At 47.4% G+C, this 69,045-nt stretch overlaps 5 protein-coding genes and 2 non-coding genes across 8 annotated transcripts in view; 3 read left to right on the top strand and 4 right to left on the bottom strand.

The window, feature by feature from the left end:
* LOC118086464 (RING finger protein 224-like) overlaps window positions 1–475 on the top strand; it is a 503-nt gene extending 28 nt beyond the window's left edge. Inside the window, exon 1 of the mRNA XM_035118098.2 lies at window positions 1–475. This exon is cut by the window's left edge and continues 28 nt beyond it. Coding sequence (XP_034973989.2) covers window positions 1–475 — 475 coding nt within the window.
* Window positions 476–3,674: 3,199 nt separating this feature from the next.
* On the bottom strand, window positions 3,675–11,696 carry LOC118085984 (G-protein coupled receptor 54). The gene is made up of 5 exons (XM_060275224.1): window positions 11,450–11,696; window positions 10,283–10,407; window positions 9,219–9,354; window positions 6,576–6,814; window positions 3,675–4,507 (listed from the first exon to the last, which is right to left on the bottom strand). Exons 1-5 carry the CDS (start codon window positions 11,694–11,696, stop codon window positions 4,148–4,150), a joined length of 1,107 nt encoding a protein of 368 aa, XP_060131207.1. The 3' UTR covers window positions 3,675–4,147.
* A 9,173-nt stretch (window positions 11,697–20,869) lies between these two features.
* LOC118086495 (R3H domain-containing protein 4) lies at window positions 20,870–31,365 on the bottom strand. The gene is made up of 8 exons (XM_035118142.2): window positions 31,158–31,365; window positions 28,624–28,778; window positions 28,025–28,143; window positions 25,410–25,533; window positions 24,411–24,496; window positions 23,005–23,090; window positions 22,479–22,534; window positions 20,870–21,323 (listed from the first exon to the last, which is right to left on the bottom strand). Exons 1-8 carry the CDS (start codon window positions 31,241–31,243, stop codon window positions 21,220–21,222), a joined length of 816 nt encoding a protein of 271 aa, XP_034974033.1. The 5' UTR covers window positions 31,244–31,365; the 3' UTR covers window positions 20,870–21,219.
* A 1,594-nt stretch (window positions 31,366–32,959) lies between these two features.
* LOC118088044 (U6 spliceosomal RNA) lies at window positions 32,960–33,066 on the top strand. The gene has a single exon (XR_004692905.1). It is a non-coding gene; the product is annotated as a U6 spliceosomal RNA (small nuclear RNA).
* A 1,294-nt stretch (window positions 33,067–34,360) lies between these two features.
* On the bottom strand, window positions 34,361–34,467 carry LOC118088045 (U6 spliceosomal RNA). The gene has a single exon (XR_004692906.1). It is a non-coding gene; the product is annotated as a U6 spliceosomal RNA (small nuclear RNA).
* Window positions 34,468–34,943: 476 nt separating this feature from the next.
* MED16 (mediator complex subunit 16) lies at window positions 34,944–57,271 on the top strand. Of its 2 annotated transcripts, XM_035118140.2 has the most exons (15): window positions 34,944–35,010; window positions 35,937–36,154; window positions 37,241–37,348; window positions 38,513–38,682; window positions 39,704–40,135; window positions 42,995–43,100; window positions 43,989–44,144; window positions 46,218–46,429; window positions 47,371–47,577; window positions 48,619–48,829; window positions 50,512–50,645; window positions 53,153–53,348; window positions 54,101–54,317; window positions 56,812–56,895; window positions 57,137–57,271. In XM_035118140.2, the coding sequence occupies exons 2-15, from the start codon at window positions 36,019–36,021 to the stop codon at window positions 57,261–57,263; spliced, it is 2,496 nt and encodes an 831-aa protein (XP_034974031.1). In that variant the 5' UTR covers window positions 34,944–35,010; window positions 35,937–36,018; the 3' UTR covers window positions 57,264–57,271. The 2 variants fall into 2 exon arrangements, with proteins under 2 accessions (XP_034974031.1, XP_060131280.1); XM_060275297.1 differs by lacking the exons at window positions 56,812–56,895; window positions 57,137–57,271 and adding an exon at window positions 55,893–56,015.
* Window positions 57,272–57,366: 95 nt separating this feature from the next.
* Window positions 57,367–68,606, bottom strand: CFD (complement factor D). The gene is made up of 5 exons (XM_035118141.2): window positions 68,489–68,606; window positions 66,792–66,939; window positions 65,195–65,339; window positions 60,391–60,648; window positions 57,367–58,941 (listed from the first exon to the last, which is right to left on the bottom strand). Exons 1-5 carry the CDS (start codon window positions 68,541–68,543, stop codon window positions 58,765–58,767), a joined length of 783 nt encoding a protein of 260 aa, XP_034974032.1. The 5' UTR covers window positions 68,544–68,606; the 3' UTR covers window positions 57,367–58,764.
* Between the last annotated feature and the right edge of the window lie 439 nt (window positions 68,607–69,045).

Below are 69,045 nucleotides of genomic sequence, written 5' to 3'. Positions count from 1 at the left end.
TGCAGAGCTGCGGTCCGAGGGCCAACCGTTCCTGCTCTCCGGCCGCGGGAGCCCCAAGATGGACTGCATCGTCTGCTACTGCTCCTACGACCTGTCTGGCCGGCTTCCCCGTCGCCTCTACTGCGGCCACACCTTTTGCCAGGCCTGCATCCGGCGGCTCCACATCGTGGTCAACGAACAGCGCTGGATCCCTTGCCCGCAGTGCCGCCAGAGCACGCCAGCTCCCCGCGGAGGGGTCACCATGCTTGACCTGGATCTCGCCGCCTTCCTGGCGGTCAAGTCAGAGAAGGAGCACCCTCGGGCCGTGGCCAGGCCCGAGCCGGAGCCGGCCTCCAAATCGCCCGCCAAGCAGGAGCCGGTCACCCGACAACCTGCAGGCCTGTGCCACGAGGCTGTGCCACGGCCGTACTTGCCGCAAAACAACTGCTGCGCTGGCTGCCTCTGCTGTGGGACCACGGCGGATTTCCAGAGCTGACCGGGAGTCATCTGGGCCCCCCATCTGCCTCACATCCTCCTTGAAGGGATAGCGGAAGGCAGCTCCCCGTTGCAAGCTCACTTGCCTTCCAGCCCGTATTGTCCGAGAGCCGCGTATAAAAAAATTATTTCCGCTATTTTCATCTATCGAGTTCAGATCTCGCGCTCTGTGCCTAGTAAGCTGACCGAGATTCCTAATAACGGCTGGAAATGCAAGCAGGACGCTTCTTCCCGCATGTGGTGCCATTGTAGGAAAGAGAGGGAGTTTTGGGAGACGATATACGACGAGATGAAAAAGATGTGATGGTACCAAAAAAGCCCGAAGCTTTTCCTTTTCGTCCCAACAGATATGCGGCCACAAAGAATGGACTCTTCTGGAAAGTTCGGGTACGAGAAGAAGATGGGGGAAACTTCTGCTCTGAGGTCTGCGCAGAGATCATTTTCCGGCATGAACCGGGGACATTGCAATTAATTTATTTTGTACGCCTAGAGGGGGCCTTGTCGCTATGCCAGGATACTGAGACACCCCCCCCCCCCCGGTCTGTTTGCGGGACTGCCCCAAGGTCAACATTTTCTGGGCAAAAGTATATTTTTTTAGATCTCTCGGATAACTGGGCAAAAACCATCCGCCTCTCCTTTCAGTCTGTCTCTTTGGAATTTGTATATTTGTTATTGAGGCCTAAATAACAAGGAACCAGTTTTGCATCCAGCCAGGACTGCCAAATTTTGGATGACCTCAGCCGGGCAGGTTCCTCGCTCCTTCCTGAAGATGAGACTCATTGAAGTCTTTCGTCTGCGGAGACCAAACTGCCCCTCCGGAGGAAAATCAGCTTGTCCGAGCCCCAGAAATGGATTTCCTGAAGTCTGCTCAGCAGACTTTGTATAACGGCATTTTGTTAGCTACCGTGAGGACTGGGATTTCTGCACTAAAGAGGGTTGGACTAGATGACCCCTGGGGTCCCCTTCCAGGACTCAAGCAGTCGCCTAACTCATGGACTTCTCCGGACACTCTTGACAGACTCTGCCACGTCCGCGATAGCCTGGCCAAAGATGAGACGCAGTTTGGAGAAAGAAGTTGAATTTTTAAAATTTTATTATTATAGTAAAACCAGTTTTTGCAAGGTTTGCTCTCAATAAACAGGGTTTAGGACAAACAAAATTAAAAAAAATTCTTCCAGTAGCACGTTTTGGTGCGTTTTGTGGCATGGGTTAACTTCCTAATCCTATCCTGCCTGCTCTAACCACTGTTCCTTACTGCCCAAACCAGACGCCGTCCTCCCTGTCCCCCCTCCCAAGCCCAACTGCCTTTAACTGCCCTGTCACCTGCCCGTCATGCTCTGTCCTCAGCAAATCAGCACGCAGCACACTTCAAAGGTCCCGCCCACTGGACTCCACCTTACCTCAAGCCCTACAAATATCTCTTTGGGTAACGCTTTGCCGTATGTCTCTTAATATACAAACCCTACACAAGCTCCACACACACAAACACACAGAAAGCAGCCTTGCATTGGGGAGTTTTTAAAGCTTGGCATTTTATTATGTTTTTATCTGTGCTGCAAGCCACACAGGGTGGCTGGGGAATAATAATAATAATAATAATAATAATAATAATAATAATAATAATAATAATAATAATAAGGAGGAGGAGGAGGCGGCGGCGGCGGCGGCGGCTCTGGCACCTCTTCCTTCCTTGGAGCTTTTTAAAGCAGAGTTTGGATTGCCATCCATCATGGATTCTTCCGCTGGGTTTCCTGCATCAAAGGGGGTTGGATTGGATGGCCTTTGGGGGTCCCTTCCAACTCTTATAAGAAAAAAAAACCCTGCTCCTTTTCCCTTATGGGGTATCCAAGAGCCACTATAGAGTCCTTAAGTGGGTTCCCTATTGGTAGGAGAAAATAACAGAGGCCAAGCAGAGAATATTGAGAAGCAAAGCGGCTAGTAAGCCTGATCTTTATTCAAGGAACTGTTGCAACAGGGACCCCGCTCACCACAAGAAGGAGGGAGGCGAGGAACCCAGAACATTGGTGAGCAAACCCCTATATAGACTTTTGAAGTTGCCCACCCTGTAGCCCAAGACCACCCCCCTGAAACATCATACATACCTCACAGAAGGAGGCAGGTCTGCAGCAGAAATCCTGCCTGCCAGGATACCTGATAAAGGTCACTGACTGCATTACCTTTGGTGATGGTTAATACTCTAATTCCGGGATCCAGGTCACAGCAGGCTCACCCTATGAACATTCAATTTGTATTTGAGACCTTGGGATTCTTATAACACTACGATTCTGTGATTCCACGCATGGAGACCATTTGCAGAAGATGACCCATTGGGGTCCCTTTCCAAGCAGGGAAGGACTCAGTCCAAGACTTGCCGGCCCGCCTGCCTCTGTGCGGTTGTGTAGCCATTGTTCCCAGGGCCAGATTGAGGTTTGAAGCGGCCCTCAGCGCCTGAAGGTAATGGGGCCCTTTCTATGTCCAGCTGCCCTTTGTCAACAACAAATTGTCGCTGTTTTTTTGCGTTGACTATATGCTATGTGGTCATTGATGGAGGTATCTAAAGCCATGTGCACATCACAAAATATGTAGTTTATCAAAGTCCTTGTTGAACTGAAATACAATTAAGAAGAAGTATATGAATGGTGAAATAATTATGAAGCTCAAACGTGAAATGATTTTTTTTTTATTCACAACAAACTGAATAATGCTAACACATTGGCATTTGGCAATAGCAAAAGTTCCTTCGGAAACACAATTGACAAAAACTCATCATCTGGTCTCTAGAAACTTGCTAGAACATGAAATAATAAGAGGTGTAAATATATGATGCAAACTACTAATAATGATAAACAGCAGAATGTAGGCACCCTATATATAGAAAGGAGCAAACCAGTGATATTTTAGGGAGCAGGCTCGCAGGCGGGGCCCATGACTTACATCACAGGAGCCTACACAACACAAAACACGGTTGCTGTATGTAGGTTTTGTTTTATTTGTCTTTAATCTTATATTTTGGAAATGTACATACAGGTTGTTGTTTTCCTTTAATTTTTGGGGGGTCCCAAGAGAGTGGGGCCCTAAGCTAGGGCTTGTACGTAAATCCGGCACTGCTTTTTTGCCTTCCCTGAATGTCCTCTCTTTAGCGCTCGCAAAGAACAACATTGCAAAGACCAGGACCCTCCGCAGCTTACTGGGACTGGTGGGGAGACCTCAGGGACCCCCCTGGCACGCCATGGCCTTCGCTATCTGTCCCCAGGTGACACCCCCCCCCATTCTTGCCTGTGTTGGCCTTGAACTCCAACGATGGTGTAGGACCTAGTACAGAAGCGAATATTCAAATCCATTGCCCACTCATCCCCACTGGCTCCACCCATTGCTAGCATGTGGCCCCCGGGAGCTTTGGCAGGCAGGGGAAGCGGCCCTCGGCTGCAAAATAGCCCCCCTCGCGTCCCTCTCTGGCAACATCCTTCCCCGTCCTTTCCTCGCCCCGATCCCGGGTGTTTCCTTGTCGGGCCGGGGCATCTTCAGAGCAGCAACGGCGCGGAAACCGCCCCAGGCGACTCGAGCGAGCGAGCCCAGCTGCGCAGAGAACAAGGGAAAGGAAAGCCCAACGCCACCTGGCTCGCTTTTGCTCCTGCAAAAGACCCTTCGAATCGGGGACACCGCAGAGAAGGCCCTACATCCCCGAAGAGACAAACTGCATCTCCACGTTGGCGCCGGGCCGGCCGGCCGCCTCGCAGCTGCCCACCCGGCGCTTCGCGGGGAAGGGGCAGACTTTCCGGAAAGCCCTCTGGAAATTGGCCCCCATGAAGGCGTAGACGATGGGGTTGAGGGAGGAGCTGGCGTACGACATGCAGTGCGCCCAGATCTTCAGCTTGTAGGTGTAATAGTTGCGCCGGAAGCCGCTGCCAAAGGCCTGAGCGAGGATCAGCAGCTGCATTGGGCCCCAGCAGATGGCGAAGAGAACCACGATGGTGCCCACCATGCGCGATATCTTGCCCCGCATGGCTTCCGAGCGCTCGGCCAGCTGCCGGACCTGCAAGGAGTCAAGAAGGGGACTTGCAATCAGATTGGCTGGGCCTCTGCGGTCCCTGCTCTGCTGTCCACGGAGGAGCAGGTCAATTCTGTCTCCAGGGCGGCTGTCTCCCAGCTCCATCTGGTACGCAGGATGAGACCTTACCTGCCCGCAGACTGTCTGGCCAGAGCGGTGCATGCTCTGGTTATCTCCTGCTTGGACTACTGCCATGGGCTCTCCGTGGGGCTCCCTTTGAAAGTGACTCAGAAACTACAACTAATCCAAATAAAAAAATTCCTTCCAGCAGCACCTTAGAGACCAACCAAGTTTGTCATAGGTATGAGCTTTCGTGTGCATGCGCACTTCATCAGATACACACACATGCACACGAAAGCTCATACCTATGACAAACTTGGTTGGTCTCTAAGGTGCTGCTGGAAGGAATTTTTTTATTTTGTTTCGACTACGTCAGACCAACACGGCTACCTACCTGTAACTACAACTAATCCAGAATGTGGCAGCTAGACTGGGGACTGAGAACGGCCGCCGAGACCGTATAACACCGGTCCTGAAAGACCCACATTGGCTCCCATGACATTTCTGAGCGCAATGCAATGTGTTTGTGCTGATCTTGAAAGTCCTAAATAGCCCTGTATACCTGAAGGAGCATCTCCACCCCCATCGTCCAGCCCGGACACTGAGGTCCAGCTCCGAGGGCCTTCTGGCGGTTCCCTCCATGGGAGAAGTGAGGTTCTTGAAGCTACAACAGTCTCTGCCACGTCTCAGTTCTCCAAAGGAACACAGACCCAGGTTGAGAACCCCCTGGCATCTTGTAGAGAGAGGGGGTAGCTTTTTAAAATGCAGGGCCATCGAAATTATTAAAAAAACCCATTGTTCGAGGTTCTCCTCTCTCCTGCGTGTGGGGATTGGGGACCCTGTTGCAACAGTTTAATAAAGATCAGGCTTACTAGCCGCTTTGCTTCTTCTCAATATTCTCTGCTTGGCCTCTGTTCTTTCCTCCTACCGATAGGGAACCCACTTAAGGACTCGAGACGGGCTCTTGGATACCCCATAAGGCAGGCAAAGGCAAACTCGGCCCTCCAGATGTTTGGAGACTACAATTCCCATCATCCCTGACCACTGGTCATGTTAGCTAGGGGTGATGGGAGTTGTAGTCCCAAAACATCTGGAGGGCCGAGTTTGCCCTATGCCTGCCTTAAGGGAAAGGGAGCAGTTTTTTTCCTTGCAATCTCTATTTCCTAAAATATATATATATTTATTTATTTATTTATTTATTTATTTATTTATTTATTCATTCATTCCCCGCCCATCCGGCTGGGTTTTCCCAGCCACTCTGGGCGGCTTCCAACCAAATATTAAAACAGTACAGCATTAAACATTAAAAACTTCCCTAAACAGGGCCACCTTCAGTTGTCTTCTGAAAGTAAAATAGTTACAGGTGGGTAGCCGTGTTGGTCTGAGTCGAAACAAAATTAAAAAAATTCCTTCAGTAGCACCTTAAAGACCAACTAAGTTTTTATTTTGGTATGAGCTTTCGTGTGCATGCACATTTTGGTATCTGATGAAGTGTGCCTGCACACGAAAGCTCATACCGAAATAAAAACTTAGTTGGTCTTTAAGGTGCTACTGAAGGAATTTTTTTTAAAGTAAAATAGTTACTTGTCGCCTTGACATCTGCTGGGAGGGTGTTCCACAGGACGGGTGCCACTACCAAGATAACTCGTAGGAAAGATCTGCCTAGCCCAGCCTTGTCTTTCTCACATTGCATAACCAGATATTCCACCAGGAGATTGTATAAACTACAAGTTGAAGAGTCGGAGCCTGAGCTCGCTTGGTTCCCTCTTCCCTCCCCATCCCTCTTTCCTTTTGTGCTCTCTGCAGTTTCCTCCTACCGATAGGGAACCCAATTAAAGACTCTATACGGGCTCTTGGATACCCCATAAGGGGAAAGGAGCAGTTTTTTTCCCTTATAAGATTTTGATAATAAGCCTGGATTTGCAAGGGATGGTGGTGAAATAATTCCAATGGTGACTGTGAGATCGCCACCGTGCATCCGGCAATGCGATACCTGGCATTGGTTGTCAGAAGCCTCCACCGTGGGTCTCCCCATCTGGTACAGCATGGCGGTGTAGCAAAGGAGGATGGTCAGCAAGGGGAGAAGGTAAACCACGAGGAAATTGTATAGGATGAAGGCCGTCTGGTGGATGACGGACGGGAAGCTCTCGCTGCAGTAGGTCCGCGGGCCGAACCAGTAGCCTTCCGTCAGCTGGTTGTAGACCAAAACCGGAGTGGAGATGGCGAAAGAACCTGTAAGCGGAAAGGCCAGGGCCCCAAATTCACCCAACAGTTCCAAAGTCTCGGACAGGACCGACTCGAATCCTAGGTCAAGTGGGGCAATGTCCTCTGCTTAGGGGGGGGGGGCATTCCTCACAACTCCCCCCACTGCCGCACCCCTAACATTAAGATAAACCACCGTGACAATCTCCCTGATACGAGATATAATGTACAAACTTATAAGACGACTCCCAACTTTTCCAGTTAAAATATAGAATTTGGGATATACTCGCCATATAAGAAATATGACCCGGCGTATAAGACGGCCCCTGATTTTCCTGGGTTAAAAAGTAGTCTTATACTCAGGAATATACTGTAGCTCGGACTATTCCAAATTATTTATCAGGTATAATACTCCCAATACTTTGGCCACCTCATGAGAAGAGAAGAATCCTTGGAAAAGACCCTGATGTTGGGAAAGATTGAGGGCACAAGGAGAAGGGGACGACAGAGGACAAGATGGTTGGACAGTGTTCTCGAAGCTACGAACATGAGTTTGACCAAACTGCGGGAGGCAGTGCAAGACAGGAGGGCCTGGCGTGCTCTGGTCCATGGGGTCACGAAGAGTCAGACACGACTAAACGACTAAACAACAACAACAACAACTCCCAAATCAAAGTCAAACGAAGAAACTTAAATGCTTATAAAATAAACTATAAATCAATTCACCTAACGAGGGGCCGGCTATTTTCTCGTTTCATTGGAGCTATCTTCCTCAGAGGGAAAAGATTAGAGATAGGTTTTTAATATCTTATTGTTTGAATAATATCAAAAGGAGCCAAACTCTCCACTGCAATTATGCTAAACTTTAACAAAGACTAAATCAAACTGCTCAGTTTGGGAATTACCCCCCAAAAATGGTTAAAGTTATTTCTATATGAGGTTCGGCAACCTACAAAGATATTTAATGAAAAGGAAATTCTATTCTTGCAAGATTAAAACACAGGCTGTCTCCAGCCCTCTAACGATAAGTTTTCAAACCAGCATAACTCTGACTGTTCTGGACTGTTTCATTTGATGTTTTAATGTGTTGCAATACCCCTCCAACATTTCGCCCGTGAAAACAGGGACGTCCTATTCCATCCCCTCCAACGTTTCTCCAGTGAAAATAGGGACGTCCTATTCCATCCCCTCCAACGTTTCTCTGGTGAAAATAGGGACGTCCTATTCCATCCCCTCCAACGTTTCTCCCCTGAAAATAGGGACGTCCTATTCCATCCCCTCCAACATTTCTCCAGTGAAAATAGGGACGTCCTATTCCATCCCCTCCAACGTTTCTCCCCTGAAAATAGGGACGTCCTATTCCATCCCCTCCAACGTTTCTCTGGTGAAAATAGGGACGTCCTATTCCATCCCCTCCAACGTTTCTCCCATGAATAGAGGGACATCGTATTCCATCCCCTCCAACATTTCTCCCGTGAAAATAGGGACGTCCTATTCCATCCCCTCCAACGTTTCTCCCGTGAAAATAGGGACGTCCTATTCCATCGCCTCCAACATTTCTCCAATGAAAATAGGGACTTCCTATTCCATCCCCTCCAACATTTCTCCGGTGAAAATAGGGACGTCCTATTCCATCCCCTCCAACATTTCTCCGATGAAAATAGGGACTTCCTATTCCATCCCCTCCAACATTTCTCCGGTGAAAATAGGGACGTCCTATTCCATCCCCTCCAACATTTCTCCGATGAAAATAAGGCAATCTATATGGAAGATAGATTGTATACAGTGGTGCCTTGGTTCTCAAACACCTTGGTACTCAAACAACTTGGAAACCAAACACTGCAAACCCGGAAGGAAGTGTTCCGGTTTGTGAACTTTTTCCGGAAGCCAAACGTGCTCCGTTTTGAGTTCTGTCGTGTTTTTGCTATTTATTTGTTTTTGTGACTGTGTGGAACCCAGTTCAGCTACTGATGGATTGCTTGTGAGTGTGGCTGTGGTACATTGTTTATTGCTTTCATTTTATGGATCAATGGTCTCGTTAGATGGCAAAATTCATGTTAAATTGCAGTTTTAGAGGTTGTTTTCAAAAGTCTGCCTTGGTCCTCAAACATAATCCGTTCCGGAAGTCCGTTCCAAAACCAAAGCGTTCCGAAACCAAGGTGCGCTTTCCCATAGAAAGGAATGCCAAGTGGATTAATCCCTCCCAGACCCCACCCGCCCACCCAAGGGTCACCCAGCCCAACCCCCTGTAAGGCAGGAATCTCAGCTCAAGCATTCACAATAGACTGGTACCCTTTCGTAAGCCTGCTGTATCCCTGGAGATGGGTCGCGAGGGGCCGAGGGCACTGGCCGAGGTTCGGGCCGAGGTGAATGGGCAGGAATCCCCCTTTTGTGGTAACCGAGGGGTCCTCCATGCTATTCCCCCCCCACTCACCAGCCCAGATGCTGACACTGACGGTGGCCGCCACGAAGGGGGTGCGCTGCCGCAGGGCCCGAAGGGGAAAGACAGTCACGTACCAACGGTCCACACTCATGGCGGTCAGGGTGATGCACGTGGCTTGCACAGAGACCTGCGAAGCCAAAAAGACAGGGTGGGGTGTTTATTACAGTGGTACCTTGGTTCCCAAACGCTGAAACCACGGAAGTGGCTGTTCCGGTTTCTGCACGTTTTCCGGAAGCCAGACGTCTGACGCGGCTGTCGGCTATTGTTTCCGGGGCGCTTACGCCAATCAGAAGCCGCGCCTCGGTTTCCAAACATTTCGGAAGTCAAACGGACGTACATCCTAGGAGCCTACCCAACACAAAACACCATTTTAAAAATTCCTTCCAGTGGCACCTTAGAGACCAAAGTTTGTCATTGGTATGAGCTTTCGTGTGCATGCACACTTCTTCGGATACCCTGAAGACTATCTGACGGTATCTGAAGAAGTGTGCATGCAGACGAAAGCTCATACCAATGACAAACTTAGTTGGTCTCCAAGGTGCTGCTGGAAGGAATTGTTTTATTTTGTTTCTTCTATGGCAGACCAACATGGTTACCTACCTGTAACTAATACAAAAAACTGTTGCTGTAATTAGATTTTATTTGATGTACCTGTTAGGACAGTGTTTCTCAACCTTTTTTGAGCCACGGCACACTTGTTCTATGAAAAAAAATCCGGCGGCACACCAACTCTGTGCCGCCCTATATTTAGCAGCAGCCCTACCTTACAGGGTTGTTGTGAAGGTAAGTGGCGAAGGCATCCCCGCCCTCAAGACACTTGCAGCATGTCATGAGGGGAGAGACTTCAAATGGAAAAGGTGTAAAGAGGGAAATACTCACCGCAAATAAAAGCACACATTCTACTCATGTAAAAACACACTGATTCCCGGACCGTCCGTGGGCCGGATTGAGAAGGCAATTGGGCCGGATCCAGTCCCTGGGTCTTAGTTTGCCTACCCATGGTTTAAAGTTTTTTTGGGGGGGGCAGATTCCCCCGCAAGCAGCCACAAACTCACCTGTTGGATGTAATTGACAAATTTGCACATAAACTCCCCAAATATCCAGCCCGGAAGAGGATAAAGGACAGCCGTGAACGGTACACAGCAGACCAGGAAAATGATATCCGTGACGGCCAGGTTCGCTGTTTGGACAAAGGGCACAATTTGGAAAAAAGTTTAGAAGAAGAGAAAAAGGTCAATTGAACGGAGCAACTTCTCTCTTAGGAAAACCTGGCGGTTTTTCATTGCAAGGAAAAGCAAGTAAGGGGCATACATGAAATTATGTAAAAAGTGACTAGAGGGAAGTTTTTCTCCCTTTCAGAAATGGCTGGCTTAACTGGTAGAATAAAGGGGTGGATCTACACACAGGGGGTGGGGTGAGGGGAAACGATATAAATAAGTCAGAAATCAAATTGTTATAACAAAAGAAAAAACCGCTATGGAAAAACTGCATAGAATTTTTTTTACTCTCCTGCGCCCTCTGGTGTTGCATGTTTATAACGCTTTCAAAAGGTTGATTTTAAAAAAAACCTAATGCGTCTGAATTATCAAAGAGAGCAGGAAGAGTCTTTAAAGAAGACTGGGGGAGGGGGGAACAGTGGAACATTTGAAAAAATTATTGTCAGCAACTTGAAATGTTAGCAGGACGAGAATAAATTTAGCGGCAAAATGATCAACGGAGGGAAAATGGGAAGAGAAAGAATAAGGAATAATTAGAATATGCGGCAGTAAAGGGAAAATTGAAATGAACCATGGAAGGGGCGTGGGAGTCAGTGCTTGATGTATGCTTTGTTTTTGTTTGAAAATGATAAATAAAAATGTTATATAAGTTTTTCTCCCTTTCTAATAGCACCAGGATTCGTGGGCATCTCATGAAGCTGGAAGATTCTGGACAGGCCAAAAAAACCAATGTGCTTCCTCTCCTATAAGAACATCACAAAAGAGCGTAAGAATTGCTTCGCCCATCTGGGCCAGCACCCTTTTCTCCCAGTGACCGACCAGATGCCTTTAGCAAGCAGGATTTGAACCCAGGGCATTCAGAAGGGTTACAGCTCCTGACTGTGTGTGCAGAGCAGAGCAGTCCTGGCTAGCAGCAAACAGAACAGGCACCAGCTAGTAGCCATAGAAGCTTTGACCCTCTGTCCCACCCACCCAGTTGCACCCCGTTATTCTCACCAAACTCACCAATGTAGAAATTGGTCACCGTCCTCATCTGCTTGTGCTTGGCGATGACGTAGATCACGAGGGAGTTGCCCGCCACACCCACCAACATCAGCACGGCGAAGAAGAGGGGCACCAGCCATGCATCCACCAAGCGTGGTGGGCTCTGGGGCTCCGAGACATTGGCGCACCACAGCCCTGCGGTGCAGGCCGAGCTGTTCGGGAACAGGAAGGAATCGTTGAGGTCGGAGGCGGAGGAGCCCACTAGCATGGCTCCGCTTTGCGTCGAGAGCAGCCTCTGCCGGCCAGGAGCACCGAATTGGGGCTTGAGGCGTCTGGTGGCAAGTTTTCAGCACCTCGGAGAGCTCACCAAGCAAGAGAGATGTTGTGCCGCTCCTCAAATGGGAATCTAGGAAACTCTGGCGGACTCAGGGGCTGAGGGACATGTTGGCGGTCTTGTCCTGGCTTGGGGTCATCTTAAGAGTGAATCCCGTGGCAGTTATGACTCTCTCCTCCCCTTAAGTTTCAGAAAGAGACCTGCATCTTTCCTCCTCCGGAGTCCTTCTTGCACACCTTTGCCGCACCCTCTGCTTCTCAAGTTCCTTGCAGAATGAAGGATGCTCTCCTGAACCTCAACGAGGACCGGCAACACACCAGGGACCAGTTCCCAGGCACAAAGGTGGCACCCTTCAGCAACGCATGCCGTCAAACGGGCACGCTCCTTTTGGAGTAGAAGGCTCGCATTCCGATCCAGGGACAATCTTGGGACACAGGAATTGTGTGAATGGTGTCTGAATGGATTGCCGGCCCAACCATCCAGCCACCTGGGACCACCGCCCAGCTCTGAAAGGACCCAGGAGTGCTGCGAGTTGGAGAAAGCCAGGCGGAGGGAGGGCTGCTGGAGCGATTGCTCCCCTCCTGCGCTTTGCAAGAGCAGGATTTCTCCTCAAGCAGGTGATTGGCTGATCTCTGTTTTTTTCCTCTCTCTCTCTCCACCTGGGGAGGGGGAGATCTTGCTACCAAGCAACCCCCTTTGGAGAGGACTCGATTAGTGGGCTAATTCAGCAGCCATGGAAGGCATGAAATTATTGTTCCATATGGAGAGAGAGAGAGAGAGAGAGAGAGAGAGAGAGATGGACGGCACAAGCAGCTCATTTTGCTCCTCATTCCAGTTTGCAGACAAAGTACACCAGGTTCAGGAAGAAATTCCATGTGCCGATTAATAACTTTTCACCCAAGTTCAAAAGCAAGCAGGTTGGCAGCAGCTTGCGAAAATTAAGCCCCGCACATCCTCTGTTTTCGACGTAAACGGGCAAAACCCTTTTGGCCTTTCGATTCAAAGCTCTATCTGCGACCGTCAAGGTTCATTCAAGTTCACTGCCATAGAAGCAGAAAGCAAATTTGCGAAAAACGCAGAAAGAAACGGCGTTGGCCCAAGACAGGGGTAAACCCCGAGGACTCAAACAGAAAAGGATTTAAACCATTTGTTTAGTTTCAAGCAGCTCCTAATATTTAGCATGGATGTGATTCCGAAAGGCCTTCCTTGATATGCACAGCTGAATGCAAAGGAAGCTGCTGTAGCTGACAACTTCATCTGCACAATGCGTTTAAAATCAGAGTTATGCCCAGGGCCAGATTTAGGTTTGATGAGGCCCTAAGCTACTGAAGGTAATCGAGCCCTAAGCTACTGAAGGTAATGGGGTTAAACCGCAGAGCCTAGGGCTTGCCGATCAGAAGGTCAGCGGTTTAATCCCTGCAACGGGGTGAGATCCCATTGCTCGGTCCCTGCTCCTGCTAACCTAGCAGTTTGAAAGCATGCAGTACAAGTAGATAAATAGGTACCGCTCTGGTGGGAAAATAAACGGCGTTTCCGTGCACTGCTCTGGTTCGCCAGAAGTGGCTTTGTCATGCTGGTCACATGACCCAGAAGCTGTACGCCTCGGCCAATAACGCGAGATGAGCGCCGCAAACCCAGAGTCGGTCACGACTGGACCTAATGGTCAGGGGTCCCTTGACCTTTACCTTTAAGCTACTGAAGGTAATGGGGCCCTTTCTATGTCCAGCTGTCCTTTGTCAACGACAAATGGTCACTGTTTTTTGTGTTGAATATATGCTCTATGGGAATTTATGGACCTCATAGGTATCTCAAGCCATTATGGATCATTTCCCAATACTCTTTTCCCCCTTTCCGTCTCATTTCTTGGACTTGTCTGTTTACAGTGGGAAATATTCACGAAATATTCTTTCCACAAGGGCCAACATTGATGCTGAAATCCAGCATTGCCTGAGCTCTGCGAGTGCGGCTTTCTCCCGATTGAAGTGCAGAGTGTTTGAGGACAGGGATATTCACAGGGAAACCAAGATGCTTTTTTACAAGGCTATTGTACTACCAACCTTACTGTACGCTTGTGAAACATGGACCACTTATAAACGCCATCTCCAACTCCTCGAAAGATTCCATCAACGGTGTCTCCGATTTTTTTTTTACACATCACTTGAGAAGACAGGCGAACTAATGCCAGGGTACTGGAAGAAGCAAAGATCTCCAGTGTCAAAGCAATTCTTCAACATCAACTTTGTTGGACTGGTCATGTTGTGCGGATGCCTGATGATCGTTTTCCAAAGCGACTACTCTATTCCGAAATTAAGAATGGAAAGCGTAATGCCGGTGGTCAACAAAAGAGGTTCAAAGACTCTCTCAAGGCAAGTCTTTAAAAATGTAGTATAAACACCAACAATTGGGAAACACTTGTGAGCGCTCCAGTTGGAGAACAGCCTTTACCAAAGGTTTCCTGGGCATTGAAGACACTCGAACTCAGGACGCGAGGGAGAAATGCGCTAAGAGGAAGGCACACTTGGCAAAACCCGCCTGGAAACCAATGTCCCCACTGTGGAAGGACGTGTGGATGCAGAATTGGCCTCCACAGTCACTTACGGACTCACTGCTAAGACCGTGTTGATGGAAGTCAATTTTTCTCGGCTACAAGCAGTCGCCAAGAAGAAGCTTCACGAAGCACTGAATCATTGCCAGCCAAATCAGCTTTCTGCCTAAACACCATGAAGTGTTTGCTCCTTCCAGGTGCTTGAAAACGCTTCAGCTTTTGTCTCAAGTGCACACTGACCCAAATGGAAGAGAGGGCATGCGAGATCAGCACTTACATAGAGCACTAAGTGGCAGAACACAGCCAAAATTGACTCTCTCGCTCGCTCCCAAAGTGGTTGGAAATTGGAGCGTCATCGCGCGAAGGTCTTTGTTCCGAGGAAACGAAAACACCCGATAATTTATTTCTCCGCTGCCAGAGAAGGTGCCAATTTAAGTTCATATCTCTGTTTTCCATCCCCCCCTCCCCGACCTTTAAATCTCCATGTTTGCACAAAGAAGATGGCCTCTCCTTCCCTTTAAAGCAGAGGTTGCAAGGGGTGCTTTAGCTGAGATTCTCTCAAATTTCTGTTGCAGATTGCCTCTTTCCAGTGCTTCTCGGGTGGTCTTTGGCTAAGGGCCTGAGCAACTTCTAAAGCATGGTTAGGCAAACTAAGGCCCGAGGGCCGGATTCGGCCCAATCACCTTCTTAATCCGGCCCTCAGACGGTTCAGGAATCAGCGTGTTTTTACATGAGTAGAATATGTCCTTTTATTTGAAATGCATCTCTGGGTTATTTGTGGGCTATAGGAATTCGCTCATTTCCTCCCTCAAAATATAGTCTGGCCCCCCACAAGGTCTGAGGGACAGTGGACCGGCCCCCTGAGGAAAAAGTCTGCTGGCCCGTTCTAATGTCTTTCTCGCACACACTTTTGCATTGGGGAATCCAGCAAATGGAAAAACAAGAAGAGGAAGAAGAGATGGAAAAGTTAAAGGAAGAGAAGGTACCTTTTATCATATGCGCTATCCGTGGGACTGCCTTTGAAGGCGACTCTAAAACTACAACTAATCCAGAATGCAGAAGCTAGATGGGACTGGGAACGGCGGCTGAGACCTACATCGGCTCCCAGGATGTTTCCGAGCACCATTCAAAGTGTTGGTGCTGACCTTGAAAGCCCTAAACGGGCCAGTAGACCTGAAGGAGCGTCTCCACTCCCATCGTTCTGCCCGGACACTGAGGTCCAGCTCTGAGGGCCTTCTGGCAGTTCCCTCCCTACAAGAAATGAGGTTACAGGGAACCAGGCAGAGGGCTTTCTCGGTGGTGGCACCAGCCCTGAGGAACGCCCTCCCATTGGATGTCAAGGAAATAAACAACTGTCTGACTCTATAGTAATTGATGGACCTAACAGGTATCTCAATCCATTTGCCCATAACAAAGAATGTATTTTATCAAAGTCATTGTTGAAACGAAATACAATTCAGAATAAGTATATTCATAGCGAAATAATTATTAAGCTCTAACTTAAAATGAGCACGTGAAAAGGAGGAAAAGAGCGGGTGGCATCACCCCTCCGCCCTCTTGCCGGCTCCTTCCAATTTATTTGCACCTGCAAAGCGGCGAGAGGAACAGATTGTACACAGCGAGGAATATAATGGGTATTTGGAATATGCTCTTTATTATATGCTCCTGTGCCGGTCTGGCTGCTTCTTCAGCTGGCGCAGAAAAAACATGTGTGTTGCCGTGTTCAATCGCCGGAAACAGAATTGCAGAGTTGGAAGGAACCCCCAGGGCTCATTTAGTCCAACCCCCCTGCAATGCAGGAATCTCGGCTACAGCATCTCCAACAGAGGGTCATCGAACCTCTGCTTAGGAACCTTCACGGAAGGAGAGTCTGCCACCTTCCGTCCCACGGTCAAACGACACTTACTGTTGGAAAGTTCATCCTGATGTTGAGTTGGAATCTCCGTCTTTGTCACTCGGAGCCATGGGTTCGAGTCCTGCCCTCCGGAGCAGGAGAAAAACAAGCTTGCTCCCTCTTCCATGTGGCAGCCCTTCATATATTGGAAGACGGCTCTCCTATCTCCTTTAAGTCTCCTCTTTCCCAGGCTAAACATCCCCAGCTCCTTCGACCGTTCCTAATCAGGCTCAGTTTCCAGTCCCTTGATCATCTCGGTTGCCCTCCCCTGCACACCTTCCAGCTTGTCAATATCCTTAAATTGTGGTGCCCAGAAATGGACACAGGACTCCAGGTGTGGTCCGACCAGAGGCAGAATAGAGCGGGACTCTTCCGAGTTCCCTTGATCTGGACTTCTGTGGATGCAGCCTAGAATAGTGTTAGCTTTTTTGCTGCTGCATCACACAGCTGGCCCACGTCAAGTTTGCGGTCCACCGAGACCCCCAGATCCTTTTCACATGCACTGCTAATAAGCCCGGTGTCCCCCATCCTATATTTGTGCATCTGGTTCTTCCTGTCTAAGTGCAGAACCTGGCCTTTGTCCCTATGGAAATTCATATTTTTAGCTCTGGCCCAGTTCCCCGATCCGTTAAGGTCATCTTAAATCCCATTTCTGCCTTCTGCGGCATTCACCCCCACCCCAAGTTTGGTGTCATCTGCAAATTGGAGGCATCGTTGATTGCTGAGTGGGGTTGGGGAGGGGGTCCTTCGCAGCCCAAGGGCCGCATGCCTTTGTTCCCAACTTCTGGAGGGGCGCTAAGGAAGTTTGATTTCTCCCCCTCCTCGTGAGGAAAGCTATATCCACCTTTTCTGGCTGCCTGACTCACCAACTCTCAGGATTCCCAGGCTCCTGCAAATCCACCGCTGCCCCTTATTACAGGACGCCGCCTCACCTGTTGGATTTCTGCCTGCGGCTTGGAAATGCAAGCAAGCCTCTCCCCCCCACCTTCCCAACGAGTCCCCTTTCTGCATTTAAGAAAGGCAATACTCTTAAAAGCATCATTTTTTATTATTATTTACATGAAAACATCTTACACGGAGCAACATTTTGTTCTTCTGGAAAATGCAAAGTTGGTTTGTATGTTTGGCAGAAGGAAGGTCTCTGCACCGTTGCAGTGCAAGGAAAGTGTGTAATTTGGGGGGTGTGTGTTTCATGTTCAAATGCCCCCCCTCCAATTCTTCTTGCACATGGAAAGTTAGAAAGGTTGGGCAGAAGTTTCCTTGGCAGATTAGATTTCTGCAGGCAGGGAGTTTTCCCCTCGTAGGGGGAGCTTGCAAACATGGGGGGGGGGGAACCCAGCCTAAGTATATTTCAGGGGAAAGTATTTCCTCTGACTTAGGGCCAAGTTAACCCCAGGAATTTGGCTGCCCCCCCCCACAAAATCCCACTGTTTTGACACCATCGTGGCAATACAAGCGGAAGAAGAGATCCTTTTAAAAAACCAGAAATTCGGCATCTTCCTTGAAAAAGTCTGAAAATCACCATAAATGCCACAACTCTCAATAAGAAGAACAGTTGCAAAGGGAAACTGACACCCCGGATAATCATAAAACCAAACACACACACACACACACACACACACACACACACACACACACACACACACACAAACTCAACTTTGGTATAGTTCTCTGAGCATGCAACAATCAAAATAAAAATCCATATGTGATCAGTAGCCGGGGAAAAAGACCCTCTATTTCCCGATGATATTCCTCTTCAGCAGATGATTCCTGATGAATTCTAGAGTTGGAAGGGATCCCCAAGGGTCATCTAGGCCAACCCCATGCAATGCAGGAATATTGGCTCTCATCTTTATTGATCACCAGGCTCCCAAGGTCAAGAAATCCATCCCTTGTACAGACAGGAATTCAAACTAGCATGTGAAGGGCAGACCGGTATATCAGACAGAGGTACAGCAGGAAGCCTCCTCCAGGTTCACCTTTTTTTAAAGGATCCAATCGCATCCGATGCAAAGAGCCTTTGACAAAGATGCCTCAGGGCTGAGATCCTGCGAGGAGGTTCCCTGTCGCACCCCTGCCTGATTTTCTTATTTTATTAATTTATTCAACTAATTGTGACCCTTGGGTCCCTTCCAGCTCTACAATTCTACGATTCTAACAATTGAAAGACCACAGATTTCTCTTCCCTGCCCTACGGAGGGAAAGGAATCCATTCCCGAGGAGCGGGGTCGGCTAAATTCATTTTTGAGGTTTTTTAAAAACTTGCGTAGACTTCTTTGGAACAGACGGCGATGCATGTTTTAATTTAATATAATTTAACATTTTAAAAAACTCACTTTTCATTGCACTTTATGGCACGACAGAGCAAACTGGGAAAACCAAACAAACGAATGAACCAGCGGCGAAGAAGGAGGGATAATAATAATAATAATTTTTTTGCCAGGGTCATTTCATCAGTACATAGCAATTTGGGGGAAACCGAAAATAAAATCCTAATCAATTGGCCATAAAACTTACAGATACACACCTATTATCTTTAAAAATACACTATATTACATTTTACAAAACACAGGCTGGCTTCTGGCAACTTGGGGGGGTGGGCAAAAAAAGGGGAAATCTGCAATTGTCATTCATACATTTAGAAAATGAGGCAGTTCGGCTGAGAACGGACGGCTGCTGTTGTTTTTTTGGGGGGGGGTTGCTACAGACACGATGCGATCCGACCCCCAAATTCAGAGAAATTCGGGTTACAAATCAAAGCACCGTTAAGGCCAGTTAGAACAGTTTTTTCCTCCTGTAGGTGTTGCAGGAGGGCACCCAGTTTCCAAGAGGTGTTGTTTCCCCCCCCCATAATAAAAGAGTGTTGAGACAGAAACAAACAAAGCCCATTGTAGCTAAGAGAGAGAACCTCCCATCCCAGGAGCAGTCTACCTGAGCCCAGATGCCAGAACAGATGGGCGGCTGTTTCCTGGCACGACCCCCCCCCCCGCGAGGCGGACCCGATCCTCTCCTGAACTGCAGCAACGCAGCCCCTTGAAAAATGGTCTCACGCACCCCCCTCCGCCCCAAGGATTTATTGAGAATTCAAGGCGCTTGTGGGGAAACCCAAATTCTGCCGCTTTAAAATCAGTTAGAGTCTCCTTTTGACCTCTTTTGGCAAAGCCAGGCTAACGACGACGCCAGCTCTATAACATTTATTTTTTTAGAAACCAGGGATATATAAATAGATAAATGTCTCCAGGTCAAACGGCTGCCGATTCGAGAGGCATTGTGGATATTTCGAGAAAGCTTGCGGGAGAGAGGAAACCTTTTCCCCAAAAAGCTTGCGGGAGAGAGGAAACCTTTCCCCCCCCCACCCCCAAGTTTGCATTGCAAAAACGCAAAATAAAAAAACGACTGCATCAAATTGGGTCGACGAAATCACCCCTTTTCAAATTCTCCAAAGTTATTTGAGATGCGATGCTTTCGTTTGCAGGGGGGAAAAGGAGTTGTATCCCATTCGCACTGAGCCATTTATGATATTACTTTAAACTGTCATGGGTAACCCCCCCCCCAAAAAAAATCCTGGGAGTTGTAGTTTGATAAGGGCGCCGAGATGTATTCCTCTCCGCCACACTGCTGTAATTTCCAGCGGCGCTCCCCGTGAAGAGGAATGGGTTGTTAAACCATTCTGGAAACTGTAGCACTGGGGGTGGGGAATTGGGGGGGGGTCTCCTAACAATTCTCAGCGCCCTGAACAAACTATAATTTCCAGGGTTCTTTAGGGGAGAAGCAAGGACTCTCTAAAGTGGTGCCACAGCACTTTAAATGTCTAGTGTGGAGGCATCCTATCTTTTTCTCGGGGCAGACGAAATTAATTGAGCGCTGAAATAAATGCACTCAAGGGGGTCATTGCCCATCAATTTCAACAGGTCTACTTCGAGTAGGACGTAAAACTGGGCACAACCTGAAAGGAACACCATCGATCTCTGGCCCTGAAGAGCCCACAAAAATTTCACCCTACAAAAAACTTTAAAAAGTTTGGGTTTTTATAGTCCTGGCCCTGGATGAGAAAACATCGAAGCGTTTTCTTGGATTGGCACAACGCCCGCTCACAGCTTCTGTGCCAAATTCGAATCAAGTGTCAAATCCGAAGGTATAAAAGAAAGAAAAGCAAATTTGAACCCTTCTGCATCTCAGGGGGAGGAGAAGCATTCCCTTTTGAGTAAGAAAGAAAACATCCTTCAGAAATCCCAGTTTTCATTTTCAAAGAAAGAGAGACCTATTAAAAATATACAATTTTTTAGAAATTGCTGGCTGACTAAATCATGGGCTGCATTGAAAAATCAAAGGATTGAATTGAAAATCAAGCGGCCTGGCCAGCTGAGTCGAACAACGCAATGCAATCCTATTTTGGGGGTGTGCGGACTTAAAAAAGGGATGATTTCTCACCCACAAACGTTGCAGTCTCCCTCTCCCAAGCAGCTTCGTTAACTACGAACCCCAAAATCCGGGATCCCCCTCGAAACCGGTGCCAAAGTTTTGCGGTCCTTTTTTCCATGGCAAAGAAACACCCCGCGCTTTGCGGCACCCCCAAAAAACAGAGCCATAGCTAAGACCCTCAAACCTGGGGGTCACCCCCCCTAAAACCCCCAACGGGTTTGAGGGTCTATGGCTCCGTTTTCGGGGCGCTGCAAAACATTTGCCAAAGCCCGGCTCTGGTTTGGAGCGAACCGGATGACATGGAGTTTTGGGGAGGTGGGAGGCGGTTGCTAGGCAACCACAGGCAACAAAAGCATTGGCTGGCCTGCATCCTTCCCTTACTGAGATGGGAGGCGGTTGCTAGGCAACCAGAGACAACATCCCTAGCCCCCAGCATCTCCGGTGAGAGATGCCCTCCCCGCCACAACTCATTTGTCTTTAAATACTTTTTTTTTTAAGCCAACGGAAGCAGAAATTTCAAAGGGGGGACGACCCCCGGAAGATGACCCGGATTGATGCTGGAAGGGGGGCGCCCCCCGCTGTCTCCCGGGCCGCCATCAGCTCATTTGCTCCAGGTAAGTCGAGAGAAGGGGGTCCGGAGGCAGGAAAATGGTGTGCTTGTTGCTAACTTTCATCTGGCGTTTTCCTTCGTAGTCAGAACCTAAGACGGAAATAATAATAATAATAATAATAATAATAATAATAATAAATGGTAGCAATAACTGTAATGGTGATAATAATTTTGGTGTCTTTAAACACCTTGAAAAACAAAAGGACAAGGTGTTCTTTTCCAAAAGGAAACAAGCAAATACAAGTTGGTTCCCAAACACTGAAAACCCGGAAATAAGTGTTCTTGTTTTCGACTGTTTTCCGGAAGCCAGACGCCCGACGCAGCTGTCGGCTCTTGTCTCCGGGGCGCCTGCACTAATCAGAAGCCGCGCCTTGGTTTCTGAACATTTCGGAAGTCAAACGCACTTCCAGAATGGATTAAGTTTGGCGCTTTTGTTTTTGCTCTTCATTTTGCGTTTCTGTTTTTAAAGCTTTTTCAGGTTCATTTGTTTTTGTGACTGCGCGGAACCCAGTTCAGCTACCAATTGATGGGTTGTGTGACTGCGGAAATGGATAAAAGCCCCCCATCCACGAGAATATGTAATAGAATCACAGCAAATGAAAGTCTGCCGCTGTTGTACGAACAAAATTAGACAATATAGTCCATCGGTATTGAGAGAGGCAAACAAGTCTTTTTCAACAGTCACAATGACCATCATCTGTGCAGGTAAGAAAAAATAATAATTTTAATTTTTATCACCTACAATACTGTCTTATTTATTTTACAATACAGTACATTGATTCTTGCTTTTGTTTTATGGATCGATGGTCTCGTTAGATAGTAAAATTCATGTAAAATTGCTGTTTTAGGGGTTGTTTTTAAAAGTCTGTGACAGATTAATCTGTTTTGCATGACTTTCTATGGGAAACTGCGCCTTGGTTTTGGAACGCTTTGGTTTTGGAAAAGGACTTCCGGAACAGATTAAATCTGAGAACCAAGGGACCACTGTAGAAGAAAACCTTAGGAGATATTGGGGGGGGGGAGTTGGGCGAGGGAAGCAGGGCTTTGCAATTGCATTTTTTTAAAATAAAAGAAACGTTATTTCCTCCTTATCACCCAGCCATGGAGGCCGGAATGGAAGGCAGAGGCAGCCCAGAAAGGCCTCGCCCTCCCTGCAAGGGAGAGATAGCCACGTTCGACGTGAGCAAGCAAGTTTCCTCCCCCCCCAAAAAAAAATACGAAATAATATCAGAAAGGAGCCCTTACTGGCAGAAGCGAGGTCCATGTATTGGCAGACGGCGTGAAGGAGCAGCCTTTCGAAGCTGCAAGAAAAGAAATCGAAAAACACATTTTTATCCGCTTCTGCAAGTTCTCTCGCAACGGGGAAGGGGATGTCCAGATTTTGCTAGGTGCCCAGATCGCATTCCCCCATGACGGGGACGGATGGGAGCTGAACAACCAAGAACCTTTGGCCCATCGTCCATTTCCCATCGTCCTCACCGGGGTGGATAAAAATCAATGATTTTTTAAAACACACACACACACACACACACACACACACAAAATCGATTTTTTTTAAAAAAAATTAAATCGGATTTTTAAAATGAAATGCTTTTGGAAGAAAAACCTTTCTAAATATTTTCTATTTCAGTTACATTACAGTCCAAAGGCTGTTGATCAGGAAATGAGGATTTGTTTTAAGTTTTCCATGCACAAACCAAGTTGCACATCCCCCTTCTGTACTACAATTCCCATCAGGCAGCGGAACCCGTCGCGAGAACCGCTTTGTTACCTGTTGTCCATCATTGCCGTGTAGACGGAACGAGGGCTGGTGGAAAAAAAGGCCAATAGCTCATCCTCGAGGCACTCCAGGGTCCCCTGGGGGTGGGGGTGGGGGGAAGAAGCATGTCTCTTCTTTATTAATAATAATAATAATAATAATAATAATAATTGCATCCCTCCCGATATCACAGCAGGAATGCATATCAGTTAATATCTTGACCCTGCTCCACTGAAATTTCATAGGAAAACAGCCAAGTAAACAGCTATTTTCATAGAATCATAGAATCGTAGAGTTGGAAGAGACCACAAGGGCCATCCAGTCCAACCCTCTGCCAAGCAGGAAACACCATCAAAGCATTCTTGACATATGCCTGTCAAGCCTCTGCTTAAAGACCTCCAAAGAAGGAGACTCCACCACACTCCTTGGTAGCAAATTCCACTGCCGAACAGCTCTTACTGTCAGGAAGTTCTTCCTAATGTTTAGGTGGAATCTTCTTTCTTGTAGTTTGAATCCATTGCTCTGTGTCCGCTTCTCTGGAGCAGCAGAAAACAACCTTTCTCCCTCCTCTATATGACATCCTTTTATATATTTGAACATGGCTATCATATCACCCCTTAACCTTCTCTTCTCCAGGCTAAACATACCCAGCTCCCTAAGCCGTTCCTCATAAGGCATCGTTTCCAGGCCTTTGACCATTTTGGTTGCCCTCTTCTGGACACGTTCCAGCTTGTCAGTATCCTTCTTGAACTGTGGTGCCCAGAACTGGACACAGTACTCCAGGTGAGGTCTGACCAGAGCAGAATACAGTGGTACTATTACTTCCCTTGATGCTATACTCCTATTGATGCAGCCCAGAATTGCATTGGCTTTTTTAGCTGCTGCATCATTTTCGTGGAGGAGGGTCAAGATATTAACTGATATGCATGAAATTTCAGATATAGCTATATAATCCCTAGTGCAGTAAGATAAGACCTTTGGAGCAGGCATTTAATTTTTTTAAAAAAGTTTTTTTATGAACCACCCTATTATTTATACCATATGTTATGCCCCAGCCACTCTGGGCAGCTTCCAACACCTATAAAAACAATAAAACACCCAACGTTGAAAGCTTCCCGATATATGGGGCTGCCTTCAGGTGTCTTCTAAAAACTGCATGGTTATTTATCCGAATCAACAAGCTGCCCTCGGGTTTACAACCGACGGCACGACACAAAAGGAAGAAAGGGTTGCGGCGGAGGAGGAAAGGCAAGCGTTCCCAGGCGCCAAATCTCAGAAACTACGTTCTTGGCCAACAATCGGCTGGAAAAGGAAGGATATCAAGGAGAAGGCGGAAGCCGAGGATCTTTCGAGCAGAGCCCAGTGGAAACAGCTCTGGTGCTTCTCCGGCCCCGGCCTGCCCCGCGTTCGAAACCTACCATTGGGATACGGCTCCGTTTCAGGGTCGTTCTCAAGCGCCGGCTGATGCGCTGGAAACACTCTTGCGGGGTGTCACCGGAGTGTTCTGCAACGGAAAGACGGTGGGAAGAGGAGGGAAACAGGCCGTGAGATTCCTGCGTTGCAGGGGGTTGGCCTAGATGACCCTGGGGTGCCCCTTCCAGTTCTGCAATTCTGTGATTCTAAGGGGAAGAACAGGGGCCAGGAGCTTCTAGATCAGGGGTAAGCAAACTTTTCCAGCAGGGGGCTGGTCCACTGTCCCTCAGACCTTGGGGGGGGGGTTGGCCGCCAGACTATATTTTTTGGGGGGTGGGTGGAAAATGCACGAATTCCTATGCCCCACAAATAACCCAGAGATGCATTTTAAATAAAAGCACACATTCTACTCATGTAAAAACACCAGACAGGCCCCACAAATAACCCAGAGATTAATTTCAAATAAAAGGACATATTCTACTCATGTAAAAACCCGCCGATTCCCGGACCGTCCGTCGGCTGATTTGAGAAGGCGAATGGGCCGGATCCAGCCCCCGGGGGGGCCTCAGTTTGCCTACCCATGTTCTAGCCGGAGAGTTTAAGAGCTGCACCCGTTGGCTGTGTCCGCCGGTGCCATGTGGCCCTCGGACCGCTTCCAATGAGCGGATGCGGCCCTAAAAAAAAAAAAAGAGTTCCTCGCTCCCTGACGTGGCAGGTAAGTCTGCAAAGCAGCACCTGTTGGATGCCTGCCTGCCACCACACCCTCTTCCCCAGGAGGGCCTCCCCTGAACAGGGAGCGTTGCAAGGGTAGACTGCTCCTGTATAGGGAGGTTCGTCTGAAAGCAGAAATCTCTACCTCCCTCCAAGAGCAAAGATGCTCTGGAAACTGAGTTGGGAGCCCGTTTGACTGCAAGGAAGAGAGAGAGAGAGAGGGAGAGAGAGAAGGAAGGGCTTTTTTTTGCATCAGAAATGCAAAACAACCCTGCAAGGTAGGCCAGGCGTACCTTTCCACTTGACATCCGGTTTGTCGGCCAGCTTGCCCTTCTGCTTCTTCGCCGCCTTCTCTTCCAGGTACAAGAGGACTCGCTCTTGTTCTTCGCCAGACCGGTTCATGAAGTCGTTCCAAATCTTAGCCGACAAACACACACACACGACAAATTTATTTCTATAAATTGCTTGCAGACTAAATTATGGGCTGCATTGAAAAATCAAAGGATCATTAAAAAAAATCAAGCGGCCTGGCCAACTGAGTCGAACAACGCAATGCAGCCCTATTTTGGGGGTGCGTGGCCTTAAAAAAGGGATGCGTTTTCACCCATGCCCCCAACAAACTTTGTGGTCTCCCTCTCCCATCAGCCCCAAGCAGCTTCGTTAACTACGAACCCCAAAATCTGGGATCCCCCCAAGAAACCGGTGCCAAAGTTTTGCTGTCCTTTTTCCCACGGCGAAGAAACACCCTGCGTTTTGCAGCGCCCCCCAAAAAACGGAGCAATAGATAAGACCCTCAAACGCGGGGGTCACCCCCCTAAAACCCCAATGGGTTTGAGGGTCTAAGGCTTCATTTTCGGGGTTCATGAAGTCGTTCCAAATCTTAGCCGACACACACACACACACACACACAAAAATGACAAATCTCATGAATGCACAACCTGATCTCGAACCAAACAGCAGCATTTCGCAGGGCCGTTTTTAAATTTATTTTTCTCAGGTGAATCCACTGTCAAGTTGATTAAGTGGACACAGGACAGAGAACCGAGTGTAGTTCGTACGGGTTTCGAGGGGAGCATGAAACTCTGAATCTTAGGGTTGCGGGTTCTAGCCCCATGGTGACATTTATACCCCACGCCCATCTCGTGCGGCGAAAGATTCCTGCCTTGAAGGGGGTTGGAATGGATGGCCCCCCGAGGTCCCTTCCAACTCCTACAAAATCCTAGGAAAGATGTGTTGTTTTTTCCGGTTCAGGTAACATCCAGGGTTGGGAAAATGCCTCTATTTAGAAGGGGCAAGAGCGGAGAATGCCTCTTTATAGGTCATGGGTGGGGAATACCTGTGGCCCTTATAAATCCTGTTAAAATTACTCCGACTTCCATTAGCCCTGGTGTGGCCAGTGGGTCAAGGATGATGGGAACTGCATTACCTACGGTCCCTCGGATGGCGAGACTCCACATAAAATCACAGAGCTGCAAGGGACCCCTGAGGGTCATCCAGTTGAACCCACTGCAAAAGGGAAGCTTAAAGTCATCAAAAAGGATGCCCTTCCTTGCCAAAGTCACTTTTATTTTATTTTTTGGGGCTTGGGGACAACATGGCAAATCCTACGTAGCCGATCGGAGCTCGGCGGTGCAGCACCTGAAGGCCCCGGGTTCAAATCCTCGCTAGGTACGGCTGCGACAGTGCAAGTAAGGAAATACAGGTGAAACTCAGAAAATTAGAATATTGTCGAAAAGTGCATTTATTGCAGTGATGCAACTTTTTATTTTTTATTTTTATTTTTATTTGTACAAATGCTTTCTTTTGGAAATTCCACAGTAATAAAACAAATAGTTACGATAATACAAAAATAAACAAAAATAAACATCGCTATTACTGTACATTTCATTCATTCCATTCCATTTATAATTGACCCACCTAACGACAAATAATTACAATTACAACAAATAATGGCTTGACATATCTTGCTTTGCATGTCATGCATCTATCTCATATATTGGTTTCACCTTTTAAGTTGCGTTACTGAAATAAATGCACTTTTTGACGAATTTTCCAAGTTTCACCTGTATTCACCTATTCAATGCTGGGTGGTTTTTAAGCAAGGGTTGCAGTTCTACAATTTAAGTCTGTCCGGCAATCACTCCCCGTAAGATAACTAGAAACAATTTCACAATTAAAAAGACACGAAAGATTAAAAAAAAAACCCAGCTCACATGAATTCATGTACAGTATAAGGCAAAACAATTAAAAGATCGCTTTCGTATGCAAAAACGTTTTGAGGTTTTGCAGAAACGGTTTCAAATCTGATACATGCCATTAGAACAACAACCACCACCATCACAGCGGAGGCAAGTTGTTTGTACCTCCCGGCTGGAACCCGAGTTCGAAAGATGAATTCCGGACCCAGGTACAGAAAAAAGGCTTCGGAATTCAGAGCGCTGACTCGTTCAGATCCTAATTCCTGCATAGGGCTGAAAACGACAAGCACGGGGCTGCTTCAAAGTTCGGGCTCCGCAAAGCTTTCAAACTTAAAAAACTTGGCAAAGCACCTGAGGCTTAGCAACGCGCTCTTTCAATCTGGCAGCTCAGGTCTGGCAAAGTTCCTTTCCATTGAGGCCGAGGTCTTGCAAAATGACTTGCTTTAACCTTGCACCAATTTGACTGAATTAATCAAAACCGAATTTGGGTGACTGCTGGGGGCGGGGGGCGGGGAGGAGATGCAATTTCCACCTACAAAATGCAAACGTGAAACATTGCCGAATGGTTGGTTTGTTTTAATATAGAAAAGATGCCATTTGCAAAAAAAAAAAAAAAACGGAAGGAATCTGCTCTAGAGAGGTGAGGGGTGCCTCTCGAGGAAGAGAGCTGGAATTGAACGGGGGGGGGGGGGGGAGACCACAACGCGTACCTTGATGTACGTCTCATTGTTGCAGGCTTCGGTGAAGATGCTCGGACTGGCCGGGTGCGTGACCTCCCCGTCTTCGCCTGTGCATTCATCCTGCTCCAGGAGAGTCATTAGATAACGTGCTGCGAGGGGGGGGGAGACGCAGAATGTGTGACTCCCCTCTGCAGGTTAGCAATGCACAGCATGCGTCCAAACTATGCTACAAAGCTGAAATCTCAATTTATTGCTCCTCCCACTTTTGCCGCTGGTCCCGCCCACAAGTGGCTAGCGGCTCCCCCCCCCCCCCAAGAATGGAATTCGGCCCTCGGGCCGGAAAACGCTTCCCCTATCATGATACAACACGGCTCAGTCGGCAGAATCACATAATTGCAGAGGGTCCAGCCCCGTGCAATGCAGGAATAATTCACCCAAGGTGGGGCTCAAACCTGCGACCCTCGTGTTCTACGGGCTGAGCTCTCCCCGGCTCAGAGCAGCTTGATCTCAGGGTCGTGGGTTCGAGCCCCAGCATTGGGCTGCTGCGGGTTGGACTAGATGACCCCCGGGATCCCTTGTGATTCTGCAATTCCTCTGGGCAGAGATGCGCCCCCAACCCGAAACTCAACTGTTCTCGAGGCGCTGCAGGCTCTTGCGCCCTTTGGCCCGGGGGATGAGATCCGAGTTGCGTATGGCTTGGTTGATGTAGTACTGCTTTCGCTTCGCCGGGGAGAACCTCTTGGCGGTGGGGCTGGCCAGTGGCGGCAGGCAATCCTCGATCCTTCTGCAAACAGGGGGAGCGGGGAGTTTAAAAAATCAGCAGGCGATGAAAATAATGGCAAGAAAAACTGATGGAACTATGCGGAAATGGCAAAACTGACCGATAGACATCAAGACAACAGTGACTTTAAAAGAGAATGGGAACCCTTTATATTATATTTTACAGAAACAAAGAAATATTATAGACTTGATGGCAGGATTTATAGTAAATAAACACTCAACACCTTTATTATTTACTAGCTGTAGTGGGCGACATGTTGTTGTGCCTCAGTCAGGGTCCCCGTTTCCCAGGAGAGGCGCATGACGTAAAAACATCCGTCTCTCTTTAGCCCCCAGCGGGTAACATCATCTTCCCCCCCATGTTACGTCACCCCGAGCCCTCTCTCTCCCCCCCTCGTATATCGTATGCCCGAAGGTTCCTCCTTATGTCGTAGGTAATGTTCGTGTGACGGTGTGTTGAGTAGCCATTTGTGAGTGTTGGTATTTTGATTACCCCCCCCCCCACTCCAACGGTTTGTTCAGCCTGGAGAAGAGAAGGTTAAGGGGTGATATGATAGCCATGTTCAAATATATAAAAGGATGTCATATAGAGGGAGGGAGAAAGGTTGTTTTCTGCTGCTCCAGAGAAGCGGACACGGAGCAACGGATTCAAACGACAAGAAAGAAGATTCCACCTCAACATTAGGAAGAGCTTCCTGACAGTAAGAGCTGTTCGGCAGTGGAATTTGCTGCCAAGGAGTTTTGCTCTTGTCTAGCGAGGGTTCCCTGGAAACCTGAGCTGAGCTGCTTTGGAGACAGAAACTTTGGAAGCTGCAGTACCAGTGGAGTCATCACTAGAGGGCGATGTTTTGCAACCTCAACGGTCAAGCGGTTTCGGAGAAAAGTGGAGACCCACAAACATGGGCATTTTACATTTTTATATATACTGTATAGATAATAATATGTAGAAGATAAGAAACAATATAGTGTGTTTTTGTGATAGCAGTGTGAAATAGGGGGGAAATAAACCAGAAATGGAAGTTGGGGGAAGCCCAGGAGGGGAGGGGAGAGGGAATTTAATATTAATATTACTGCTATGGATATGCGATGTATGTAATAATTGAAAAAGAAAATGTAATAAAATCTTTTTAAAAAAAAATCAGCAGTCTCTCTGCAGCCATGACCCACCCCAAAATAAGAGAGCCCCCAAACTCAAGAGACCTGCATTGATCCATTTTTATCAACCTAAACGCAGAGATAAGAAATATCCGATTTATTACAAACAAGCATCGTATTCTACGAATGAGCTCCGTTCCACCTTGCCAAACACACTGAGCTCAGGTGAGTCACTCTTTGGGTTCCTTTTTTTTAGGAACGCAAACCACCTTGCAAGCAAGAAGCGCGACCAGTTCGACTACCAGCCTGAAGCAGGAACCTCGTCAAAGGAAAGGACAGCCGTAACCAGCCTCATGGACGCTTCGAGCTGAGATTCGGGGTCCCTTCCAACTCTGCAATTCTATGAATAAAGATCAGGTTTGCAGAATCTACGGCTCTCACGGCGGTACACTAGATGCCGCAAAGCGGGGAGTCGAGCAAAAGAGACGCTCTCCCCCCAAAACTGGCCTTTGCAGGTATTTTAAAGGCTCTGACAGTTGACGTCATTCAAGGAAGTTTATTCAGAGATGAGTAAGTGAGGCAGGTCATGTTTCCCTCCTTCGCTCCCAGATACATCGTGTGTGTGTTTCTGTTTGTGTTATTTAACAACCCCGATCAGCTCGGGTGAAACCATGGCAAAAGGCTGCCTACAATGCACCATCTTGAGCTTGCGGAACTCCCCACCACAAGAGACGCCCACAGCCGCCGGTTTCAGTACTTCTTAGGACGGGCAATGAGGAAGGGCTCCTTCTGCCAAGCAGAACCTCCAGCTCCAAGGTGCTTTTGAAACATCAGGTAAGCCAATCTGGCCCGGTGTGTGTGTGTGTGTGTGTGTGTGTGTGTGTGTGTGTACGTTGCGTCCCGCACACCAAACTCACGGTCTCCCCAGGGGTGCCCTTCTCCAAATCAGGAACCCCCAAATGAGGTCTGGTCCAGCAGGGTTCTCCACACACCCCATTTTCTGAGTTGTGCCGCTGCAATGGAAACTCCAAATGCAGGAGAAGTCTATCGGGGGGGGGAATCAGCTTGCTTGTTCCCGGAGGGAAACAGCTGTTGCCTTCCCGTTTGTTTGTTTGTTTGCTTGCTAGCTAGCTACATCTGCTTGGAGAGCTTGCCTGACCCACCAAGTCTATGCTTTTGCTTTTTATTCTTTTAAAGAAATCAACTGATCTCCTTTTCTTTCCAAATAAGAGCCACGAATATTCAGCGGCAAGGCTCCCCCTTGCCTACCTGCCCCCCCATTACTCACCCATAGGGCTGTTTCGGGGGGGCTCCCGGTTGCTCCTCGTGGCCTCCTCTTGCTCCTCCAGGATCTGCCCCGTTCAGGACCACCATAGCTCGCCCGGGTTGCGATCCTGATGCCTGGGACCCGGCTAGCACCCCTGGCTTTTGGAAAGCTCCCCCGGCCCAGCCGCCTCCCCGGCTGCACCGCCCCAGGAAGACGCGTCAGCTCCGGGGGAAGAAGGGGGAGAAAGAGGCGGTGCAATGCAAAGCTGACGCAACGGGCGCCGCGTTTGCAATATGCAGAGAGCGGCAGAAAGCGCCTTTGCGCGCTCGCCTTGCAGTTTGCTCCGTGCTTTGCGCAGGGCATGGCGCTGCACGGGTTTGTGTTTGCGTTGCATTGCATTGCATTGCATTGCATTGCATTGCAGCGCGTGAGAGTTTTGCATTTGCATTGCACGGAGTGTGAGATTGCATTGCATTAGAATCCTAGAATCCTAGAGTTGGGAGAGACCACAAGGGCCATCCAGTCCAACCCCCTGCCAAACAGGAAACACCATCAAAGCATTCATGACAGATGGATGTCAAGCCTCTGCTTAAAGACCTCCAAAGAAGGAGACGCCACCACACTCCTTGGCAGCAAATTCCACCGTCGAACAGCTCTTACTGTCAGGAAGTTCTTCCTAATGTTTAGGTGGAATCTTCTTTCTCCGCATTGAGCGGAGTGTTTACATTGCGTCATGTATTTGGATTGCATTGAACTTAGTGAGTGATTGCATAATAATAATAATAATAATAATAATAATAATAATGTAATTTATTATTTATACCCCTTCCATCTGGCTGGGTTTCCCCAACCACTCTGGGCGGCTTCCAACAGAACATTAAAATGCAATAATCTATTAAACATTAAAAGCTTCCCTAAACAGGGCTGCCTTCAGATGTTTTCTAAAAGTCTGGTAGTTGTTTATTTCCTTGACATCTGATGGGAGGGTGCCACCACCAAGAAGGCCCTCTGCCTGGTTCCCTGTAACCTCACTTCCCGCAGGGAGGGAACCTCCAGAAGGCCCTCAGAGCTGGACCTCAGTGTCCGGGCAGAACGATGGAGGTGGAGACACTCCTTCAGGCATTGTGTGTGTGTTGGCATTGCAAAGGACTGGTTTTTTTGCATTGCACCGCAAGCGTGTGTGCCTGCAAACTGGACAGCACTGCAATAGATCGGCAGTTGTGGCCGCTGCAGGACCTTCAGCTCCCAATCCCCAGCCAGCATGCCCAATGGTCAGGGATGAGAGGAATTATAATTCAACCCTGTTGTTGGGACTCCCTACCCCCAGGGCTGATGGGAGTCCAGCAACCTATGCAAGACCCCCTGCTCCCCCATCTCTGCACCAGAGGCTTTCCCCGGTTGCGCCACCTGGAAAGGAAACTCCTTGTTGCGCCTCTGCATGAGTGCCTGTTCTGTCTTGCATTAGGCTTGACTGCCCCAACCATACATTGCTGGACTCCCGGGATTCCTCTCAGCTGCAGCCAATGGGCGCTCCCATAAGAGAGGGGCGTCGCCTGGCGAAAGCAGCCTTCGTTTGCATATCACACTACCCACAATTCAATGCGGTTGGACGCTATTAGGAATGTACTGTGCTTCACATCTGCGTTGGAAATTAAAAAGCGCCGAGTTATCATTCGGAAGCGAGAAGAAGATTTTTAGAAATAAGCAAAGATTTGGTGAATCAATAAAAATGGATAAAAGGGGCAACCCCACCTTTGTTCACCATAACGTGAAAGTCTTTGATACTGAAGCCTTTAAATACCAAGTGGAGTAGTTGTACGTTTGTGCTCGCTTCGGCAGCACATATACTAAAATTGGAACGATACAGAGAAGATTAGCATGGCCCCTGCGCAAGGATGACACGCAAATTCGTGAAGCGTTCCATATTTTGCTGATGCACCCCGTTGTTATTATTATTATTATTATTATGACTTTTAGACACAGCATCCTCAGCCTTGGACATTACTTCCCCCTTTCCTCTCCTCCCTCACCCCTTCAGTTTGCAAACACTGCATTATTTGCAACTGCTTTTGCATTCCTCTTTAGCCTGTTTTGCTTATCTTAATACTTATAATAGTAATAATAAATTTTTATTTATACCCCGCCTTTCCTGGTTTAGAAACCGGGCTCAGGGCAGCTAACAACAAATAGAAAACATTGATTGAAAACGACTTAAAAAACAGCTTAAAAACAGCATAAAATACAACATCAATGTAGCATCACCAATGCCAAGTTAGTCCTGCTAAGGCCAGCGAGGAGGCCAGGGAAGAGTTTTAATGTGGGGACCCAGAAGGGTTTCTTCATAGAAAAAAGGGAAGGGAAAAAGGAATGGGGGAATCAGGCTAAATTGAAGGCCACACGGAATAACTCTGTCTTACAGGCCCTGCGGAAGGAGATCAAGTCCTGCAGGGCCCTAGTTTCATGGGGACAGAGCATTCCACCAGGTCGGTGCCATCACTGAAAAGGCCCTGGCGGAGGATAATCTGGCTTTTTTAGGGCCTGGGACCCCGAAGCTGTTATTATTCGTGGACCTGAGGGTCCTCTGCGGGGCATACCAGGAGAGGAGGTCCCGTAAGTACAAGGGGATAATACATAGTCAATAATGCATAGCCAAGGCGCAATTGTCACCTTAATGGCTAAAATTTAAAAAGAGCCTTTGGATGATGCATGAAAATGCAAACGGTTTTTGAGTCATTTGGAGGTTTGCAAACTGGAGGGTGAGCTGGAGAGCGTGCAAAAAGACACCAGGAGGTTTCAACAGGTCTCCTCTGAGCCTCCTCCCAGATCACACGGTTCTGCATCGTTGGAAAGCAAAGCTACCGTAGGAGCATGCTGGCCCATAGAAAATGTTTTTGGGAGCGGTGTGGAATTTGCAAACTGGAGGGGAGAGAAAAGGCAAAAAAGGAGGAGGAGGAGGAGGAGGAAACAATAAATAAGAGCTGGTCTTGAATAAAAAGCCCCCTGCATCAATATAACATTATTAGGGTGCATAGCCACGTTGCAATCACCTGACATTTTTGGGAAAGGTTTTTTTTGGGGGGGGTAAAGAGGAATGCAAGATCGGTTGCAAATAATGCAGAGTTTGCAAACTGAAGGGTGAGGGAGTAGAGGAAGGGGGAAAAGTCCTGTCCAAGGCTGAGGATGCTGTGTCTAAAAGTAATAATAATAATAACGGGGTGCATCATCAAAATATGGAACGCTTCACGAATTTGCGTGTCATCCTTGCGCAGGGGCCATGCTAATCTTCTCTGTATCGTTCCAATTTTAGTATATGTGCTGCCGAAGCGAGCACAAATCTATTCTGTACTGCAGCCGTATATAAACCTCTTATTTGAAAATATTTCCAGGTCATGCTGAGGAAATACTAACTTGTTTTCTTTATGTGTTTGCTCCTCCTGTTCTGTTTAAACCACCCACTAAGCTACCCCTCAGTTTCCTCCACATTCTTAAATTAATCCATCATATTTCTTTTAATTTCTCGCACCCCGATGCATGCTGGGAGACTGCCTATGCAAATTTAACACATCCCAGGCTTTTCCTATTGAACAGGCGAGACGGGTTGAGAGAGTGGCTGGGAGGGGTCCTCACTTTGTCTTATGAACTGCCTGAAAAGAAAGAGGAGATTTGAATCGCCCAACTAAAACGAGTCCGTTTTGACAGAAAAGGGAAGGGATGCATGTACCGGTAGGTGTCGTGCGATTTTTAAAATTATTTCATTCCGGTGGGTTTTTGTTCAGGCACTCACTCAGACAGCACCTGAGAGCAAGGGGTCCTTACTAGGGCAGCAGGAGTTGGCGCAGGCGCAGAGCAGTCGGGCAGCCTTGATAGAGCGTTGGTGAGTAGGGGGAGAAATGGAAGAGTTCATTTGGGGGGGGGGATATGCCAAAAACTAGCAATTTAACCATTTTAAGTGCGGGGTAATCACCCCAATAGGCAATTTTCAGGGCAATTTCCAATTCCCGATGAATTTCTCCCCTTTTTCCTTGCTGGGGCAATTAATCTTTGCGAGCTAATTGAATCAAAGCTGCTGTTGCAATTTCTTGCACTCTTAATTTTGCAGATTTAAATGCATGCCCTATAGGAGCTGGATTTGCAAAATTAAGAGTGCAATGATTTCTCCTTAAAAAATTAATTTAAAAAACCGGTTTGGAAAAATGCTCCATTGGCCTGCGAAAAAAATGAACTAACCATTTTTAGCTGCCATTATTCCCAGTGAAATTCATTTTCCCTTTCTTGCTAAAGCAAAGCTTTTGGGAGCAAGCGAGAGAGAGAGAACCAAACACTAGGAATTAAAACGGCAAAATTAAGGGTTTTCCCATTTCTTGCTTTCTTTTCTTTTTAAACTGGGGCTTCCTAGATTTGCAAATACTGTAAATGAAAGCGGGTAATTGAGCGCACTCTAAATAATTGCAAGTGCAAAAACATTTCTTTTCACTCCCTTCTTTTCACATAATGTGAGTTGCCAGCAAGTTGTCCCTTTATCGTGTATTTATTTATTTATACCATGCCCGCCTGGCTAAGTTTCCCCAGCCACTCTGGACAGCTCCCAGCAGAATATTAAAACCGCGATAAAAACATTAAAAACTTCCCTAGACAGAGTTGGAAGGGTACCCCAGCGGTCATCTAGTCAAACCCCCTTGCAATGCTTGAATCTCGGTGAAAGCACCCAGGACCAGATGGCCACCCGACTTCTCCAGGGAAAAGGGAAGCTGCCACCTTCCCGAGGGAGTTAATTATTTGTGCCTTTTTTCTGTGAAATAGACGGCTCCGGGTTCCGGAGACGGTACTCTTCTGGGTAGCGGCCGGGCACACTCCTGCCCCGCGCTTGCAACCCCGGAGCGAGATGGACCTGGCTTACGTCTGTGAGTGGGAGAAGCGGCCAAAGAGCAACCACTGCCCCTCCATCCCTCTGGTCTGCGCCTGGTCCTGCCGCAACCTGATTGCGTTCACGACGGACCTCAAGAACGAGGAGGAAAAAGGTAATTCTTTGCAGGAAACCCAGAGCAGGAAACCCAGGTGATATATCACAAAGTGAAAACCGGCTCCATCCTTGTTTCAGACACGGTGATATATCCGTAGATCGCGATGTTTCGCCATATCGTGATATCGGTTTAGTCCGTATCGTGATATTGGTTTCATGGTTTTTGACCTCGCAATATGGGGTGGGTGTGGGTAGGTGTTTGCTATGCAAAAATCACAACCTAGGGCAAGCCATGAAGCCAGCCGATGCCTCTACATGCCTCCGTCCATATTTCAGACATCGTGATATATCAGTATATCGTGATTTTTAGCTGGTGATATATCACAGTGTTTGAAAACCAGCTCCATCCTTATTACAGAAATGGTGATACAGTATATCAGTATATCGTGATGTTTAGCTGGTGATATATTGCAGTGTTTTTCAACCTTTTTTGGGCAAAGGCACACTTGTTTCATGAAAAAAATCACGAGGCACGCCACCATTAGAAAATGTTTAGAAAATTAACTCTGTGCCTATATTGACTATATATAAAGTAATTCTCCCACGGCACACCAGGCAACATCTCACGGCACAACAGTGGTTGAAAAACACTGATATATTGTGATGTTGAAAACAAGCTCCATCCTTATTTTAGACTTTCTGATTTATCAGTATATCGCAATGTTTAGCAGGTAATATATCAGTGTTAAAAACCAGCTCCATTCTTATTTCACACTTTATGATATATCAGTATACAGTATTGTAAAGTTTAGCTGGGGATATATCACAAAGTTGAAAGCCAGCTCCATTCTTATTTCAGACCTTGTGATATATCAGTATACCGTGATGTTTAGCTGGTGATACATCACGATGTTGAAAAACAGGTATTGCCCACCCCTAGTTGTTGCAAGCAAAACCCTCCTCAGAGCAAACCCACTGAAATTGATGGAACTAACTATGCTGTGCCCTTCAATGGATCTTGTCCCGAGTAGAACTAATTCTGCTGGCCTTCGCCCTCAATTTCTGAGTTTCCGCGAGGCCTCCTTCCCTGATTTCCTCCCCGCTAAGGCTGTCTCTCCTCCTTTCTTTCCGCCATCTTCCTTAGACCTCACCCACATGATCCACATCCTCGACATGGAGCACCCCTGGGATGTCTGTTCCATCAATTCCGGACACGTGGAAATCATTACTTGCTTGGAATGGGATCAGTCAGGTAAGGAGTCCCCGGTTTTCCCACGAAACCCTCAAAGCAGTTTGCAAAATAAACATAGCAATTATGTGTGTGTGTGTGTGTGTGTCCATACCGTATATGGATAATCTCATTGCTGTGTGTGTGTGTATGTGTGTGTACACACACACTGTTTTACAATTTAAAGTGCAGTGGTCCCTTGGTTCTCAAACTGAATCTGTTCCGGAAGTCCGTTCCAAACCAAAGCATTCCAAAACCAAGGCACGATTTCCCTTAGAAAGTCTTGCAAAACATGGATTAATCCGTCCCAGGCTTTTGAAAACAAGCCCTAAAACAGCAACTGAACATGAATTTTTACTATCTAATGAGGCCACCGATCCATAAAACGAAAACAATAAACAATATACTGCAGTCACACACCGGGGTGCACACAGTCACAAAAACAAAACAAAAAAGAGCTGCAAAAACAGAATCGCAAAATAAATAGCACAAACAGACAGAGCTCAAATCGGAAGTGTGACACTCAAAACGGAGCACATTCGACTTCTGAGAAAAGTTCACAAACCGGAACACTTCCAGGTTTGCAGTGTTTGGATTCCAAGTTGCTTGAGTACCGAGGCGTTTGAGAACCAAGGGACCACGATGGGCTAGCCAGCGGAACTCACTGCCACAAGGCGGCCTAGAATGAATGAATGAATGAATGAATCTTTATTTGCATCGGCCATAGGAATAAACAATACGATATACAAAGAATAGAAATGAAAAGTTAATTATATAAAATACATTTTAGGGCTTTGAATCAATTATCAAATGGTAGACCTTATTCTGATTGCCCCAGATTAGGCTGTTTGCGCTGACAGATTAGGCTGTTTGCTTTACTAATACCCAAAGTGAGTAGCTGTTGTGGGGATAAACCACAAGAGTAAATTTTTCGATAGACAATTTTAGTCCAGGCACTCTTGTGACAAAATTGGAGGAAAGATTAGCCTCTAGGTGCAATGATGCATTTGGGACACAGGGCGGGACAGAGAAAATTGGCCTTGAGAACTTAGGTTGGACAGCTTCCGTAGATCCAAGGTGAGTGCCTGTCCAAATCTGTGGGGAGGTTTTTTTCTGGCGCTTATTCTAGACAGGGGAATTGCCACGGCCGGGCTGCTCCGAGCTTTTCTGCCTCTTTTTCCACCGCAGGATCCAGGCTGCTGTCTGCCGATGCCGACGGGCACATCAAATGTTGGAGCATGGTTGAGCACTTGGCCAACAGCTGGGAGAGCGCTGTGGGCAGCGTGGTCGAAGGGGACCCCATTGTGGCGCTCTCGTGGCTGCACAACGGCGTGAAGCTGGCTTTGCACGTGGAGAAGGTGAGCGAGGCCGGACCGGGGTGGGGGGTGGGGCTTGTCGCATTGGCCCATGCCGGGTTTACATATAAGCTGAACAAGCTCTAGCTTAGGGCCCCACTCTCTTGGGGGGGGGGGCCAGAAAAAAATTGAAGGAAAGAAAACACCTGGGTGTACATTTCCAATATATAAGATAAAACCGACATCCAGCAAGTGTCTTTTGTGTTTTGTAGGCTCCTGTGACATAAGTCATGGGCCCTGCCTGCTAGCCTGCTCCCTCAAATATCCCTGGTTTGCTCCTTTCTATATATAGGGTGCCTACATTCTGCATGAACTGGTTGTAGAGCAATTTGTGCAAATCGCTTTAGATACCTATGAGGTCCATCAATGACCATATAGCATAGATTAAACACACAAAATGCAGTGACAATTTGTTGTTGACAAAGGACAGCTGGACATAGAAAGGGCCCCATTACCTTCAGTAGCTTAGGGCCACATCAAACCTAAATCCGGCCCTGGTTCCCAACTCGGTTTCCAGAGAATTTTGCTCTGGGAGGGAAAGAGAGAGAGATTTCTGCTTTCAGCTGAACCTCCCTATGCAGGAGCAGTCTACCCTCGAACGCTCCCTGTTCAGGAGCAACAGCTGGGGAGGCTTCCTACCCTTCCAGGCCCGCCTTTGCGGCTTCCCAGAGGCCCTTATGGGGAAGAGCAGGCATGTTCAAAGTCTGTTTGGGGGGCTAAACCGTTCCGCCAGTCGATTTAAAAACAACCCCTAAAACATTTTATTCCACTATTAATATACTTCTTAATTGTATTTCAGTTCAACAATTACTTTGGTAAAATACATATTTTGTTATGTGCAAATGGCTTGAGAATACCTTTTAGGTCCATAAATTACCCTATAGCATATATTCAACACGAAAAACAGCGACAATTTGTTGTTTGACAAAGGACAACTAGACACAGGAGCTTAGGGCCTCATCAAACCTAAATCCGGCCTTAAATGCAACCCTTGATTTTTTTATCCACCCTGTTCCGCCCGCAGTCGGGAGCGTCGAACTTTGGCGAGAAGTTCTCACGGGTCAAGTTCTCCCCGTCGCTGACGCTCTTTGGGGGGAAGCCGATGGAAGGCTGGATCGCGGTCACCATCAGTGGCCTGGTGACGGTGTCGCTGCTCAAGCCCAACGGGCAGGTGCTGACCTCGACCGAGAGCCTGTGCCGCCTGCGGTGCCGCGTGGCCCTGGCCGACATCGCCTTCACGGGCGGGGGCAACATCGTGGTGGCCACGTCGGACGGCAGCAGCGCCTCGCCGGTCCAGTTCTACAAGGTCTGCGTCAGCGTGGTGAACGAGAAGTGCAAGATCGACACCGAAATCCTGCCGTCGCTCTTTATGCGCTGCACCACGGACCTGGCCCGCAAGGACAAGTATCCGGCCATCACCCACTTGAAATTCCTCACCCGGGACATGTCCGAGCAGGTAAGGCCTTCCCCGGGTGCCGAGTTCGCGTTCCTCCTCCCTCATCTTTGACCCAGCTTAGGGAGCTGGGTATGTTTAGCCTGGAGAAGAGAAGGTTAAGGGGTGATATGATAGCCATGTTCAAATATATAAAAGGATGTCATATAGAGGAGGGAGAAAGGTTGTTTTCTGCTGCTCCAGAGAAGCGGACACGGAGCAATGGATTCAAACTACAAGAAAGAAGATTCCACCTCAACATTAGGAAGAACTTCCTGACAGTAGGAGCTGTTCGGCAGTGGAATTTGCTACCAAGGAGTGTGGTGGAGTCTCCTTCTTTGGAGGTCTTAAAGCAGAGGCTTGACAGGCATATGTGAAGAATGCTTTGATGGTGTTTCCTGCTTGGCAGGGGGTTGGACTGGATGGCCCTTGTGGTCTCTTCCAACTCTACGATTCTATGATTCTATGACCCTCTGGGGTAGATTGAGGCGGACAGTCTGCAGAGGGGACCAGGGTCCTTACTGACCACCGAGCAGGTGGGAACTGGTTTAGGATGGTTAAAATTATTATTATTTTGTGATAACATTTTACAGTGGTACCTCTAGTTGCGTGCAGCGGCAAACCCAGAAGTATGTGCGCGCATGTGCACAACGGGCACCTCCGGTTGCGAAAACCTCAGGATCCGACCGGAGCTCGAGAACAGATCCTGTCCGCAACCGGAGGTACCACTGTATTAATTTTCCAAAAATAACAAAAACAAAAATAAAAATATAACAAAATTGTCAGAGGGCCTGATATGGCTACTCTAGAGTAACGACTCCAGCATGGTCTTTTAAGGCTTTTATTAAGTGCTGATTATTTACAGTGTTCAGAGCAGTAAAAATGCATCCTTAAGGTGAGGTGTCAGAACCTCCGAATGGCGATTGGCGCGTTTTCTTCCAGCACCAAAGCTTTGGCAGACCCAACCTCTTCCCCCTACGTTTGCGTCGCAATTCGGGAGTTGGGGGGATTGGCCTCCCCCCCGTGCGCCCAACTTCCTGTCCCACCTGAGGCATGGGCTCCACAACCTTGCCTGAGCCTCGGACACCACTTCCTGACTCTCCGCTGGAGGCAGAGCTCTCCTTACTCTCTCCAGTGCTTGGGGATGGGCTGGAACTTAAGATGGGAGGGACTTCCCTGTATCCCTTGTCCCTCACAAAAATAAAAGCAAAAGAAAACAAATTGACTTCCCTCTAGTCCAGTGGTCCCCAGACTACGGCCCGGGGGCCGGATGCGGCCCAATTAGCCTGCCAATCTGGCCCGCGATGACCACCGCCGCCCGCTCTTGCGGCAGCGCTCTTCCGGGTTGGGAAAAAAGCGCCGAAAATCCTTTGTGCGCATGCGTATGGGCCTCTCCCGACCCGGAAGAAGTCATTTCTGGTGCACTTGTGGGTCGGGGGAGGCCCACGCGCATGCGCACAACGGAGTTTCGGCGCTTTTCCCACCCTGGAAGCGCGCCGCCGCGCCAGTAAGCGCCCGTGCGCATGCGCCCGTGCGCGCGCTCCCCCGCCCGCCGGCCCGCACAGGCGCGCGCTCCCCCGCCCGCCGGCCCGCCGCGCGATCGGCGCGGTGGGAACCGGCCCAAACGCCGGTAAGTCTGGGGACCCCTGCTCTAGTCCCTTCCTTGGTTTTGTTCTTTTTCAACATACCGCATGTCTATTGTTAAGTTTTAAAATCATTCAAATTACTTATTGTCCATTCATAACAAAATTACAAGTAGTTTTAGAACCCTGCTAATCTATTAACCTGTGTACAACGCTTCTTAGGATGGTTAGAATTAAGCGTTCAACCCAGATCAAGGAGCAAGGAGGGTTCTGTACCTACAGCAGAAAAAACCTGGGTTGAGAAAGTGCTTTCAATCAACGAAGAACAGGGTTGGGCAGTAACGTCGATATATCGCCCAAAACCGCCTCGAAGTCCACATCATAATATTGGTGTCATAGTTTTGGCCACCTCTAAAACAATTTCAAATCTTGCAAAAATGCAATTGGAACAAATCTCGGCTGTCCGGCGGCTTCGTAGTTTTTGACCTGGCTATACACAATCGAACCTCGGTTGTTGAACACAATCCGTTCCGGAAGACCGTCCGACTTCCGAAATGTTCGACACAACCGGAAACAGAAAGTGGAAGCCTCAATACAACGGGGAAATTAAAAACGGAGGCCGCACGGCACGTTCGGCTCCCGGAAACCGAAGCTGTTTCTTCCGGGGTTTTTTGGCGTTCGGGAGACGAAACGTTAAAAAACGGAGCCTTCCGAGAACCACTGTTTGACTGTGTCGCAAACCACGATGTGCGTTAAACTGGTCTCAAGTCTGTATCATGATAGCGGTTTCATCATTTTTGACCTGTCGATATATCGCGAATCGTGGTTTGCGGAGGGGGCGGATATTTGTGCACCATGCGATTATCACAGCGCAGGAAAAAAAACCTCGTCATCCAAGGCCTCTGCGTAGTTCCATCCTTATTCCAGGCTTTCTGTATGCAGCGGTGTCTCGGTTTTCAGATGTAATCCATTCCGGAAGACCGTCCGACTTTTGAAAACTGAAAATTCAATATGAAAGCTTCCAAACGTACAGAAAACTCAAAACAGGAAGCCGCCTCGGAAGTTCGACTTCTGAGGCGTGTTCAAAAACGGAAGCATTTACTTCCAGGTTTCCGGCGTTCGAAAACCAAACACGTTTGGCTTCTGAGATGCTTGAAAAACCGTGGTACTACCGCTGTACTGTATCGGCATATCAAGACGTTTAGCCGGCGATATGTCGCAGTGTTGGCAACCAGATATTGCCCGGCCATACTATTGTGGTTTGGTATACGACATTTTTCTCCGCTGCCCCCCCCCCCAGATGTTGCTCTGCGCTTCCAACCAGAACAACAGCAATGTGGAGTGCTGGTCTCTGCGGAAAGAGGGCTTGCCGGTCAACAATATATTCCAGCAGATCTCCCCCACAGGTGAGTTTTCCCCTGCATTTATAAACACTCCCCATCTGACTGGGTTGCCCCAGCCCCTCTGGGTAGCTTCCAGCAAAACATTAAAAAATATTTAAAAATAAATATGAACAAATAATAATAAAAACCTTTCCTCCGATCCCTTCATCACCCTTTCGGAAACTTTTCCAACTCTACAGCATCCTATTTTGAGGTGGCTGCCAGGATTCGCATCCGTGCCAGGCCTGACCAATCAGGGAATTGCAGCTTCGCTACGGCGATGCTGCTGCAAAATTGCACCTTTTCTTCCTGTGGTTCCCCCTCTTATTTACAAGCAATTGCAAGCAATTTTCCTAAGCTGGGGGAAACAAAGGAAGTTGGAAGAAGGGAGGTTGTTTTTAATTGTTGCTTTGGCATAGCAAATGTCCTTGTTTTCTCCCCCACGGAGACTTTGACTTTCCACTCGAGCCGAGAGGCAGCTGGCTCTTCTGTAATGGAATATTTTTTAAAGGCGCCTTCGTTTCCCACCCTCCAAAGAAAGAACAACCTAACAGGAGTCAGCAAGGTTTACCTTGCCTGGACCGGATCAGTCCCACGGAGCATGCCCGCGATTTTTGGCGTCTGCATGTCCTCAGACGCAATTTTCGGCGCTGCAAAAGCAAGTCACCGTGCTGCGCCAGTTTAGCAGGCGGCTCGCTTCGGGGGCGGCTCAAAGTTCCCCCTTCCCTGTTTTCTTCCCACAACGACCCTGCGAGGTCGGTTGGGCAGAGACGCAAGTGGCTGGCCCCCAAGGCGTCGCCCAGAGAGCTCCGTGGCCGAGTGGGGGGATTTGAACCCAGGTCCCAGTCCGACTCTCTTAACCACTGTGCTGCGCAACGCCCCCCCCCCAAACTCCTGCCTTCTTATTCTTAGTCGGCGACAAGCCGCCCATGATTTTGAAGTGGCGCATACTCTCGGCCGCCAACGACTTGGACCGCGTCTCGGCCGTGGCTCTTCCGAAACTTCCCATCTCCTTGACCAGCACGGATTTGAAAGTTGCCAACGACACCAAATTCTACCCTGGCTTAGGTGAGGAAACTTCTCCCTGTCCCCTGGAAATGTTGTCATTATTATTCTTATTACCTCATTAAGTTTATCTTTTTCTCAACTTCCTGCCCCTCCCCCCCCCCCGCTGTGTTTTAATTGTACTTCTTATTTATTCTTTCCTTTCGCCAATCTTTTTATCGGTATTCCCTTTTTACGCAACATCACCAAATTAATACCTTTCCCCCCTCAAAAGGAGACTTCCAGTAAACTCTTTCCTTCAGGTATCTGAAGAAGTGTGCATGCACACAAAAGCTCATACCAATGACAAACTTAGTTGGTCTCTAAGGTGCTCCTGGAAGGAATTTTTTAAAATCTTTCCTTGATGTTTAACTGCATGGTATTCCCCAGTTCCTTTTTAAAAATGCATTTCCTGGTAATATCCTTCCTACTGCAACATTGTCATTTTATGCACTTAACGTATAAAATCTAGCTGACAGCTATCCATTTACCCATACCGTTCCTTTTTTTCACGTGTATAGGTGAAACTCGGAAAATTAGAATATCGTCGAAAAGTGCATTTATTTCAGTAACGCAACTTATTATTTTTTATTTTTCTTTTCATTTTTACGCACGCTTTCTTTTGGAAATTCCACAGTAATCAAACAAATAGTTACAAGAATGCAAAAATAAACATCGCTATTACATTTCATTCATTCCATTCCATTTATAATTGACCCGCCTAACCACAAATAATTACAATGACAACAAATAAAGGCTTGGCATATCTTGCGTTGCATGTCATGCATCTATCTCGTATATTGGTTTCACCTTTTAAGTTGCGTTACTGAAATAAATGCACTTTTTGACGATATTCTAATTTTCCAAGTTTCACCTGTATTAGACGAGGTTTTTTGACTCAAAAATAATTTCAAAAAACAGGTCGTCCTATACATGGATAGTGGGGGGGGGAGCTGCGCGCTGCCTGCCAGCTGATTGGCGGGCGCGCAACTCCCCCCCCCCATGCCGCAGTGCGAGGCACGCTCTCAAGGGAGCTTCCCGCCTGCAGTGGCGTACAAATTTGATTAGGGGTGTTCAAATCCCGTGGCTGGGAGCGCATTAGAGATTTCCCCGTAGGGGTCAATGGAAAATTGGGGACTTTTTATACAAACAAACCGTCATTATTAATAATTAATAATGATGGAGTTACTTTAGTGGTGGCTGAGTTTTTGTGCTCAGTTTACGCAGAGAGATTGGGCCAGGGGATGCTAATTGAAAATTGATATATTGTTCTAAAATATTAATTCAATTAATATGTATTTTATTTCATGAAGTTTATAATGCGAATGTTTTATTCATAATTTTGTTCTGAAGCTTCTGAATTTGTCATGCCTAATAAAGGTTATTCATTTGAATTTGACAAACAAACCGATAGGTCATTTTATGAACGATGGAAAGAGAGAAAGGGAAGTCGCTGGTACCTTAAGGATGCAAAATGAGTATTTCAATTGGTAAAATGGAAAATGTAATAAAATTAAGTAAAGGTAAAGGGACCCCTGATCGTTAGGTCCAGTCACGGACGACCCTGGGGTTGCAGCGCTCATCTCACTTTACTGGCCGAGGAAGCCGGAATACAGCTTCCGGGTCATGTGGCTGGCATGACAAAACCGCTTCTGGCGAACCAGAGCAGCGCACGGAAATGCTGTTTACCTATTTATCTACTTGAAGTTCGTGCTTTTGAACTGCTAGGTGGGCAGGAGCAGGGACCGAACAATGGGAGCTCAGCCCATCGCGGGGATTCAAACCGCCAACCTTCTGATCGGCAAGCCCTAGGCTCTGTTTAGACCACAGCGCCACCCGCGTCCGTATATGTAAAAGAGAAAGAGGAGAAAAGATTCGGGGTGTTCGAATCCTGTGGCTGGGAGCGCATTTGAGATTTCCCCATAGGGGTCAGTGGAAATCGGGGACTCTTTATACAAACAAACCGATTGATCATTTTATGAATGATTTTCGGGGAACACATTGTGTTCAGTAAGCGTCTGTGGGTCTTGAGTTCCGATTTCCCTCTGAAATGTCCCTCGCCTCGTGCTGTTTCTCCACCCCCCTCCGCCGCCCCAGGACTCGCACTCGCCTTTCACGACGGCAGCGTCCACATCATCCACCGCGTCTCCCTGCAGACCATGGCGGTCTTCTACGGTTCAACGTCCCAGCGGCCGGCGGACGAGCAGGCCATCAAGAGGCAGCGGACGGCCGGGCCCCTGGTCCACTTCAAAGCCATGCAGATGTCCTGGACGTCGCTGGCCTTGGTCGGGGTCGACAGCCACGGGAAGGTAAGGGCGGCCTAGTGGTTAGAGCGCAGCCCCGGGAGTTGTTGTTTAGTCATTTAGTCATGTCCACCTCTTCATGACCCCGTGGACCAGAGCATGCCAGACGTTTAGAAGATATCTGAAGGCAGCCCTGTTTGTTGTTGTTGTTTAGTGGTTTAGTCGTGTCCGACTCTTCGTGACCCTATGGACCAGAGCACGCCAGGCACTCCTGTCTTCCACTGCCTCCCGCAGTTTGGTCAAACTCATGTTGGTAGCTTCGAGAACACTGTCCAACCATCTCATCCTCTGTCGTCCTCTTCTCCTTGTGCCCTCCATCTTTCCCAACATCAGGGTCTTTTCCAGGGAGTCTTCTCTTCTCATGAGGTGGCCAAAGTATTGGAGCCTCAGCTTCAGGATCTGTCCTTCCAGTGAGCACTCAGGGCTGATTTCCTTCAGAATGTAGAGGTTTGATCTTCTTGCAGTCCATGGGACTCTCAAGAATCTCCTCCAGCACCAGAATTCAAAAGCATCAATTCTTCGGCGATCAGCCTTCTTTATGGTCCAGCTCTCACTTCCATACATCACTACTGGGAAAACCATAGCTTTAATTACAATGGTACCTCTACTTACGAATTTAATGCGTTCCGGACGCACATTTGTAAGTCGAAAAAAAAAATGTAAGTCGAATCCCATTGGAATGCATTGGGAGAAAAAATTCGTAAGTAGAAGCAACCCTATCTAAAAATTCGTAGGTAGAAAAAATCCTATCTAAACAGCATCCAAGATGGCGGACGGAGCTCCGTTCGTAAGTAGAACCATTCGTAAGTAGAGTTATTCGTAAGTAGAGGTACCACTGTATATGGACTTTTGTCGGCAAGGGGATGTCTCTGCTTTTTAAGATGCTGCCCAGCACTTATTTGGTGGTTAAATGGCTCTCGTCCCTTCCTACTTCTCCGCCCCGCCAGCTGAGCATGCTACGGATCTCCCCCTCCATGGGCCACATCCTGGACATGAACATCTCGCTCCGCCACTTGCTGTTCCTCCTGGAGTATTGCATGGTGACCGGATACGACTGGTGGGACATCTTGCTTCACGTCCAGCCCAGCATGGTGCAGAACCTGGTGGAGAAACTGCACGAGGAATATATGCGCCAGAATGCGGCCCTGCAGCAGGTGAGGCGGGAAGAACCCCGGGGAATGGCTGCCTTGCCTCCTCGGAGCCCAGGAAGCTCCTTCGCCCGGAGTGCGTTGGAGTTGAGTAGACGCCGCCAAAGGGCGCTGGCATGCATGGAGGAGCTGTTTTGCAACCCCCCAGCAGGTGGCGATAGCCTCTCGAGCTCAGGGATAGGAAATGCAGTGGGAAAGGGTTCTTTTGTGACGGGCAGGGATGTCAGCTTGCATTTCTTAGCGCGGAAAGGATTGATCAGATGTGTAGAGATATTTCCTGCTCTCCGGAATTCAAGGGGGTTCCGGGAACTTCTCTGCGCAAAAGAAGCGTGGATTTGATTTAAATCAGATCGATTTCAATCACGATTTCAATCACTAGTCAGTAAGCATCTCCACCCCCATCGTTCTGCCCGGATACTGAGGTCCAGCTCCAAGGGCCTTCTGGCGGTTCCCTCGTTGCAAGAAGCCAAGTTGCAGGGAACCAGGCAGAGGGCCTTCTCGGTGGTGGCACCCGCCCTGTGGAACGCCCTCCCAACAGATATCAAAAAGGAAAACAACTACCAGATTTTTAGAAGACATCTGAAGGCAGCCCTGTTCAGGGAGCCTTTTAATGTTTAATAGATTACTGTGTTTTATTTTTCTGTTGGAAGCCGCCCAGAGTGGCTGGGGAAACCCAGCCAGATGGGCGGGGTATAAATAATGAATCATTATTATTATTATTATTATTATTATTATTATTATTATTATTATTATTTAAATCACACACACACGCATGCACACACACTTGTTCTTGCTGGTATCCTCTTAATATAGGGTCAATCCTGAATCTATTGCATTTGTGACCATGATGCTCATTTGCCTTCAGTCGCAGGAAAGCTCTGCTGGAGGAAATATTCATCGCCTCTGGTCTACTTTTTGAGGAATCCTGCAACCTATTTTAAGTTTCTCCTCTGCTAACTATACCTTGGGATCTGCTCTGGGTTGATAGCGAGTAGAATTTCACGACGGGATAGCCTTTTTTAAAAAAATTATTTTGCTTTTTGGCAGGTGCTCTCGACCCGGATTATTTCCATGAAGGCGTCGCTCTGCAAGCTCTCCTCCACCACGGTGTCTCGGGTCTGCGACTATCACGCCAAGCTCTTCCTGATTGCCATCAGCTGCACCCTCAAATCGCTCCTCCGCCCCCCCGTCCTGAACACCCCGGACAAAAGCCCCGGCGACCGCCTGACGGAGATCTGCTCCAAGATCACCGACGTGGGTGCGTGACAGTCTCCCCAGTGACATAATAATAATAATAATAATAATAATAATAATAATAATAATAATAATAATAATAATAATAATAATATCACAGGCATGTCCAACAGGTCGGTTGCGGGGCGTCCCTGGTTGATCTCCCAAAAAGAAAAGATAAAGAAGGGAGGGAAAGCTCAACAGCTTTGGGTCTTCCTCCCCCCCAAAAAAGCTCAACAATCCAATGGGTATATCACTGCTAGTTTTTTCATAGTGGGAGAGGAGATCGCAGCCTCTTGGGAATTGGACATGCCTGATATATCATCATCATCATCATAACACGAGAACAGGGCCTTTTCTGCAGTGGCTCCCCGCCTGTGGAATGCTCTTCCCCAGGGAACTTCACCTGCCGCCTTCATTATACATCTTTAGGCACCAGGCAAAAACGTTCCTTTTCAACCAGGCCTTTCATTGATCCGATTTACATCCTATGCCCTCTTAAAATACGAGTTTTCTTGGGGTGTGGGGTGGGAATGGGGACTTTCGGGTTGTTGTTATCGTTTTTATTTGGTTTTTTCCGTGGTTTTATATCTTGATATTATTCTGCGAATCTTTATTTGCGTCAGCCATCGGCCATAGTGATAAAACAACAATACTGTACGATATACAAAGAACAGAAATTTTAAAAGTCCATTCTACAAAATACATTTTAGGGTTTTGAATCAATAGTCAAATAGTGGCTCTTATTCTGATTGCCCCACCTAAGAACCTTAGCAATTTTTGCTGTCACCGGCTCATCTTGATTTCTGAACCACCCTGAGACCCCCCACAGCCCCCCAGGTATAGGGCAGTATATAAACTCAATTAATAATATTAATCTACCATAGGAAAACAATGAGAGCCCTGTTAAATCGGCTCGTGCCCCGTTGAAACTGGAAATTTAATTTAATTTAATGTACGTGCAGGAATGTTTGAAGATAAACTAGAAATAATAAAGTGGGGGGAGACAAAATGTTAAGGAGAACCATCGACACGTCTAGGAGAGCACGCGGGAAATCGGATTTGGGAAAACATTGAATTTGTTTCAGGTTAGGGACCGTTCTGTAGAAATTCGAAAATCAAAAATAATAATAAAAGATTTGCCAGAGAGAGAGAGAGGGAGAGGGGGGGGGGGTGCCCCGGGGACAATTCTCTCTGCTACCCCGGGAAAGAGAAAAATCGCACTTGCCCCCCTCCATGGCTGACGTTCAGGGCCAGATTTAGGTTTGATGCGGCCCTCAGCTCCTGAAGGTAATGGGGCCCTTTATAGGTCCAGCTGTCCTTTGTCCACAACAAATTGTCGCTGTTTTTTGTGTTGAACCTATGCTATATGGTCATTGATGGACCTAATAGGTATCTCAAGCCATTTGCCCATGTTGCCCTGCAACCAGTCCATGCAGAATGTCGGCACCCTATATATAGAAAGGAGCAAAGCAGGGATATTTGAGGGAGCAGGCTAGCAGGCGGGGCCCATGACTTACATCCTAGGAGCCTACACAACACAAAACACAGTTGCTGTATGTAGGTTTTATTTCATTTTATCTTATATTTTGGAAATATACATCCAGTGTTTTTTACTTTAATTTTTTGGGGGCCCCCCAAGAGAATGGGGCCCTAAGCTAGAGCTTGTTTAGCTTATACGTAAATCCGGCACTGCCCCCTTTCCAGATATCGACAAAGTGATGATCAACTTGAAGACGGAGGAGTTCGTCTTGGAAATGACCACTTTGCAGTCTCTCCAACAACTGATCCAGTGGGTCGGCGACTTTGTCCTCTACCTTTTGGCCAGCCTCCCGAACCAGGTGAGAGGACCCCACTCCTCCCCGAACCCCCCACGGCGCAAACGCTTTCCCGAAATGTCTTCCGTATCGACGGGCAAGCCGGCTCTCCGCTTACTTTCCGGGAATGGCGCGTGGAAAGGCAAAATTGCCTTCTCCCTGCGACTCCAAATGCTCCTCCCCCCCCCAGGTGAGCGTAAGGACAGGTAAAGATGAACAGTGGTATTCGAAATAATAATAATAATAATAATAATAATAATAATAATAATATTAATAATAATAATATGTTATTTATTCCCCACCGACTCTGGGCAGCTCCCAACAGAACACTAGAATACAATAAACTAGTAAACATTAAAAGCTTCCCTAAACAGGGCTGCCTTCAGATGTCTCCTAAAAGTCTGGTAGTTGTTTTTCTCTTTGACATCTGGTGGGAGGGCGTTCCACAGGGCGGGCGCCACCACCGAGAAGGCCCTCTCTTGGTTCCCTGTAACCTCAATTCTCCCAGGGAGGGAACCGCCAGAAGGCCCTCGGAGCTGGACCCCAGTGTCCGGGCAGAACGATGGGGGTGGAGATGCTTACTGACTAGTGATTGAAATCGTGATTTAAATCGATCTAATTTAAATCAAATCCATGCTTCTTTTGCGCTGGACCTCAGTGTCTGGGCAGACCGATGGGGTGGAGATGCTCCTCCAGGTCTACTGGGCTGAGGCCATTTAGGGCTTTCAAGGTCAGCACCGACCTTTTGAATTGTGCTCGGAAACATCCTGGGAGCCAATGTAGCTCTTTCAGGACCGGTGTTACGTGGTCTCAACAGCCGCTCCCAGTCCCCAGTCTAGCTGCCACATTCTGGATTATTTGCAGTTTCCAGGTCACCTTCAAAGGTAGCCCCACGGAGAGCGCATAGCAGTAGTCCAAGCAAAAGATAACCAGAGCATGCACCACTCTGGAGGAGACAGTCTGCGGGCAGGGAGGGTTTCATCCTGCATATCGCAATGGATCACCAGGTGAACATTGCGATATTCCGATATATCTATCCCGACGTACGGAAAAGGCTGGAATTTCGTATAGGGGTTTCAACTCTGTGATATATCACCGGCTGAACATCATGACATACCGATATATTTCAACGCCTGAAAAAAGGATGGAGCTGTTTACTGTTTCCGGTGAACCTGAAAAAAATTGTAATAATGAAAATCAAAAATATTTTTTTAGAGAGAAAGAGCTGGTTTTCAACTTCATGATACTGTATATCTACCCAGCTAAACATTGCGATATGCTGATATATCACGATGTCTGGAATAAGGATGGGGCTGGGTTTCAACTTTGTGATAGATCACCAGCTAAACGTCGCGATATCCTGATATATCACGATGCCTTAAATATGGATGGAGCTGGTTTTCAACATCGTGATATATACCCAGCTAAAAATCACAATATTCACAATATGCCACTGATACAGTGGTAACTTGGTTTTAGAACAGCTTCGTTTATTAAGCTTTTGGTTTAAGAACGGACTTCCAGAACGGATTAAGTTCATAAACCGAGGTACCGCTGTATATCACATTGTCTGGAATAAAGATGGAGCTGGTTTTAAAGTTTTGTGATATATCCAGTGCCGGATTTATGTATAAGCTAAACAAGCTTAGCTTAGGGCCCCACTCTCTTGCCCCCCCCCAATATACTTCTTCTTAATTTATATTTCTGTTCAACAATGACTTTGATAAAATACATATTTTGTTCTGTGCAAATGCCTTTAGATACCTGTTAGGTCCATCAATGACCGTATAGCATATATTCAACCACAAAAGCGGCAACAATTTGTTGGTGACAAAGGACAGCTGGACATATAAGGGGCCCCATTACCTTCAGGAGCTGAGGGGCTAAATCAAACTTCAACAATACGTTCCGCGCCCGTCTTTGGTTGTCGAAGCGGCGCTTCCGCGCATGCGTGATTTCGCACTTCTGCGCATGCGTCGACTGCGTGTGCTGCTTTGCGCAGGCACAGAACACGCACGAAAAAACTTCCGGGGTTGTTGACTTTGGAAGTCGAAACCTTTGGAAGTCGAATCATTCGGTTGTCGAGGTACCACTGTATATCACCAGCTAAACATCGCAATATCCTGATAAATCACCATGTTTGAAACAAGGATGGAGCCGGGGTTCAACTTTGTGATATTTCTCCAGCTAAACATCGTGATATACTGATATATCCCGATATCCGAAATAAGGACGGCGCCATTGTAGAGGCACCAGCTGGCTTCCCGGCTTTCCCAAGGTTGTGATTTTTGCACAGCAAAAACACACACATGCACACACACACACGCCAGGTCAGAAACGGTGAAAACGATATCACGATACGCACCTTCGAAACAGTTTTAGGCAGCCTGTTTTTGTCCATTAAACGGGGACCAAGGGAAGCTTTGCATGCCCACTTGGATGAGATATAAATCAAATGTTGAGAGTTTCGACGCGCCTATTCCCTCCCCATCCCCGACCTTCCTAACCAGCCCCCTTTCCCCCCCCCCCAGGGCTCTGGCCCCGTCCGCCCGGGCCACAGCTTCCTCCGCGACGGCTCCTCCCTGGCCATGCTGCGCGAGCTGATGGTCGTGATTCGCATCTGGGGCCTCTTGAAACCCAGCTGCCTGCCCATCTACACGGCCACTTCAGACACCCAGGACAGCATGTCTCTCCTCTTCCGGCTCCTGACCAAACTTTGGCTGTGCTGTGAGTAGGGCACGGCGGCCTCCTCCGCAGGGCTGTCGTGCAAGGCTCAGGAGGCGGGCGGCGGGCGGTGTGTTGCAACTGCATACAGTGTGTGCAAGAGATTTTTTATAAAAAATAATAATCTGTAAGTAAAACCTTGCTCCCTGGTGCGCTAGCTTTCTAGGTGAAGGGATTTCGAAGGCCAGTTTTTAGGAGGCAGCTTTGCGTAAGAGGGAAACCCTCCAGGAATGGAGGCGGGGCTTTCTGCTGAGCTTTGCATGCAAAAGCGATTGTTTTTTAAAAAAACTGCAAGTAAAACCTTACTCCCTGGTGCGCTAGCTTTCTAGGTGAAGGGATTTCGAAGGCCAGTTTTTAGGAGGCAGCTTTGCGTAAGAGGGAAACCCTCCAGGAATGGAGGCGGGGCTTTCTGCTGAGCTTTGCATGCAAAAGCGATTGTGTTTTTTTAAAAAAAAACTGCAAGTAAAATCTTGCTCCCTGGTGCGCTAGCTTTCTAGGTGAAGGGATTTCGAAGGCCAGTTTTTAGGGGGCAGCTTTGCGTAAGAGGGAAACCCTTCAGGAATGGAGGCAGGGCTTTCTGCTGAGCTTTGCATGCAAAAGCGATTTTTTATTTAAAAAAAATCTGCAAGTAAAATCTTGCTCCCTGGTGCGCTAGCTTTCTTGATGCAGGGAAATTTTCTCGAGGTATCCAAAGCCAGGATCTGCTCCTAGTGCTTACTCTGAGCCTGACCACCCCCCCCCATTGCCCCGCACAGGTCGCGACGAAAGCCACCCCAGCGAGCCGGACGACACTTTGATTGACGAGTGCTGCCTGCTTCCCAGCCAGCTGCTCATCCCGAACCTCGACTGGCTGCCTGTCAACGACGCCATCATCCACAAGCTGCAGAGCAAGCAGCCCGTCCGGATGCAATTCGGGAAGCCCCCGGGGCAGGGGGGCCACCCTGCCTCCGTGCCATTCGACGCCTTCGTCAGGTAGGCCAGGCGATGGGGAGACGGCGGAACTCCTTGCCACAGGAGGGAGGTCCACCAGCTGACATGGCTTTTATTTTATTTTTTTCATAATAATATTTATTCATTTTATAAGAAAACTAACAAGATACAAATAGCACCTTTAACAAGTGCTAAATTGACATGATATTACACTTATACTAATACAAAAATTAAGCTGAACGAAAACAAAAGAAGAAAAACTAAAAACAGAAATACATAATAATATTTCTCATATATACCTTAATTTCATTCACTTCTTCAAATGACTTCACTCATTCCCTTCTTCCTGATTTTCATTATAATGCATCTTTAGCAGTTTATTCCTCATCTTTAATACTAAAAGCGTTATTTAATTATTCCTTACTTTATCAACCAATTTCTGAATTCTATACTATCTGACACCATTTCAACTCCTATTTTAACACATATAACCTAGGTTTGTTTCTTCACAAAGGAAATAATCTTCTAAATCTCATAGTATTTTTTTTCAAATAAATCTTAATTTTTTCCCAGTCTTCTTCCACCGTCTCTTCCTTCTGGTCACGTAGTCTCCCAGTCATTTCAGCGAGTTCCATAAAGTCTATCATCTTCATTTGCAGCTGGCATGGCTTTTAAAAGAGGACTGGGCATACAGTGGTACTACTACTACTACTACTACTAATAATAATAAATTTAATTTATTTATTTTTGGAAATAATTTTTATTAAGTTTCCACTTTAAATAAAAAAAAAAAAGATTCCAACAATTATCCACACACCTCCTTCCACATCGCTCTGCCGAGATTTCGACTTCCCTCTATCCGACCACCTTCCAATCTACATCTCACAGCCTCTTCTTATAGTCTGGTCTACATCGTAGGATTCATTTCAATCCTGCCCGTGTCTTTGAACTTCTACAGTTTTTATTTGTATGTTTGTTGTTGTTGTTGTTTAGTCGTTTAGTCGTGTCCGACTCTTCGTGACCCCATGGACCAGAGCACGCCAGGCCCTCCTGTCTTGAACTGCCTCCCGCAGTTTGGTCAAACTCATGTTCGTAGCTTCGAGAACACTGTCCAACCATCTCGTCCTCTGTCGTCCCCTTCTCCTAGTGCCCTCAATCTTTCCCAACATCAGGGTCTTTTCCAGGGAGTCTTCTCTTCTCATGAGGTGGCCAAAGTATTGGAGCCTCAGCTTCACGATCTGTCCTTCCAGGGAGCACTCAGGGCTGATTTCCTTAAGAATGGATAGGTTTTATCTTCTAGCAGTCCATGGGACTCTCAAGAGTCTCCTCCAGCACCATAATTCAAAAGCATCAATTCTTTGGCGATCAGCCTTCTTTATGGTCCAGTTCTCACTTCCATACATCACTACTGGGAAAACCATAGCTTTAACTATACAGACCTTTGTAGGCAAGGTGATGTCTCTGCTTTTTAAGATGCTATCTAGGTTTGTCATTGCTTTTCTCCCAAGAAGCAGGCGTCTTTTAATTTCATGACTGCTGTCACCATCTGCAGTGATCAAGGAGCCCAAGAAAGTAAAATCTCTCACTGTGTCCATTTCTTCCCCTTCTATTTGCCAGGAGGTGATGGGACCAGTGGCCATGATCTTGGTTTTTTTGATGTTGAGCTTCAGACCATATTTTCCGCTCTCCTCTTTCACCCTCATTCAAAGGTTCTTTAATTCCTCCTCGCTTTCTGCCATCAAGGTTGTGTCATCTGCATATCTGAGGTTGTTGATATTTCTTCCGGCAATCTTAATTCCGGCTTGGGATTCATCTAGTCCAGCCTTTCGCATGATGAATTCTGCATATAAGTTAAATAAGCAGGGAGACAATATACAACCTTGTCGTACTCCTTTCCCAATTTGGAACCAATTTTATTCGTATAATCAATCGATTTACTCCAGTCTCTTTGGAGTTTTAAATTTATACCCCGCCCTTCCCGGTTTGGAAACCGGGCTCAGGGCGGCTGACGGCAAATACGAAACATTAATTAAAAGCGACTTTAAAAAGTACAGAAAAGTACAAAAAAGCATATAAAGTACGACACAAATGTAGCATCCGTGTCAATAAAATTCAAAAAATTCAGGGTCATTTTTTGGGGAGGGGAACCTAGTTCCGTAATTGTCAAGTGATCGCCAGGGCTAACTGGTCAAGTTGGTCCCGCTAGGGCCAGCAAGGAGACCAGCGAAGAGTTTAAATGTGGGGTCCCAGAAGGGTTTCTTCATAGAAAGGGGAAAAGGGAATGGAGGATCAGGCTAATTCAAATTGAAGGCCAGGCGGAATAGCTCTGTCTTACAGGCCCTGCGGAAGGAGATCAAGTCTTGCAGGGCCCTAGTCTTGTGGGGCAGAGCATTCCACGGGGTCGGAGCCACCACTGAAAAGGCCCTGGCCCTGGGGGAGGATAATCTGACTTCTTTAGGGCCCGAGACCCTTAAGTTATTGTTCTTTATGGACTTCCTTGGTTCCCAAACACCGATGTTTTGCCTCCTTAACGCAGGGCCCCCGGGCAGCCGAAGATAGACCACTTGCGGCGGCTCCACCTCGGGGCATACCCCACGGAGGATTGCAAATCCTGCACCAGGTGAGTCGTGGCGGGAGGCAGCGTCGCTCAGCGGTTACAGCATCCCCCAGTTCGGTCCTCCCCGTCTCCTGGCGGGAGAGCGGCTGTCGGTCAGCCCCGGGTTCAGACGCCGGCATCTCCAGGTAGGGATAGGGGGGGAAAGACACCCTCTCTGCCCACGCCGTTTAGACCCCCGGGAAGCTGCTGCCGGCCCGTGTCAGCTGTATGGAGCTAGATGCATCTTCCTGTCTTGGCTCCGCAGGTGCGGCTGCCTCACCATGCTTCATTCGCCCAACAAGACGACGGCCGTCAAGCAGTGGGAGCAGCGCTGGATCAAGAACTGCCTCTGCGGTGGCCTTTGGAGGAGGATGCCGCTCGGCTACGTGTGATGGCGCCTCCCACAGGCCAGGAGGAAGGACTGCAAGGAGGCCTGACCCAAAAAATTAAAAAAGGGACGATTTTGTAAATACAAAGGTTCTGAGTTTTGCAAAAAAAAAAAGGCTGTTTTTGTCTGCTTGTTTCTTGGCATTCCCTCTCTTGCAAAGTCTCTTCCCAGCCCCTGGGACATCAGTTCACAACAGGTTCACACTTTTTCCAATTCTTCCCCGCTTTCTTTTCCGGGGCTGCTACGATAGGGGCATGACGTTGCGATTTGACCCCCAAATTTCTGGCCGTCAAATAGACCCGGGTGAGATGTAATTAAGGTTGTTCGGATTTAATCGGCCTAATACTGCGTCTGTTTTCATGCCAAGCACTGGAAATTGCTCAGGAGTCTTCAAGACGTCTTCTGATGATATTAAAATTCGGATTGGGGGTTCTCGATGATTAACTTCTAGTAGGCGGAGGTTTCTGGGGTGTGGGTCGTGTCTTGGAACGATATACGAGTCAAATAGCATTTCTCCGTAGTCTGTATATTCATAAGCCTCAGTAAGATTGATGACCAATAGCTTTAATAGATTAGGCTCGATTTATTTATGTAAGCTGCTTATATTTATTGGTGTGCTTTTTGCACGCATGCGAATTCTCTCTTTTCCCCATAATTTTTTATTTAAATATTGCGTTTATATGCACGCAACACATGTACAGAAAGGAAATAAACAGAAAAGGCATACATACATAAAAAACAAAAGAAATAAAGAAAGAAATAATGCAAAAAAAACCCCTCTAAAACCAACACTATCAATTACACTTCTAAGTAGGGAGTAGAAGCCATCTTTTTCCAACTACTGGCTTGGTGCCTTAATTCATAACATACTGTATTTTTCCGTCTATAAGATACCCCCGTGTATAAGACACCCCTTATTTTTGGAGACTCAGATTTAAGAAAATGGCCTTGGCACTATCCATTTATAAGATGCCCCCTAATTTTTGACATAATTTATTAGGGGGGGGGAAACCTAGTCTTATACATAGAAAAATACGGTAATTCTCACAGCCCTGGGGACGGGGAAGGAATCTGACGCTGTTTGCATTCGAAGGGGAATCGTCAAAACTGTGCTTTCCAAAGGAACCTGCAAACCGAAACACAGCCGCCTTTTGGCAGTCGCGCTGATCCGAAATTCGCGATGCACTTTTACCAAAAAAAAATGCAGAAAATCGTTTGGTAACAACGAGCACGCCCGTGGAAACGAACGCGCAAAAACGCCCTGCGCCAGGAGAAATGGTTGCTTGCGGGAAATAGCGGGGATTATTAGAGCTGCGTACAAAAAAACGGAGAAAATTGTGTGAAACACCGAAGGATTTTTGCGGATTTGGAGAACTGAAGCCTGCAAAAGTGGGAATATGTGGGGGGGGGGGGGAAGAGAGAGACATGCAAAATGTAATTTTTGCATCTTAAATTTGCGGGGCAAGGAGAGATTCCCCCGAGGGATAGCCTCTGGCTATCAGCGTTTAAACGGCCGCGAGGGATCCGCTGGTTGCATTGGCCAAGACACTGTCGATCCATTCGGCGTAGGGAGCAGTTCGGGTGTAGAGCCCGGGTTTCTTCCAGTTGCCGCAAACTCGCGAGCCAGTGGCCACAACAGCTTCGGCGACGCCATTGCAGACGAGGGGACCCCCCGAATCTCCCTGGGGAAAAGGTGTGGGCAAAGAAGAAGGGAGATAAGTCCTGTGTTCAAATTATGCCTGCACACCTGGGATTCTCAATGACTATTATTATTATTATTATTATTATTATTATTATTATTATTATTATTATTATTATATTTTGTATACCGCCTCCGCCCTATACCTGCAGCCTCGGGGTGGTTACAAAATTAAAACAAAAAAAAATACCTAATAAAAACAAAAAACCAATAACCCCCTTCCCCCCTTGTTATGCACCACTTGTTAGAAAGAAAAGAAAAACCAACCCTCAAAGCAGTTTGCGAAAAGAATAAAACAGGGAAATGACTTGGTTTGTTTTTTAAAACAAACTTTAAAATGTTACCCCCCCCCCAAAAAAAAATATATTTTGAAACATCCTTAATTAGCTCAAAACAGATTAAAACTTGCATCAACTTTCTGGGTAAGCACGTCTAAAACATATTTTTGAGCAGCTGCAGAGAAGAGCCCAGCAAAAGGAGTTGTGAATCAGCTTCTTACAAATGTGGAACGGAGTTTTAAATGGCACCTTTCAAGTGGGCTCCTTCTGTTCCAACATCTCAACAATGGCTGCTGAAAACTTCTCTATTGAGAGATAATACTTCCACAAGGATTTGTTTTGGCCTGTGGTTAACCTTTTTTTTTTACTGTTCAATTGTTTTAAACTGTTTGAAACGCGGTTTCTACCTTTTGCATGTTGCAAACCGCTTTGCAATAATTTTGCGGGATGCACATATTTTTGAGGAAGGAAGGACTTTGAATGTCCGGGGTGTGTCCCTTCTGCCTGATCTTGCAGAGGGTCATTAAGTGACCCCCCCCCCCGCAATGCGGCAATGCGAGTTGCACATACAGTGGTCCCTTGGATCTCAAACTTAATCTGTTCCGGAAATTCTGTTCCAAAACCAAAGCGTTCCAAAACCAAGCCGCACTTTCCCATAGAAAGTCATGCAAAACGGATTAATCCATTCCGGACTTTTAAAAACAACCCCTAAAACAGCAATTGAACATGAATTCTATCTAACGAGACCCATTGATCCATAAAATGAAAGCCAAGAATCAATGTACTGCAGTCACACAATCAGTAGCTGAACTGGGTTCCACACAGTCTCAAAAACAAAACAAAAAGAGCCCCAAAGACGAAAAATAAATAGCAAAAACAGACATCAGCGTAGCACACAAAATTGAAGCAAAATAAAAAAATTAAGTAGCACCTTAAAGACCAACTAAGTTTTTATTTTGGTATGAGCTTTCGTGTGCATGCACTCAAAACGGAGCATGTTTGGCTTCCGAAAAAGGTTCACAAACCAGAAACACTTCATTCCGGGTTTGCAGGGTTTGAGTTCCAAGTTGTTTTGAGGACCAAGGGACCACTGTATATTGCAATCCTTCCCCGTCCCGTGCGAGGAGAAGAAACTCTCTTGTTGTCAAAGGTACCTTGCAGGAATCTTTCTTCCTCGAGTCGGCGCACATCATTTTCTCTGTCACCTCCCCATCGTGATGAATCCGCTGGTTGCATTTGGCTCGGCCGATGACCCCTAGCTCCACGTGCTGCAACACGTCCGGCCGCTTGCCTGTGTTCCGGGTGATGCCCCAGCCGGCCACCTCGCAGAGGGTCCCTTCGGGGACGTCTCTGCCCTGCCGTTGGAAAGCCAGCGTCTGCACGTCCGGGTTCAGGGAGGCCGCCTCTTCCAGCTGGTTGGCAGAGACGGAGAAAGACGGTTGAAAACAGGGGAAGTTTTAATAATAATAATAGTAATAATAATAATAATTTATTATTTATACCCCACCCATCCTGCTTGGTTTCCCAAGCCACTCTGAGCGGCTCCCAACAGAATATTAAAAACACAGTAAAACATCAAACATTGAAAGCTTCCCTAAACAGGGCTGCCTTCAGATGTCTTCTAAAAGGCAAGTAGTTGTTTATTTCCTTGACATCTGGTGAGAGGGCGTTCCACAGGGCGGGCACCACCACCGAAAAGGTCCTCTGCCTGGTTCCCTGTAGCCTCGCTTCCTGCAGGGAGGGAACCAACAGAAGGCCCTCGGGAGATGGACCCCGGTGTCCGGGGTGGAGACGCTCCTTCAGGGATACTGGGCTGAGGCCGTTGAGGGCTTTCAAGGTCAACACCAACACTTTGAATTGTGCTTGGAAACGCCCTGGGAGCCAATGCAGGTCTTTCAGGACCGGTGTTATATGATCTCAGCGGCCGCTCCCAGTCCCCAGTCTAGCTGCCGCATTCGGGATTAGTTGTAGTTTCCGGGTCACCTTCAAAGGGAGCCCCACGGAGAGCGCATTGCAGTAGTCTAAGCGGGAGATAACCAGGATAATAATAATATAGCATAGGGAGAGGCGTGCGTCAAAATCATCCCCTTGTTGCAAAAGTAAATCTATGTTATTTTTCCCCACCCACATGCTGCCCCCGAGATGGACCCTGGTGTCCGGGCGGAACGATGGAGCTTTCCAAACCGTGTGTCACGACACATTACGCTCTCCCCTCCAACGACAAGCCGATCAAAATAGGGATGCTTGCCGCTCCTCACAGGTCCAATAGGGGATGGGGAGCTTTTGGGCTCTTTCAAGGGGACCCCAGAGACACCTCAGACCCCCACCATTCCTACGTTGCCAGTAGAGCTTGGCAATATCTGGTTTCCAACATCGCGATATATCACCAGCTAAACATTGCGATATACTGGTATATCACCATGTCTGAAATAAGGATGCTTTTCAGCTTCGTGATTTATCGCCAGCTAAATATCACGATATACTGATATATCACAATGTCTTAACTATGTTGAATCAGCAATACTAAAACAAGAATCTAACAATGACTGGTTTTTTTTTTTTTTTTGAAGAACGGAAGCCCTTTTTCGGATGATTTGAAGAAATATTGGATTTTATAAAGAACCCGCGACCAGGTTCCGAACTATGAGCAACAGAAAACATCTGGGATTATTTTGTTTGGATTAGGGTAGAAAATATAGGATGCAACAAAGCGGGGGGTGAGAATGACATCACAGAAAATGGGTTGGGAAGTCGAAAAGAGGGGAAAGAATTATTATATGGCTAGGAATTTTGTGCGCCATTTTTTGAAAACTTAATAAAACTTTTTTTTTGTTAAGTGTATGCAGTTCATAAACATAAAGTGGGAGATTTGTTCTCCAATTCCAGCCCCAAAGTCCTATGCAAATCGGAGCAACTTCGCCTATTGTTGAAACATACAGAACAGGGTTATGGAACCTGTATCCCCACGAGGGCCGCATTGGCTTCTGCACAACCTTTGGGGGGCCACAGGCCAGGGTGGGCCGGGTTAGAGGCAAGGTGGGTGGGGCAACAACTGCGCATATATATATATATATATATATATATATATATATATATATATATATATTCAAAGTTGTTGAGCTTTTTTGGGAACATTTCCCCCAAAAAAACAACATTTTGAGGCTTTTCTACTATTTTTAAAGTGTTTTTAAACAGCAAAATTTACCCTACATTTTGCAGATTCAGCAAAAAATGCCATTTTTGCATCCCGAGACAGACATCACTCAAAGATGAATTTCCAGCCAGGCAAAAAAACCCAAAAGGAGGATTGATGAATATGCAGTAGCAGATGTTCAAAAGGAGACCCCACGGAGGGGATGGGCGGAAGTCTCCAGATTCGGAGAATCTCTTTATAGAGATATGCTTTTTCACGTTCTGTTTAACTGCATTTTGCACTAGTAAAACCAATAAAAAGGATTTAGATTTAAAATAAATGCCCATTTGACTGCCCTTTCCCTGAAGCATATCTCTGCAACAAGGAAGCAAGACATGCTGATCTCTGAAATCGAGACGTTCGGAGAAGGACAGTTTCAGGGAATTTCCCCCAAGAGGTGGACAATGTTGAGCAACCGGTTCTCCGGAAAAACACAGCATTTGCATTACGGGAAATCCCATGTGCAAATAAGACGCAGGGTATTCTAGCAAATGCCAGATGTTTTGGACTAGTTAGCTCTCCGTCGGTGAGAGCGTGGCGCTGAAAACGCCAAGGTTGGAGCTTGGAGGATGGTAGCGGCTAACAGATTGAGGTTGAATCCTGAGAAAACATAAGTAGTGGTCCTGAATGGGGTCAGTGTGCCCCCGAAGGACCAGGTGCGCAGCCTGGAGGTCATTTTGGACTCGCAGCTGTCCATGGAGGTGCAGGTCAATTCTGTATCCAGGGCAGCTGTCTACCAGCTCCATCTGGTCTGCAGGATGAGACCCTCAATGCCCGCAGACTGTCTTGCCAGAGTGGTCCATGCTCTGGTTATCTCCCGCTTGGACTACTGCCATGCGCTCTCCGTGGGGCTCCCTTTGAAGGTGACCCAGAAACTACAACTAATCCAGAATCCGGCAGCTAGACTGGTGACTGGGAGCGGCCGCTGAGACCACATAACACCAGTCCTGAAAGACCTACATTGGCTCCCAGTACGTTTCCGAGCACAAGTCAAAGGGTTGGTGCTGACCTTGAATACCCTAAATGGCCTCAGGCTTGATGGCACTCAGAGTCAGGGCCAGATTTAGGTTTGATGCGGCCCTCAGCTCCTGAAGGTAATGGGGCCCTTCATATGTCCAGCTGTCCTTTGTCCACAACAAATTGTCGCTGTTTTTTGTGTTGAATATATGCTATATGGTCACTGATGGACCTCATAGGTATCTCAAGCCATTTGCATATGCAGAATGTGGGCACCCTATATATAGAAAGGAGCAAACCAGGGATATTTTAGGGAGCAGGCGAGCAGGCGGGGCTACATCCTGGGAGACTACACAACACAAAACACGGTTGCTGGATGTAGGTTTTATTTTATTTGTTTTTTATCTGATATTTTTTTCCCTTTATTTTTTTGGGGGGTGCCCAAGAGAATGGGTCCCTAAGCTAGAGCTTGTTTAGCTCATACGTAAATCCGGCACTGCACTCAGGGTTCCCTCGCAACTCCTACGATTCTGCAACAAACCGAGAGATAAAGGGAACAAAGGATCCATTGTTGAGGCAAGACGCCTTCTGCGTCAGAGCTGCACTCCCCTTCAAGGGCTTCCTGGAAGCATTTGGCAGCTGCAGGATGTGGGAGGATCGTAGAGTCAGAAGGGGACCCCCAGAGGTCATCTAGTCCAACCCTCTGCAATGCAGGAATCTCAGCTAAAGCATCCAGGACGGATGATCACCCAACCTCTGCTTAAAAACCTCCAAAGGAAGGAGAGGGCACCACCTTCCATCTCACTGCGGAACAGCTCTGCCTGTCAGAAAGTTGAGACAGAGTCTGCTTTCTCGTCACTTGAAGCCACGGGTTCGAGTACTGCCCTCTGGAGCAATTGCAGTAATAATAATAATGATGATGATAATTTATTAATTGTTATATGTGTGTGTGTCATGTTGTGCGGATGCCTGATTATCATCTTCCAAAGCAACTACTCTGTTCCGAAAGCGTAATGCTGGTGGTCAACAAAAAAGGTTCAAAGACTCTCTCAAGGCAAATCTTTAAAAATGTAGTATAAATACCGACAACTGGAAAACGCTGGCCTGTGAGCGCTCCAGTTGGAGAACAGCCTTTCCCAAAGGTGTCCTGGGCTTTGAAGACAGTCGAACTCAGGACGCAAGGGAGAAACGCGCTAAGAGGATGGCACGCTTGGCAAACCCTCACCATGATAATAGGTACCTGAAGGAGCGTCTCCACCCCCATCGTTCTGCCCGGACACGGAGGTCCAGCTCCGAGGGCCTTCTGGCGGTTCCCTCACTGTGAGAAGTGAGATTACAGGGAACCAGGCAGAGGGCCTTCTCAGTGGTGGCGCCCGCCCTGTGGAACGCCCTCCCATCAGATGTCAAGGAAATAAACAACTATCTGCCTTTTAGAAGACATCCAAAGGCAGCCCTGTTTGGGGAAGTGTTTAAGTTTGAAGTTTTGTTCTGTTTTTATATGGACTGAAAGCTGCCCAAAGTGGCTGACGGGAAAATCAGAGAGCCAGTATGGTTTAGGGGTTTAGAGTGACTTACTGGGAACTGAGAGACCCGGGTTCAAATCTCCCCTTGGCCCTGAAGCTCACCGGGTGAGATTTTGGGCCAGTCACTGCCTCTCCGCCTGACCTAGTGAGGTTTCAGGGAACCAGGCAGAGGGCCTTCTCGGTGGTGGCACCCGCCCTCTGGAACTACCTGTCTTTTAGAAGACATCTGAAGGGCAGCCTTATATAGGGGGCTGGAGGGGGGGGTGTAAATCTAGCATCACTCACCTGTACTAGCAAGAGGTCGTCGTGGTTGGTGTCTGGGTGGCTGCTGGGGTGAGGGACCAGCTGGCGGACCCCGTACAGGCGCTTGTGGGGCTCGGGGAGAGAGAGAGACCGTGCCCCCAAGAGGACCTCAAAAGTCCCGTTGCCCCTGCGTGGAAAACCACTGTTAGGTTACAGGGCCAAAATGCTAGACTTCTGCAATGGGCTCCTTGTGGGGCAGCCCTTGGGGTGTGGATTGGGGGGGGGGCAGACTGCCGACACCATTGCAGGAAAATCCCCACCGGCCGTTCCCTTGCTATTGAGCCAAGTTCGAAGTCTTGGTACTCATTTACAAGGTCCCTCGGGAATGGTCGGAATAATTCCTGAATAAATTTTATTGGGATTTATAAAGAGGAAATGCAAAGCTTAATATCAGGTATCTTTTGTGTCCGAAATGAAAAACATAGATCTAAATGCAAATGGTTGAACATAGAATCATAGAGGTGGAAGGGAACCCGAGGGTCATTGAGATTAATAATAATAATAATAATTTTTTATTATTCCCCTGCAACGCCAGAATTTTTGCTCAATGTGGGGCTCGAACCCACAGCCTTGAGATGATGAGTCTCGTGCTTTAAGAAAAAGAAATACTGTTTTTCCTTTTTGGGTGTATCAATAAAAAAAAAATTATAAAAAGAAAAGAGGGGAAAGGCAGGAAAAAAACAGAAAGAGGGAAATAGAGAAACGAAGGAGAAGAAACAGACAAGAGATGGACACAAACAGAGAGAAAAAGAAAGTTCAGAAATTAAAGAACTTCCACTCCAGTGGTAACATCCTTCAGACAAGAGATGGATATTGATGAATTGGAAGAACAGTTTCCCCTTAATCAATGGCCTGGCAACGTGACAATATTGGCAAAGCAGGAACTTGTAGACGCAGGCTTTCTTCGGATAAATGCAATGATATTTGGAATGGTTTTTCGTTTTGTTTTTTGAATTGGAAATTTTATTTGCTATATTGGTATTACATGCATATGAAAAGAAGCAAAGTAATGCCGGTACAAATAATACAAATTACCTTAAGTAACATGTTCTGGAAAATGAACAATAAAAAGAAAAATACGAAAGAGAAAGAATAGGAAATGAAAAGAAAAATATCAAAAAAGGAAAAGGAAAAGGAAAAAAAGGTTGACTTCCTTCAACTACCACACGGTTCCTGTAATCTCCTATCTTAGTTGTCTGTAATCGTTTTAAACTTTGTGGAGAGATAATTTGTTCACCTGTGGAGTTTTCGATCTAGTCTAAGCCAGTCACAATTTGGGGAGGTTACCTTCTTCATATAATTTATATGACTCACATAATCATTCTCTCCTTATTTTTTCACTCGATTGATTTATTTGGAACAATTTCACGCTGGATCTGTTGTTCCTGCCAAGCGACAGAAAGGATTGGCTCAGCAGAGCAGCGAAATCCAACGGGGAGCTTCAAGAGCCTGGCACAGATCACGCCGAGGTTGCGGGTTCGAATCCCGTACTGGGCATTCGAATCGCAGGGGTTGGGCTAGATGACCCCACAGGGTCCCCTTCCCGACTCGACAATTCCACGATACTACGAATACTTACGCGTCCTCCAGGCAATGGGCGGCGCTCAGCACCCATTCGTCGGCGATGAGGAAGCCGCCGCAGAGGTGTTGCCCGTTCAGTTGGAGGGAGGCCATGTATGGGCGCCGGGGGGCGTCTCGGCCCCCCAAAATACGGCCTCTGGGGCGGCCTGGTGAGAAGGCAAGAGCACAGAAGGTTAGGCGGTCTTTAGCCCTTGGAGAAAAGAACCTTAACTCTGCCCAAGGCGCAGGGTGTGAAGCTGCTGTTCAGCTGCAAACATCCCAACCAGGTGGGTGGGGTATTATTTATTATTATTATTATTATTATTATTATTATTATTATTATTATTATTCCGTATAGAATCATAGAATCATAGAGTTGGAAGAGACCACAAGGGCCATCCAGTCCAACCCCCTGCCAAGCAGGAAACACCACCAAAGCATTCTTGACATATGGCTGTCAAGCCTCTGCTTAAAGACCTCCAAAGAAGGAGACTCCACCACACTCCTTGGCAGCAAATTCCACTGCCGAACAGCTCTTACTGTCAGGAAGTTCTTCCTAATGTTTAGGTGGAATCTTCCTTCTTGTAGTTTGAATCCATTGCTCCGTGTCGGCTTCCCTGGAGCAGCAGAGAACAACCTTTCTCCCTCCTCCATATGACATCCTTTCATAGCTGGACCAGACCCAGATTATGGGGGCACTGCCCCTCTTCCACCCCCACCCCCACCCACGCTTCAGCTATTTGACATTTGGCAGAGGCTCGCTTGAGGCGGTTCAGCCAGAAAAGCTCCCAAAATGGCTTGCAAGTCGATAGGAAAGAGTAACCTGGTCTTTGTAGTGCAGGCTTCCCATATAAATAGATAGATAGATAGATAGATAGATAGATAGATAGATAGATAGATAGATGATAGGCATGGCACGAAAGGAAAGAGGGAGGAGGAGGGCAGAGGAAAGGAAACACAAGCCAGACTCTGAATAAAGCAGTTTCTATGTTCCGGTGTTGTGTTTTGGGGGGTAGCACAGATCTCCGACAAGTCCCAGGTCTGTCCCCAACCCCCCAACCCCCGCAAAAAAACGACCAACGTGCCCACTTTTTGAATAAACTTGCTTATAGGGCAGCGTATTGAGACTCAATTTCACTTTTGCACAATCTACTCGGCGTAGACCTGTTGAAATGAATGGCGACGCAGTTTTGATAGGTCTGCCCCCATTAGGAATCGAGAAAAGCCCTCACTCTCAGAGTAAAACCCTATGGCTCACCCCATAACCTCTGAAAGCCAGCCTATATTTGCATTAATTAGCATTTGCAGAAGCTATGCAAAATCTGCATCCTGGACCCTGTGTGTCTATGACTAGTGTGTGGCAGCCTAGTGGTTAGAGCACTGGACGAGGTTCTGGGTTCGAATCCCCCCCGCTGAGCCACGAAAGCCTCTTTGCGTCCACCTCCCTCTCTCTCTGGGTTGTTGTGAAGTTAAAAATGGAGAAAACATGGGAAATGTCTCGCTCCCTGGAGGGGATAAGACAGCCTAGGGCGGCAGCAATGAAAAAACAAAAGGGCCTGCCCCGCCTTGCAGGGCTGTTCTGGGGATAAAAAGCAGAAAGGAGGAGAACTTGCTTCTCCCTGGCGTAAAAGGCAGGCTATAATAAATATCTAAATAAGATATATATATAAATGAGAGAAAGCAGGATTTTGCAGGGGCGGCAAACAGCCGACTCACCCTCTGCGGCGAAGAAGGCCAAAACAACTGGGAGCCAGATGGAAGAAAAAGGCATCTTGGTGTCAGGCTGTCAGGAAGAAGCTCTGCTGAACTCGGGAAAGATAGATATATATGTGTGTGTGTGTGTGTGTGTGTGTGTGTGTGTGTGTGTTTGCATGTGATTTCCAGGAAGTATTTTATCGGCCCCAAAGCGTGGGATTTTCTCTCTCTCTCTTCTCTGCACAAATGCAGAATAGGAAGCAGCCGGGCCAAACTGTTTGCATTGGCAATCTGGCCCTTTCCTCCTTTGACACATGAAATCTGATAAAAGCTGTTTGCCAGAGCTCTGCGCTTTCCAAGTTGCATGGATTTCGAAATCCCCCAAGCTATGGTAGTCCTTGGGACAGGCCTATGTCCTATGTCCGTCAATTGATAAATCACATTTCTTTGGGGCGTTTTTCGTTAAAAGGAAAAAGGAAAAGCTCAACAGCTTTTGGGTTTCCCTAGGAAAAAAATGCTCAACAATTTCGGGGGGTTCCCTAGGCGGAAAAAAACCTCAAACGCAAAAAACAACTTGC

Source organism: Zootoca vivipara, chromosome 6 (assembly GCF_963506605.1).
Source record: "Zootoca vivipara chromosome 6, rZooViv1.1, whole genome shotgun sequence".
Classification (NCBI taxonomy): Eukaryota; Metazoa; Chordata; class Lepidosauria; order Squamata; family Lacertidae; genus Zootoca; species Zootoca vivipara.
The sequence above is the reverse complement of the archived record's forward strand: the minus strand, read 5'-3'. Positions and strand labels throughout refer to the sequence as shown.

Bases quoted from the DNA above. Each gene is read 5' to 3' on its own strand.
- MED16 (XM_035118140.2), top strand. From the start codon at position 36,019: ATGGACCTGGCTTACGTCTGTGAGTGGGAGAAGCGGCCAAAGAGCAAC. The intron at 37,349-38,512 runs GTAAGGAGTCCC...TTTCCACCGCAG, and splicing joins CTTGGAATGGGATCAGTCAG to GATCCAGGCTGCTGTCTGCC. The intron at 38,683-39,703 runs GTGAGCGAGGCC...TTCCGCCCGCAG, and splicing joins TGGCTTTGCACGTGGAGAAG to TCGGGAGCGTCGAACTTTGG.
- LOC118085984 (XM_060275224.1), bottom strand. From the start codon at position 11,696: ATGCTAGTGGGCTCCTCCGCCTCCGACCTCAACGATTCCTTCCTGTTC. The intron at 6,815-9,218 runs GTGAGTGGGGGG...TTCCGCTTACAG, and splicing joins CAGTGTCAGCATCTGGGCTG to GTTCTTTCGCCATCTCCACT. The intron at 4,508-6,575 runs GTATCGCATTGC...GACTCCTTGCAG, and splicing joins CTTCTGACAACCAATGCCAG to GTCCGGCAGCTGGCCGAGCG.
- LOC118086495 (XM_035118142.2), bottom strand. From the start codon at position 31,243: ATGGTGGTCCTGAACGGGGCAGATCCTGGAGGAGCAAGAGGAGGCCAC. The intron at 28,144-28,623 runs GTTGAGTTTCGG...CCCCCCTCGCAG, and splicing joins CCTGCAGCGCCTCGAGAACA to CACGTTATCTAATGACTCTC. The intron at 21,324-22,478 runs GTAAGGGCTCCT...TTTCCGTCTTAG, and splicing joins CATGGACCTCGCTTCTGCCA to GTTCTGACTACGAAGGAAAA.
- CFD (XM_035118141.2), bottom strand. From the start codon at position 68,543: ATGCCTTTTTCTTCCATCTGGCTCCCAGTTGTTTTGGCCTTCTTCGCC. The intron at 66,940-68,488 runs GTGAGTCGGCTG...CCTTCTCACCAG, and splicing joins GGCCTTCTTCGCCGCAGAGG to GCCGCCCCAGAGGCCGTATT. The intron at 60,649-65,194 runs GTGAGTGATGCT...TCTGCCAACCAG, and splicing joins ACGACCTCTTGCTAGTACAG to CTGGAAGAGGCGGCCTCCCT.